The sequence below is a fragment of the Garra rufa genome, chromosome 1 (genome assembly GCF_049309525.1).
Source record: "Garra rufa chromosome 1, GarRuf1.0, whole genome shotgun sequence".
NCBI lineage: Eukaryota > Metazoa > Chordata > Actinopteri > Cypriniformes > Cyprinidae > Garra > Garra rufa.
Genome location: NC_133361.1, coordinates 9,642,994 through 9,715,082, shown reverse-complemented (window position 1 = coordinate 9,715,082; position 72,089 = coordinate 9,642,994). Strand labels below are relative to the sequence as shown.

Genomic DNA, 72,089 nt, shown 5'->3' with positions numbered 1-72,089 from the left:
TTTATGCTGGCCCTTTGCTGGTTTATGCTGGTACTTTGCTCATTTATGCTGGTACTTTGCTGGTTTATGCTGGCCCTTTGCTGGTTCATGCTGGTACTTTGCTGGTTCATGCTGGTACTTTGCTGGTTTATGCTGGTACTTTGCTGATTTATGCTGGCCCTTTGCTGGTTCATGCTGGCCCTTTGCTGGTTTATGCTGGCCCTTTGCTGGTTCATGCTGGTACTTTGCTGGTTTATGCTGGTACTTTGCTCATTTATGCTGGTCCTTTGCTGGTTCATGCTGGTACTTTGCTGGTTTATGCTGGCCCTTTGCTGGTTTATGCTGGCCCTTTGCTGGTTCATGCTGGTACTTTGCTCATTTATGCTGGTACTTTGCTCATTTATGCTGGTACTTTGCTGGTTTATGCTGGCCCTTTGCTGGTTTATGCTGGTACTTTGCTCATTTATGCTGGTACTTTGCTGGTTTATGCTGGCCCTTTGCTGGTTCATGCTGGTACTTTGCTCATTTATGCTGGTACTTTGCTGGTTTATGCTGGCCCTTTGCTGGTTCATGCTGGTACTTTGCTCATTTATGCTGGTACTTTGCTGGTTTATGCTGGCCCTTTGCTGGTTTATGCTGGTACTTTGCTGGTTTATGCTGGCCCTTTGCTGGTTCATGCTGGTACTTTGCTGGTTCATGCTGGTACTTTGCTGGTTTATGCTGGTACTTTGCTGATTTATGCTGGCCCTTTGCTGGTTTATGCTGGTACTTTGCTCATTTATGCTGGTACTTTGCTGGTTTATGCTGGCCCTTTGCTGGTTCATGCTGGTACTTTGCTGGTTCATGCTGGTACTTTGCTGGTTTATGCTGGTACTTTGCTGGTTCATGCTGGTACTTTGCTGGTTCATGCTGGCCCTTTGCTGGTTTATGCTGGCCCTTTGCTGGTTCATGCTGGTACTTTGCTGGTTTATGCTGGTACTTTGCTCATTTATGCTGGTCCTTTGCTGGTTCATGCTGGTACTTTGCTGGTTTATGCTGGCCCTTTGCTGGTTTATGCTGGCCCTTTGCTGGTTCATGCTGGTACTTTGCTCATTTATGCTGGTACTTTGCTGGTTTATGCTGGCCCTTTGCTGGTTTATGCTGGTACTTTGCTGGTACTTTGCTGGTTTATGCTGGTACTTTGCTCATTTATGCTGGTACTTTGCTGGTTTATGCTGGCCCTTTGCTGGTTCATGCTGGTACTTTGCTCATTTATGCTGGTACTTTGCTGGTTTATGCTGGCCCTTTGCTGGTACTTTGCTGGTTTATGCTGGTACTTTGCTGGTTCATGCTGGTACTTTGCTGATTTATGCTGGCCCTTTGCTGGTTCATGCAGGTCCTTTGCTGGTTTATGCTGGCCCTTTGCTGGTTTATGCTGGTACTTTGCTGGTTCATGCTGGTACTTTGCTGATTTATGCTGGCCCTTTGCTGGTTCATGCAGGTCCTTTGCTGGTTTATGCTGGCCCTTTGCTGGTTCATGCTGGTACTTTGCTGATTTATGCTGGCCCTTTGCTGGTTCATGCAGGTCCTTTGCTGGTTTATGCTGGCCCTTTGCTGGTTTATGCTGGCCCTTTGCTGGTTCATGCTGGTACTTTGCTGATTTATGCTGGCCCTTTGCTGGTTGATGCAGGTCCTTTGCTGGTTTATGCTGGCCCTTTGCTGGTTTATGCTGGTACTTTGCTGGTTTATGCTGGCCCTTTGCTGGTTTATGCTGGTACTTTGCTGATTTATGCAGGCCCTTTGCTGGTTCATGCTGGTACTTTGCTGATTTATGCTGGCCCTTTGCTGGTTCATGCAGGTCCTTTGCTGGTTTATGCTGGCCCTTTGCTGGTTTATGCTGGTACTTTGCTGGTTTATGCTGGCCCTTTGCTGGTTTATGCTGGTACTTTGCTGATTTATGCTGGCCCTTTGCTGGTTCATGCAGGTCCTTTGCTGGTTTATGCTGGCCCTTTGCTGGTTTATGCTGGTACTTTGCTGGTTTATGCTGGTACTTTGCTGGTTTATGCTGGTACTTTGCTGGTTTATGCTGGCCCTTTGCTGGTTTATGATGGTCATGTTGCTGGTCATGGACCAGCATAAACCAGCAAAGCACCAGCATGAACCAGCAAAGTGCCAGCATAAACTAGCAAACGACCAGCATAAACAAGCTAAAATCAGCATCCCAGCACCAAAACATACCTAACCAGAATATACTGTTTTTTTCAGCAGCGTAAGGACATCTGCTGGTCATGTAAATGCAACAAATAACAGACATTTATCATTCACTAGTGTGGACACAAATACAGGTATTGTTGTATTTATAGTTATTGTTATCGTTCTTGGTGTGAACAGGCTTTAAACATCTGCCCTGTAATGATAAAAATCCACCCACTGTTTTTTTTTTTTTTCTAAATCCCCCCAAAATCATAAGCGTTTGGGTGGTGGACTAGTGTGGTCGCACCAGTCCCAAAATGGTTAAATATGAGCCACTCACCATTGACGGTCAGAATAAACGTCTTATATGAGGTCTCGCTGCTGATGATCCTGAGCTGATAATCTCCAGAGTGTTTGGTCCTGATGTCACTGATGGTCAGAGATCCAGTCTGATTGTCCAGCTGCAGTCTGTCTCCGAATTTCCCATCATCAATATCATATAATGAAACAATCTGATTTTTTCCATTAAGTTTAGCGATGATAGATTTCTGCGCTCCGTACATCCACATCACCAGATCAACCTTGTGTATTTCCGTAAGGTCAGTGTGTAAAGTAACAGAATCTCCCTCCAAAATGGACATTTTCTTTGTTTCACCCACATCACCAGACACACCTGCAAAAATAAGCAATCTTTACACAGAAAAAGGGGAATACGATCCAAATCTGAAGTAGCATAACACCGAAAATAAAGTCAACAAAGCTTTGAATGTAGGTTTAACCCTTGTGCATTGTTTCAATTTACAACCTTTCATTATGTTTCGTGGCTGAAAACAGCCACTACTTTAAACTGCTGTAAAAATGTATCAGATAAATATTTTTTTCAAATTTTTTTGCATAAATCTATTAATCAACCTCAGTCCTGCTCAAAAATACTAAATGTTTAAAAAAAATTCAGGATTTTAACTCTTTAATTGCCAAATTCCTAAATGATGTCACTGATTTTGGAAAAAAAAAAACACAAAATTACTAATTTTCAATATAAAAGGTAATTGTGGCCTGGTTTGTTTTTTACCTTTTTAACAGTCTTGGACATGTGAAAGATTAGTAAGAACATTGGCTTTCATGCATTGTTAGTTTTGGCGCAGCATCAGATTTTCTTTTTTTCTCCCTCATTTATTGTTTGTGGCTGTTTTTGCCCCATTGACTTCCATTATAACCACATTTTTTGATTGCATAGCCATGACACCATATAATGCTGAATTCTTGATTGTTTGTGGTTTTCCCTGTTGGGAAGGGGTCAAATTTGTAAATTGTGCTGTTGATTATCAGTTGGCCCCATTAACCCTTTAGATAGGCCTTTGCAAAAAAAAGCTTAGTTTTACATAGAGTTCTATGGAGTTTAACGGCATATCATAGTGTGCGTGTGTGTATGTGTTTGTGAGCGTGTGTGAGTGTGTGAAAGTGTGTGAAAGTGTATGAGAGTGTGTGTGAGTGTCTGTGAGTGTGAGAGAGACCTCTGTGCACCTTGATACATCTCAGAAAATCAAAAAAAAGCACTTCAGCTCTCAGAACTATATGGTAAACAAATACATAAATATACTTTCTTTATTTTTGTTTACTCCATGTTGTTCTGAGAGCTGAGGTGCTTATTTTGATTTTCTCAGGGGTATCAAGGTGCACAAAGGTCTCTCTCACACTTTCACACACTTTCACTCACTTTCACACACTTTCACACACTCAAACACACTTAGACACACATACACACACGCACACTATAATATGCCGTTAAACTCCATAGAACTCTATGTAAAACTAAGCTTTTTTTTGCAAAGGCCTATCTAAAGGGTTAATGGGGCCAACTGATAATCAACAGCACAATTTACAAATTTGACCCCTTCCCAACAGGGAAAACCACAAACAATCAAGAATTCAGCATTATATGGTGTCATGGCTTTGCAATCAAAAAATGTGGTTATAATGGAAGTCAATGGGGCAAAAACAGCCACAAACAATAAATGAGGGAGAAAAAAAGAAAATCTGATGCTGCGCCAAAACTAACAATGCATGAAAGCCAATCTTCTTACTAATCTTTCACATGTCCAAGACTGTTAAAAAGGTAAAAAAAAATCCAGGCCACAATTACCTTTTATATTTAAAATTAGTAATCTTGTGTTTTTTTTTTCCCAAATCAGTGACATCATTTAGGAATTTGGCAATTAAAGAGTTAAAATCCTGAATTTTTTTTTAACATTTAGTATTTTTGAGCAGGACTGAGGTTGATTAATAGATTTATGCAAAAAAATTTGAAAAAATATTTATCTGATACATTTTTACAGCAGTTTAAAGTAGTGGCTGTTTTCAGCCACGAAACATAACGAAAGGGTAGTAAATTTGCCCACAGTGTACTGTTGAGTTTTTGAAAAATTTCAAAGCATTTTCCCAAAATATGTATCAAAATAAGATTAGTCACCAAAAATCATTCCATTTGCTTTAACAGAGAAAAAGTTGTGGCCAAATTAAGACTCAACAGCACCCCTCAGTGGACGAAAACGTCCCTAACAACACATAAGGGTTAAAATTATGGCTTAAGTGCTATAAAATTATTTAATTTTAAAATAATGAAATAGTCTATAAAACTCAAAATAAATAAATTTACTGCGTGTGCAAGACTACATCACACTTTTTGATGTTTGTCATAATGCCTGTGGTACTGGGTGTATTATTTTTCTATACAAAATTGTTCCAATGGCAACAAACAACAAGTTGAAAGAATAAATTATAACAACTTGTATGCATCACCACAGGATAAAAAAGTAAAAATAAAAATCCAGAATTACTTAACCAAGAGCCAGAAAGTCAAATACTACATTTGAGGTAAAAAAAAAAAAAAAAAAAAAAACAGTATACTTCAGTTATTTGTATCATCAAAATGCTAATGTAACACACCAACGAACACATATAAGCACAAACACACACCAATTATGATGAAAAGCCAGTGTAGTTTTTGTGTCATAATCCTTGTTGCATAATGTGAAATACACGTGAAAAAAAAAAAAAAAAACATTTCACCCCTTGTATTTCAAACTGAATCATGCATTTTCCGTTTGTGCAGCAAAGATAACAGCTATACGCCATTTAATAGCACACGCTGTAATTAGTTTGAATCATAATTTGAGCACACTTAATTAAAAGAACTCCAAGATATAGACAGAAATGTCAAAAATGTTACATCCATCTGAGGTCTCCCCTACTTTCCCTCGTTTACCTCCTGATAGACATGAGGGGTTTTTTTAAGTGGCAGAAATAGAAATCTCATGCTCTATGCTTCGCGATGATTAGATGTGTAGAGATAAAGAAAAAGTTCTCGTGATTTGCATTTGAAACCTGTCAGAGCGCATGCGCAAAACTAGAAAGCGAAACCAAAAGCAATAAAGAGTTAAATGTTTTACTCACCGTTCAAAATTGCCAAGAAGACTGAAAGCAAAACAATGTTTTCCGTTTCGCTGTAGAGTACCGTCAGATGTGCTTTAATAAACATGATCTTGCAGTGGAGGAATCTGCTCCGTCTCTCTCGTCGCAGTCGCACATAAACCAGGGAAGTGCTAGAAGGAAGGAAAAAACTGTCTCCACCCATGCCAAAGTATGTTATGTGATGCCATGAGAGTTTCTTAACATGCGAGCTCCACTAACGCCGACTCTGCAATAGGAGTGCTCGTTTTATTAACAGCATGATTTCACAGTACAAGTGGGTTTTGTTTATCAAGCCATTAGCCTATGAAATGTAAATTTAAAACTACCCCATATTTTTCGGCAACCTAAATCTATTTAAAACTACCCAATCTGGCAACACGGCCCCCATAACAACTGTGACAGCCTATCTACTTCCCCATGCATTTTCTCCATTTTCCGGATGATTATTCAGTAACGTGTTCCCATTTGCATAATATTAAATCTGATGTAGACCAACACAATTTCATATTTTAATTTGCATGGTGATCACCGGGCCATCGGTAAAACTTTAACTTTCTCTCTGCATACAACTGGCCCTCACTGAGCATCAGCTGACTGCATACAGCTGGAAGCATTGTTTACTCGCAATGCCATAAAATGAGGACAATATGAAAAGCACAAGGTTTAAATATGGGTAACAGATAGCTGTCCTGCTTTTTATTTTTAAACATTTTCAGTAACACTTTACTTAAAACCCTTAAGTACAATGTAATTATTTTATTAATTCATTCATTATATAATTATATAAAGTTAAAATACATTAGAATTTTTGAAGATTCTAAAATCGGTTGCTTGTTGTGTGTTTTAATGCATTATACTTTTTAAGGGTTTGTTCAATGAATTCAAATAAGTATTACAATGAATTATAACTGGTCACAATTACAATTGCATTATAAAGTGCATTGCAGGGCATAATTACTGCATTAAAATACTTTTATAATGAATTATACATGAAAGAAACCCTTTTTTCATTTTTATCATGGATGAACCTTTAATTAACACACTATATGGAATTTTTGTAATTTAAAAATTGTTAAAATGTGATTCGACTGGTGGGAAACGGTGACCAATCACAACATATTATATATGCTTTTTTATTATACCTTCATAAAAATTTTAATCTACATTTTAATGTTGAAAACAGTTATGTTCATCTTATTATTATCTATAGAGAGAAACAACAACAACAACAACAACAAAAATGTAAGGTTTTATCCAAAGTGAATCACCAATGAGGAATACACAGGGTAAAAGATGTTGTGTTAAAGTCCAACTTTCAAGTTGAAGATCACTGTGAATGAACGTGTAGATAAATAGTGTAGGAACCAGTTTTTCTTGAAAATATAATTCAAAATACGCTATTTAGGCTTCTGGAGTCGTTTTTAAGAGAGAATTTTACTTCCGCATCTGAAAAACTGGCAAAAGCGGCAGTGACGTCACGGCCGGTAGAGCGGTCAATGTAAACCATAGGAAAACAATGGATCGCAATGACTGTTCGGGCGCAGAGAACATTTAAAATGTTCATTTACACTCGTATGACGAACCACAGACACAAATATGAGCCGGTTATGTGGCCAAGAGAGCAGGGACATGCCAGGATTAAACAGAACAGCGGTCAGAGACAAATCAAGTTGTAATGTGAGGAGAACAGGGCAGGTGTCTGTGAGAGATCAGTGTTAGCAGACGATATCTAATCGGGCAAAATTATAGCATTGGTCATCTAGAAGTATTGATTCTACTTACCTGTAAAACAAACGAATAATCGTTGATGAAGCGTGTCATACTCGTTAATATCCAACGTTACGTGATATAGCGGGTTCTTATTACCGCGCACGCGAGAGATAAACACCTTTTTGTTTTATTATATGCTTCTATGGGAAATGCCCCCAAACTTGATGTGCTGTCTCTGACTCTGCACTTTGAGGCTTGCTGTCTGAAATCAAAATAGATAGCTTATATGCATTTCAGGCAAAGGCATGAGTAAGTTTATGGTAGAGATAATTTATTACTCTGATCAAAATACTTGTACGTACAAATAAACAGTAAAATGTAATCTCAATTACAGGTTGACTATTTTTAGCTCACAAATACCTATAAAGTAAAACTTTTTTAATGCCATTGGTATAAGACAATTAATATTGACAGCATAAGTCAAGTTGTCTGCTGGTATTCATCAGGAAGCCCTTACCTGCATGTGTTGTGTCAGCTATTAAACAGGTTACAGAGGAAGGATTACTTTATAAAGGTTTTGAATGGCCCCATTTTGGTGACAATAAATAAAAAAATAATCACAATAACAAATTGTCTTAATGTATAAATGTTTTTATGAGGTTAACAACACATATATATCAAGCAGATCTGCATTTATGGCTCATTCAATTCAGTTTAATTTATGCAGCAATAAATCGTAAATATTATTTCATACTACTGTTAATACCCAACTTAAAACACACAACATTGCAACTGTTAATATATATACACATGTAGATGTACCAAACATATACAACTGAAAGAAAAATATTTTCAGTGTGGTTATCAGTATCACACTAATGTGTTATTTTAGAGGTTGGTTAATAACAGCTGGCCTCCACTGCTTCAGATCTTCACACAGCCTCATGTCTTGCAATGTCTCCCAAAACCCTAAAAACACACATGACAAAAAAAAAATCACAAATTAGCTGTGCAAACAATGTGACTAAGATGTATTAACAAACGGAGGATAACTGACCAGTAATGCCTTCTCATATGGTACCATTTTTACATGGTTCTTAAACTTACATTGCTAATGCATAACGTTACAAGCTAGCTACAGTGCTTTACCTCGACTTATACACATCTCGTTGTGTCTCATTATTTAAATAAATATATTCACGGATTTGGTCGTTTTGCGAAGTTATGAGAAGAAAAAACAAGACTTACGGTGCACATTTCACGTATTCGTCTGCATCTCTGACGGCTTCGGACGAACCAGGCTGACCGCGGAGCCGATGAAGCCGCTGTGTGCACTGAAGAAACTGCAACAGTTTTGACCCTCACTTGGTTCTTGCTTCGGCATCCCATATTGAACTGTATCATATCGCCGGGATGATAATCCTCCGGTGTAAAGTGAACGCGTTTTTCGAAGCAGATGCATTCACCCGCACAAACGCACCCAGATCCGGAAGATAGCGCCGTTCTTTTTATTGTAAGTAAACCCGTGGACATGATGTCCTGACAGGCTGGAGTTTGCACAGCCTCCATAAACACAATAATTTAGCATGACAATGATCAATTGAAATTAAAAATAACGACTGAAAACACACAAACTCACGACTGCTCCTACTGAATAGCAACCCAGCAAACACAGTACGTTGTGAGGACGTCGCCAGTTGGTCGTCATTTGGTCAGCGTGACATTACTTTATGACAACGTCGTGAGGACGTTGTGGTAACGTTCCATATTTTTGAATTTTGGCTAACGTCCCAGAAACGTCGTAGGCACGTCCTTAAAAGACGTTGCTGGTTGGTCTCGTGGGAAACGTTATAGCGACGTGGTCAGCAGGTCTCCAACTAACTTTTCATATTATTGCACTACATGTATTAAGCTTATTTTTAAAGGTGTAAACCGTTTTAATAGCCATTAATATGGGGAATATACTGAATTCGTCAAGCATTTTGCATGATGGAATGAATTATTGTATAACCCGTCATTTAAAATATAGAAATGTTTGTCATCAAATTAATGGCAAAACAAAAACCAAATAGTTTGCTTAGCAAATGGTGATAATTTATGGTTGTGAATGGTTTATTGAAAGGGGGAACGGGACAAATGTTAAGGTTAAAACCATGGTTAAAACCAGCGCACGTCACTTTCTGAGTGCTGCGTAAGTGCCCCGTGCGCGTACCCGTCATTAACGGTCAACTTCCAGAAGACGGACGAGAAGGAAAAGGTAAGCGCTTAAAATCTTCTCTTATTCATATTTTTTTGCTGATATAACGTTAGATGACACGTAAGATAAGTAGTGTTTTGTGTTTTTGGAGGTTTTCTATTTTAATTTAATAAATAAATGCCCTGTTTGGTTAATGTTAAAGTTAATTAGCTTAGTTCTGGAGGCGGTCTGTGGTAACGTTAAGTTAACTTTTAAAATCCTAAATTAAAATGTTATACCTTATTTTTAGTCTAGTTTGAAATTTACCCACGATAAACTATACAGTATTCATTTTTTTTAACTTCTACCATAGTAACGTTGACTGCTTGTCGTTCGCATCTGACTATGCTCATGCTAGCCTAGCCGTATTGTAAACTTAAATATAAACCACTGATGTTATATAAACTTTTAATTAGACCGAGGCTGCCGAAATCCCATTCAGTGTATGTGGGATTAATAATGTCCTGCTTTCCTGTCGATTAACAGGCCTGTAAATGGTGTAATTTGCTCGTTAACGTTACATGTTATTGGTTTTTACATACAACATTTTTACATACATAACTTGCATCATTTTTATGCTAGTGACTTTTCATTGACAAACAGATCTGATAGTTTAGTTTTAACAAATATGTATCCAACAAATAGTTCACTATTTTATGTCCTTACTGCCAGTGAACCAGTTCATTCAGTGAGTTGCTTATTAGAAATGATGTTCATTGTTACTATGTAGTAGTTTAAGGATTTTGGCTAAGGTCCCAGAAACGTCGTGGGCACGTCCTCAAAGCTGGTCTCTGGATAATTTTTCATATTGTTGCACTAAATGTATTGAGCCTATTTTTTTTTAAGTAGTAGTTTGAATGCTTTATTCATTGTTCATTGTTTTATCAATGTTTTATTCAAAACTAACATACTTTTTTTAATAACAGGTGGAGAGAGAGTCTGGGCAGCAGCAACACGACAACCATGATTATGATTAGGGATGGGTATCAAGTACAGGTAACTTACTGATTTGGTTCCTGACTTGTTCAGTACCAAAAAATATATATAAAGCAACAGGACTAATGGTGCTGCTATTTGTATTTTAGACACAACCACATGACATCCAAACCATCTCTAAGTGTATGGCAGAAAGGATCCAGGATCAAGAGATCATCCATCATGAAGACTGTGTTCAAAAGAACCCAGCAAGTCCTCGGTAAAAAACTAAACCTCATTGTTTCAGTGTCACTCAGGCACAAATATAGATTTAAATTGATTTCAGTGGCTTAAATATTTATATTTCAGGCCTCCCTGACCCTTCTGTTGTCCTGGATGTGAAGACATGCTGGAACTGCATTTTCTCATGGTTAAAGGAGTTGTGCTGCAGTATCCTTCCTGGACCCACACAACAAAATGCTCAGGAGGAGAGACAGGTAATCCACAGGGTTGGATTTATCATTTCAATTACTCATAGCTAGATAGATATCAATTGATAGTCTAATTCCAGAGCCTGTGAATGATTTTGTTTTTTCCTCAGTCAGGAGACATTTTTGTGAAATTGTTGATGCTCGTATGATTGTCATATGTCATGGTAACTTACAACAGTGGTTTTCAAACCTGGACCTGGGGACACACAGCACTATACATTTTACACATCTCTCTTTACTGACAGATTTGTTCATGAAGCTCTTTCCTAAGGAGCTGATGATCTGAAGAAGGTGGGTTTAACAAGAGAGACATACAAAATGTGCAGTGCTGTGGGTCACCTGGACCACAATTGTAAACCACTGCCTTCATGAGCACCTCCTGTGCTCCTGATCATTTTTAAACATGTTTAAAAAATATTTGAGTTGGCCTGAATTTGACCAATGTAAGACTCCCCTATTTCTAAATCATACACAACCACATCACTTTGCTGTGTTTCCCACAGGATTTGTTTGAGACTTTGGGGGCTGGACCTTCGTCTGTCTGGGGCATGGCCTAGTGTACAAAAGTATGTACTGTACATTTTAAACTTAATTTTTTCTATCTGGTGCACTTTGTATTAAGAGCTCCGACCCATGCTTAGTGTGGAAATTTAACAAAGAAAAAGTCAATGCAAATGACGTATCCCTCTTTTTGGTTATTGTGGACTCTTAAGAGTTTCATGAATAAGTTTTAAGCTAAATCTCCTAGCCAGGACACCTAATAGTAAGATCAAATTCTCTGTGAACATGGCCACAGATTGTGCCTTTCCTTTAGAAGCTGGAGAATAACTTAAGATTTCAAAAGGAAGATTTGCAGTTTTATACAAACTTATACAAACTGTCTATAAAATTAATTGGTTAATTAGTTTTATTTATATTTTATGTGGATTCAAGGGAAAGGTGAAAAATGAGAAGGCCTAGGAATGACTGAGGAAGGCAGCCGTGAGGAAAATGAAGTAATCATCAGAATGTAAGTTCTTTGCAATCTGTGCATTGTTTATTACAAGGTGTGTTTTCATTTAAATTCAAAGCTGAATTTTCAGCATCAATACTCCAGTTGTAAGTGTTCAAAATCATTCTAATATGCTGTGTTGCCCAATTTAGTTGTGTAGACTAGGTTGGAGTCACTTAAGTTTTTTTTTTTCTTTATGAAGACCTTAATAGCAAGGATGCATTAAACTGATCTGAAGTGGTAGTAAAAACATTTATAATGTTACAAAAGTAAAAAAAAAAAAAAGGTAAACCTTAACTATGTATTTATAAAATTATCCTAAAAAGAAATCACAGTTTACACAGAAATATTAAGTAGCACAACTGTTTTCAACATTGATAATAATCAAAAATGTTTTTTGAGCATCAAATCATATGAGAATGATCATGTGAAACTGAATACTGGAGTAAAGGCTACTGAAGAATTCACCTTTGCCTCACAGGAAATGCATTTTAAAGTCTATTTGAAAAACAACAGAAAACGTATTTTAAATTAAAATATTTCACACTATTATTGTATTGTAAGTTAAATATAAATATAGCTTTGGTGTGTCGAAAAACATTAAAAAAAACTGAAAGACTGCAGATTTTGACTGGTTGTGTGTACATACAGTAGCAACATTAACAAGGTGATTCTCCCTTTCAGCTGCCAGAGAAGGATATTGACAGTACAGCCTCAGGATAGCGAAGAGGAAGAAAAACACCTTTGACATAATTTTCTCATACATTTGCCATGTGTTATAATTAAAAACAATAAACCTGACTACAATAATATGGTCAATTTTATTAAAAGTTTCAAGTTTGCAAAGAATCTGGAGTATGTGGCACTGCATTAGAGGTACTCTTTGCTGAATAAGACCAAGTGCTGAGCAGGAACCTTATTCTTTAGCAAAACTCCTCATCAACTCTCCAAGAGTAGATCAAGAGTGAAGTGTCACCCTCCTATCCTTCCCTCAGAAGAGAGTACCTTCTGCTGCTGTGGTAAGAAAGACATTCTTCTTTTTCTCTCACAACTGTCCAGAACCTAAATTCTCAGCAAAGAGTCTTCTCCACAGCTGGGGACAGATCTCAGATTTTTCTGAAAAAGTAAACAGGCTCATTTACTGTATGTTTTTTGGGTGGGCCTAATACAGGGGAGATGTAATCTCTACATTGTTATATTAACATGTTCTTACTGTTTATTAATGTTGCTATTTTCTTTATTTCTGTTATCTTCTGAGAAGAATTACGGTCCTTTGGTAATTGTTTAGGTTTTGCTTCTGAGAGTGAAGCAGTATTACAGCACTTCACCACCAGATATTTGTAGCAGGTGTTTCATACACAGGACACTCAGAAAACAAATTAACTTAAAGTAATACAGAACTCACTACTGAATTGTTTCTATCTTTGTATCAGTATTTTTGTACCAAACTAGGGGAGTTCTGTTAATAAGAGTAGGCTACTGATAACTATTATTATACTATACCCATCATTAATTAAATATTTAATATTTTTCAATAAAAGTACAACATTTTAATCAGTGGTTGTATTATTCTTTGATTACTATGTACTTTATGTGATGTGTTCAATTATTTGTGCTAATGACTTGTCAGCACTTTACATGGTTAAATAATAGGTGTCATGTTTAAAATGCAATGGCTTAGTATATGTAGAAAATAACTGAATAAATGGTGATTTAATAAATGAATGCACTGTGTTTTTGCTGATTTTCTGTTGGAATTTAATGATTTTGTATTGGTTTGCATGTATGCAGTGAATATATTTACAAAAACTACAACAATTTGAAAACATAAGGATTTAGTGTTTGTTTTTTACAGCAGAAAATGTTTGAGTTTGTCATTATATACTGATTTCAAGGTGGTAGGAACACATCCTCGGACAGGACTAAAGGTGAGAAGCAAATATTAAAAATACTGGGAAGGTGCTAGTTTGGTCGTTAGGACGTACTTGCCACGTCCTAGCAACGTAACGCAATAACGTCGCTACGACGAATATGGGAATCACAAAGTTACGTCGTTGGTACGTTATTTGGAACGTCGCCGCGACCAATGTGGTCCTTTATAGTAACGTGCTCACGACGTGCCAGTTTGGTCGTGGAGACGTACTCATCACGTTCCAGCAACGTACCAAATAACGTCGCTACGACGAATATGGGAATCACAAAGTTACGTCGCTGGCACATTATTTGGTACGTCGCTGCAACGAATATGGTCCGGTCCAGTAACGTCGTCACGACGTAATTGTGTTAGCTGGGAACAGAGCTAGGCGAACGACTACCTGTCGTGACGTCATATGACGCGGTCTAGAAAAAAAGCTGTTTTTGAGAGCGGTCCAGGAAATCGTCACTTTGTCTTCTAAATTTGTGCCCTTATGTCTTGTAAAATATTTTCAAATCCTGCATTAACGATTTGTATTGTATTTTCATACACGAATATATGTTTATCTCGAAATTTTTTTTAACTTGCAACATGGACTTTAAGCTATTTGAATTACTTTTGTTTCATTTGGCAGCTTAAAGTCTAAATTTTGGCAATGACAATCACCATAATAAAAATAATATAAATAAATAAATAAAGTTCTGTTCTATTATCATTCTGGCAGTTTAATCCATGTTCATGCAGTGAAGGGAATAACAGTGTTATAAATAAACAGTGTTACTAACGATATTATTTTTTTCAGTAACAAGTTTCCCCTTTTACAACACTGTTACTGTTACTGACAATAAAATGCCGCGTTACTATAGTTTATTATAATATTATTATATATTATTTTGTCAGTTCATCTGAATGGATGTGCAGCATATTGTATTTGACGAAACAAACTCGCGACTGGCCGTTGCTTTGTTTCACAACTATCACGACAACCAGACACAAGAACAGTTTCTTACCCCAGGCAATCCACCTTAATAACAGTTAAACATCCCCCCTTTGTGCAATAAAAACGTGCAATAACCTTATATTTATTTGTTACAACTCCATCCTAGCACATCCCTGCATCGCTTTCTATTCTATTGTATTCAATTAAATCATCTATAGAACAACAGTACATAAAACGTATTTATTTATCAATTTATTTATTTTTTCTATTTTTTTTTATTTACTTATATTTACACGTGTTTACACTTATCTTATTTTTATTGTCTGACTGTTGTTGTTGTTGTCTCTACTGAAAGCTAATGAAACTCAAACAATTTCCTTGAATGCTCAAGCATACTTGGCAGTAAAGCTCTATCTGATCCTTATATTTTGTAGTTTCCATCATTGTCCTCCTGAGGGCAGGAATGAGCTGATAAAAGAACCAGTGAGTTTCAGAGAGACAGAGACTAACAAATGAAAAGCGAAACTTCATCACAGATTAGTTTTCATACAGCAATGTTTGCATGAATCTTAATATTAATGTGAGGATTCAATAAATGTTTAATTAAATAAATGGAATAAGTGAAACAAAGGGTTCAGAGTACTTCATGTACATTATCAAAACATTACAGTTGCTTGTTCTGTCCCCAAAAAATGATTTACATTATGAATTGTTTTGCAGCACCAGTCTGTTTCTGTATTCATGCAAGAAAAAATGTTTAGTTTAGTTTGGAATATGCAGCTTTGTCAAGGAATATACAGTACAGGAAGTGTTATGCAGAATTTACAGACAGAGTAATTGTGGTATAAACAAGGACAACAATGCAGGTGTCCTATTTCTCACAGGCAGGATGGTTCTTCACGTAACATGGTTAAGAGTGTGAAACACACACTAACAAACCCACGCTGACTGAGGTGCTCAAACTACAGTAGTTCATGCAACTCACCGCACACAGCCTGACTGCTAAACAAGGAACTACGTGTTCAGAGACAGGTTTTCTCAAAGAGATGTGTAACTGGTTTAAGTTCACCAAACTTCTTCAGGCTGGAGAAGTGTTATCTCGGTGGTCTGCACTCTGCTGAAGAAAATGTCTCACACATTTGTTTTTTCCTGTCTGTTTTTGTTGCACCTAGTTGGTAAGTTCATCTTTGAATATGGCAACATTGAAAACGATTAACTCGAATTTTATCAAAATTAATATACAATGAATACTACAAAATATTTGTATAATATCACTAACGTTTTCCTGTGTGTTTAAAGGGGTGTCCGCTGTTGAGATGGATGAAATAAGGTCAGCAGAAGTGATGGAGGGAGATTCTGTCACTCTACGCACCGATCTGACGGAAATACAGGGCGATGATCTGATTCTCTGGACGTTTGGACCTAGAGACACGCACATAGCTAAAATCAATAGAGCACATTGTGAGATCTTTCACGACAATGTTGATGGGAGATTCAGAGACAGACTGGAGGTGGACAATCAGACTGGATCACTCACCATCACAAACACCAGCACAGAACACTCTGGACCTTATAAAATAGAAATTGTCACTGAAAACCAGGTCTTAAGCAAGACCTTCAATGTTACTGTCTACGGTAAGCACAGAATCACACTGTTTTTTATTAAAACAGTAAGTATTTTAAAATGTTGCACTGGTGGTGCAAGATGAACTTGTCACTGTGGAGGATGTATGCAGTGTATAACCTGTGTGATGCATTATTTAATGAAAAACTGCATTAATAAGACTCTATTAGTGCTGCAGTTCAAGACCACACCACTTAGGCCCAGATCACACCGAACGTGTCTTTTAGGCGCACAACACTGCCTTTTTTGGTGACTTTTAAAAAAAGAGCAGTGTGCTACGTTTTTTTATGTTGCTAGGCAATGACCAAAACAGCTGTCCTGTCAGTCAAATCAAAGGATTATCGCGCGAGCGCTCTAACATCTTTGGTTTTTGCTGTTAAGTAAACTGTCATATTAGCAGAAACCCTAAAAAATACAGCTCTGGGTTACCCACGACAGACACCAAAGGTTTCTCCTCCATTTCTTGCAGTCTCCGGACTTTTTAAGCAACGTTAAACTTTCGTCACCACAACAGAAGGCCCGCCTCTCCATTCATTCGATTGGACAATGGAAAAGAACGCAAATGACGTTAGGCATTTTTTCTGCTCAGAGTTGATTTTTTTTTAAACTTCAAGCACTCTGAGCGCTCCTGCAAAAACGCGAGGCGCAGCAGGCTGTCACAGTTCTGTCTGTCTTGCCTTTGGTTTTTCCCATTTGTCTTCCCCCCGTTGATCTGTCATTTGGTTTAGCCCTTCGTTATTGTGATTCCCTGCACCTGTCCTTGTAATTATTAGTCATCTGTGTCACCTGTGTTTGGTAATTAGTCTGTCTTTAAAAGTCTGTCTTTGATTTCAGTTCCCTGTCGGTCCTTTTGTGTAATAGACGTGTGTGTATGTTCCTGCCTTGCTCCTGCCTTGTTCCACTTGGAGATTTATATTAAAGATATTGTATTTTGTATTTATCGTCTATCGTCTCGTCTACTCCTGCACGCACCCCTGACATAAGGACCGACCTAAAACTGTTTACCCGGCACCTCTCCCTGCGTTTATTTTCCGTTTTTTGTATCAGTGTTTTATTTATTTTTTCCTCATGGATGACCCCAACGTCTTCATCATCCTCCTGAAGCAGGGGAACCGCTCTCTCGAGGACCACACCAGAGACTTCATGATCCTCGCTCCATCTACGCACTACCCGGACAGCTGCTTGTGCACGTTATTCCGTAATGGACTTAATAACACCATCAAGGAGCAGCTGTCCGGGGAGGGTCCTCGAGAGAGCCTTGCCGGATACATCGAGTGGGTGCTGGCGTCCAGTGGATCTTCCTGGACTGTCGGCTTCGTCGAGGAGGACGTCAGCCCCACTCACGACCCAGAGAGCAGCCAATCATCGCCCCGACATGCAGAGTGGGAACCCGAGCGCACCGCGGATGAGGGACTAGAGCCGCGAGCGACAGAGCCAGAGCCAGAGCCCTCTCCGGCTGACCAGGTGCGTGAGCTGGATTCTACATCTGCGACGGTGGATTGCGACGTGGAGCAGATGAGGGAAATGGAGAGCCCTGCCCACTGCAACTCCGCTGGGGGTGAGATAGACAACTCTGGGGACCTTATTGACTTCTTTTCTGAAGTTATGGATATAAAATCATATGACTTAATAGACTTTTTCTCTGAGCCACTGACCTGCCTAGACTTCCCTCCCACCCGCCCTCTTCTGTCTGAAACTGCCTGGTCCCCGCTGGTTCCGCCCAGCCGTCCTGAGTCTCCGCTGGTTCCGCCCAGCCGTCCTGAGTCCCCGCTGGTTCCGCCCAGCCGTCCTGAGTCCCCGCTGGTTCCGCCCAGCCGTCCTGAGTCCCCGCTGGTTCCACCCAGCCGTCCGGAGTCTCCCAGGTCATCAGTCAGTCCCCTTGCTCACCCTCAGCCCACCATCTCTGCAGTGGGCTCGCCGCAGGGATGCCAGCTAACATCGGTGGCATGGCTGGAGGATCCCTCAGCTCCGCCTCCAGCCTACGAGTCCAGATCTCCACCTCGGCCCTCCGACCCTGCGGCTCCACCACGGCTCTCGACGCCCTCCTCTCCACTGTCGCCCGTCGGCCCACCAGCTCCACCGGGCTCCATCGTCCTTCCGGCTTCGCCTTGGTCAGTCGTCGACCATCCGCCGCCTCGGGACTCCACTCCTCTGGCTTCGCCTCGTCCCTCTGTCCCTCCGGCTCTGTCAGGCTCCTCCTTCCCGTCAGCATCGCCTTCATCCTCTGTCGCTCCGGCTCCGCCGCGGACCTCCGGACCTCCGCCTCCGCCTCGGCCGCCAGAGCCTCCTGTTCCGCCTTGGCCCTCCGGATTAGCGGTGTCGCCCTGGATCTTCGGCTCTCCATCTCCGCTTCGGGTTCCTCTGCCAGCTGCTCTGCCTCTGTCGGTCGGCCCCACGGAGTCGGCGGTCCTCCCTCCACCATGGCTCCTCCCTCCGTCGGCTCCTCCGTGGGCCGTCATCCTGGCTGCGATCTGGGTCCTGCTCTCCTGCTTCAAGTCCCTCCTGTTTCCTCCCTGGCTCCTCCCACCGTCGTCGCCCCCTTGGACTGTCTTTTTTGTTACCTGGACTTTTGTTCTGGTCCTCCTCCGGGGGTTGCGTCCTCCGCCGGAGCCCCCTCCCTCATTGACTCTGGTTTCCTGGTTTTCCGCCCCTCTCGTTTTTTCCACGGCGCGAGGACGCGCCTTTCCGGAGGGGGGCGTAATGTCACAGTTCTGTCTGTCTTGCCTTTGGTTTTTCCCATTTGTCTTCCCCCCGTTGATCTGTCATTTGGTTTAGCCCTTCGTTATTGTGATTCCCTGCACCTGTCCTTGTAATTATTAGTCATCTGTGTCACCTGTGTTTGGTAATTAGTCTGTCTTTAAAAGTCTGTCTTTGATTTCAGTTCCCTGTCGGTCCTTTTGTGTAATAGACGTGTGTGTATGTTCCTGCCTTGTTCCACTTGGAGATTTATATTAAAGATATTGTATTTTGTATTTATCGTCTATCGTCTCGTCTACTCCTGCACGCACCCCTGACACAGGCTGCGAAAACGCGAGGCGCCCGGGCGCATAAGCAGCGCGCAGAACGCTCACTGCCAACAGAAAACCATTTAAAAGAGGCGCCTCCAACTGCAAAAACGCGTTCGGTGTTATCAGGGCCTTAAGGTGCGTTCACACTACAGCGTCAAATTTGCGCTCAGTGCCGCTGGCAACGCTACAACGCCACTGCTTTGGGGAGTGTCAAATTTAGGACAGAGCATGCCTCTGAAAAACAATGTTTACACCTTGTTTGCCCTTCATTTGTCTTTTTTAACGGTGGTTCTCAAACTAAACTGTAGTATAATGAAAACATGCAAAGTAAATTTGTGACTTTTTTAATAATATGTGATTCCAGCTCAGTAATCCACCAGTTTCGGTAACAGTGATTGGTTGTGGCCCGGCGTTTTGCGCTCGAGATTTGCATAAAGTTGAGGAATGTCCAACCTTTTGACACTCTCAGCTGGTCTCAAAGCCTTCTCCGTGCCGCTTCCAATCCCAAAATGCACCACGCGACCGTTTACGCTCAACTTCCACATGAATGAATTGAAAATGCTCGCTTCGCCCCGCTCGCTATGTGCCAGTGTGAACGCACCGTTACTGATCATTTATTGGACTGTTCTTTTTGCAACTCCTCCTACAAATTTTCTCCAGTTCTTATCAGATTTGACTTCAGAATCTGCCAGACGAAACCTTGGATGATTTGAAACCAAACATAATTCTCTTGGTAATCTTTGGAATGCAGACTTTGTACTGTGGATGTTTCTTTGTTATCATCTTAAAAGCAAATTAAATGGATAGCTCACCCAAAAATTTAAATCAATTACTCATTCTCATCTTGTTCCACAACATTCATCTTCAGAACACATTGTTTGTTTTTTGTTTGTTTTTTTCCTAGAGCTTTCTGTCCGTGATGATGAGAGAAATTAAGATAAATTAAACGTCTTTACAAACTCTCACCCAAGACATTCAGTTACAGACACTGTCACTCTTTCTCTCATTTCATTCCAGCTTCTCTTTCCATTCCTGTCATCACCAGTTATGCTCCATCATCATCTGAAAGATCACCAAGCTCCAGATGTGTGTTGCTGTGTTCAGTGGTGAATGTGACACAGGTGACTCTCTCCTGGTACAAGGAAAACAGTTTACTCTCTTGCATCAATATACCGCAGCTTAACACCACCATCTCTCTACATCTGGAGGTGGAATATCAGGATAACAACACCTACAGCTGTGTGCTGAACAACCCTATCAGTCACCAAGCTCAGCATCTCAACATCTCCGATTTCTGTCAGCCAGAAGAAAGATCTTGTATTTGTAAGTATAAACAGTAATTTGCTTCCTTTCGCAGATTGTCCTACATAGACACAACTCAAGCTAGATCCCGGTAAAGCACATTATTAGAGATATGTATTAAAGAGAGTGTAATGATTTCAATTTGTTTTGCATTTATTGATTCAGGTTTATTTTTGAATCTATTCATTTAAATTGTTGTACTTCGAGTTCTGCGTATCCACGTATAACAAAATGAATGCCACAAATTGTAATTCAGGCTATTTAAGAACTGACCAGTGCACTGTAAAAATATTGTTGCAGTTAGCACAACTTAAAATAATTTGCATTAGATAACTTTCTGGATTTAACTTGAAATAGCCGTATGTTGTTCAAGTTGTCACTAATGCTGGCTTCACATGCTATCAGAATTTTCCTATTTCCCACTTTTGAAGGTTTGATTACGAGCTTGTTACATTCAAGTGTTTTGTTGTCAGAAAGAATAAAATGTAGCATCCCATTGGTTGACAATTGTATACACATTTACCGCACTGGACATGCTGTTTTGCTGACAGCCCCTTTTCTTGACAAAAAGAGTTTACAAACTAATTCGAGTTTGCAACATTCAAAAAATTGATATAGAATTTATGTGCTTAAATTAAACAAAAAAATATTGTGTGGAGACGTGATAAATTTAAGTGATAAATGGCATTTCCATCAGCTATGTCAGTAAACATTTTGGTGCGTTAAATATTTTTTAGCAAAAAATCCTTGGATGGAAATCTGGCTATTGACACATGAACAAGGAAAGCACATGGCAAGATACAAGAGGGCAAGGGAATCACATGACAAACCTGAAAACTACACTACTACAAAATAAAAGTATTTATTAAAATATGTATTAGAGTGGAGGTGGTGGCAAATAAATATCAGATTATTGCACAATGGGAGGAACATTTTACCTGTTAATAAGGTGGATTTTCCTGGGAGAAATTTGGGGCTCTGTAGTGCCGGCCAGATGGCAAAAGTTCAATTATGGGATGGCTTGGATGTGAGGGATCCAGAGTGATTTTCTGAGCTCTTTTCCTCACTCTGGAACGGGGATGATTGGGGAGCGTTTGAAGCAGGCAGGGACTTCACGCAACTCCAGATACCTGTTGAAGATCTATGAAAAGATTGGGGACAGCTCGTCAGCGCAGGTTTTCAGAAAGGGTGTGGGGGGGTTTCGATTCTACAGTAAAACTATTAGCAGAAGTATACACTTTCTGGCATGTTCACACCGCAGGAACTGGAATTATTTTTGTTATAGCAATGCCTTTTGGAGAACTAACTTAGCTCCTACACTGTAAACCCGGATAAGTTCTACTAACTCAAAAAAATTGAGGCAACTGATTGCCGCTATTTTTTTAAGTTTGCAAACTTAAATATCATCAGTAAGCATATAGCTACTTACTTTGAGTACCTGTAAATTATAAATAAATATTAATTTAAATCAAAATATATATTTAGTGTTATGTTCATCTTTACTTTAGTGCAACTCAAAGTTTTGAGTACTGACAACTTTAATTGTTTCACTTAATTAAAATATCCCTCAAATATTTATCAAAATTTTTAATTTATCTAAACTTAGTTTAAGGAACTTTAAGTGTTATTAAATTAAATTATATAATTTACTTAACTTAAATTGTAGTAGTAATGTTACTTAAATATTTTGTGGCAACTGATTGCCCTGTTTTTTTTAAGTTTCCTGTACTCAAATATCTATATTTTACAACTTAACAGTACAAATTACAAATCTGAAATCAATAAAGTACAAAATTTATTATAAAACATGAGACATTACAACAGTTGTGCAATAAAAAGGCACAACAGATCAAATAAAACAAATTGAAATATTACTTAAACAGCCATTATACCAACAAAAACAGTGAAAAACAGATTTGTGCAAAAAAAAAAAAAAAAAAAAAAGACACCTGGTCAAAGATAATAAATGAAAATATTACCTTCATGAACACAAACAAGATTAGGCTTTCTTGATCTGCTGTCATCAAATTTTTTGAACTTTGTGACAGAAGAAATGGCACCAATTTTATAGGAACTCTTCTTGAAACTTTGCACATATGCCTGATATCAAAGGAAACAACACAACACAACACAGGCACACAGTTTAAAATTACTGTGCATGAATCAGCAAGTCATTCTTTAGAGCCAGCACCCTTGGCTTAAGTTTGCCATCATCAAGACCCAAAAGAACCTTCTGAATAAACTCAAATGTGTTGGCCATCTCTTTTGGATATGAGAGATCCAATGCATAGATTAAGCCAAACATCAAAAGGAAAGCATCAGAGAGTCTCTGAAGGTTTGTTATGACAACTTCATTCTCAAGGATGATCGAAATCTTCTCTGGATTGTACTGAACAGCAGTGTCTGGGAGTTCTCGGACGACTGTCAAAAGGGCAACTGATGAATCAACATCTGGCTCTTCAGAATCATCTTCAATCTGGATGTAAATAGTATTGAAACACAATTACGAAACACTATCTTACCAGTGTGGAAAAAAACGTTGAAATATAATCCTAAAAAATATGCAGAATAAGTGACTTACCGTGCATGTTTTAAAGAATTTTGAGGTGTCTTCTCTCAGATACACAGGAAGTGCACAGAGCACTGTTGTTCGCCTTGTGTGTACATCATGTTGATCCTTAAAGTTCACATTGAAAACAATGTTAAAATGTGAACACAAGTTTTAGCCAGCACAAAACCAAACAATGCTAACTTGATGCTAACCAAATGTTGATCAAGGCATAGATAAAACAAGTGATTACGGTAAGAGCCCTGACTCTTAAAGGGATACTTCACTCAAAAATAAAAATTGTGTCATCATTTACTCACATTTAAGTTGTTCCAAATCTGTATAAATGTCTTTGTTCTGATAAACACAGAGAAAGATATTTGGAAGAATGCTTATAACCAAACAATTATTGGGCCGTATTGACTACCAGCATTCTTTTAAATGTCTCGTGTTCATCCAAACAAAGTAAGTTATACAGATTTGGAACAATGAGTGAGTAATTCATGACAGAATTTTCATTTTTCAGTGAACGATCCCTTTAAAAGAACACAAAGACACATCAGAAGTTTTTTTTTTAATGTATTCTAAATCAACTTTTTTCAAACCTGTCCTGTAAGACCCCTTGCCCTGCAAATTGTGTATGTCTCCCTTATCTACACACGATTCCATTTATCAGCTCATTGTAGACTGCAAGAACTAAATATGGTGCATCTGATTGGAAAGTGTGCAGGGCAGGGGTCCTCCAGGACAAGTTTGATATCCACTGTTCTAAATTAAATACAAAAAATTCTGAAAAAGGTTTACTCATCACTTAGTACATGATATATCCAAGTCATAGTTAGACTTATATATTTAGATCAAGTGATAATATTCAGTATATACAGTCAAAAAGATGTCTGTTGAAGCATTAAACAACAATAATACCATACCTTTAAGTCATGAACCCGAAGAAATTCAGCAAGTGCATCAGCAGTTTTTCCAGTCTTCGCTGCTCTCTGTCGATATAAAGTCATCAGGCGAAAACTGTGGCGGTCTAGCTCTGTGTAAAATGTGTTTGTCAAATTCTGGTTGGTAATGCGCTGAAATTCAGCACATACCTGAAACAGAAGACAAAAAAAAAGCATGTCACAAACAGAGTTAAAATATTAAATACATTTTCTAAACACACAATTAAAGTTAATTATACCTGTGATTCCAAACGTAGAGCTGGCCAGCGTCCGAGGATCTCTTTCACTGGTGATGGACTGGTAATGATCTCATTCCTGCGTAATGCAAATGTCATCTGCATCTTCTTATCAACAACAACAAGGTTTTTTTCAGCCTTCTGAACTTCTTCTGTAATTTCAACCCTCTGCTTCTCTAGAGTTAAAGCATCATGACCTTGGGGGAAGTCTGGTAAGTAGTTTACTTCGGCACGTCTTGCCCTTTTTATGTTCAAGTGTGATGGTTCATTTTCTGGACTGCTTTTGCTTCGTTTTCCAGCGTTCACTGCAACCTCCATACAACCTGCTCTCCTCAGCTTGTTTCTGTAGTTTCCCATTTTAAATTTGATGCTAGTCTTCCATCCAAACCATCCGGTGTCTGAACCCAGCTCTTTCAGACATGGGTGTTTGGTGACCAGAGCTTCTGCTGCTTTTGACAGCTCTTTGTCACTTGGGTAGGCTTTAAAATTATAGATTGCAGCAGCTAATTTGTCAAGGACATCATGCTTCTGGTCTCTGGTTAGCTGCAGCACTTTTCCTGTTTTTTCAAAGGCAGAATTTCCTTCTCGAAGTATGTGCTCAACCTCATATGAAAATGCTGGCACTGGAAAATTGCCTTGAGGCCAACCTGAAACACGTTCAGGTGTGGAAACATCAGTTAATAATTCACTGTCTGTTGTTGATGTAGAACTACTTCCACCATCAAAAAAAAGCTTAACAGTAGCTTTTGAAGGCAACTCGCTGATGTCCACCAAAGATACAAGTTGTCCATCGAAATCTGGGTCTTCGTATTGTATGCTGAAGTTTTTATCCAAGTCCAGTTTTTCTCTTAAAACATTTTTCAGATCATCGGTGGATTCAGGATAGGAGGCAAGTGTGATCTTCCGAGTAGTCCTGGCATCAACAATGACACGAAGCATCAAACAGGAAGAAGCTGCCATTTTTCTACAAACTGAAGAGTAATAATGAAAAAAAAAAAAAAAATTAACAATCACATGCACAACATCTGAAAATGTGTTTTGTAACACAGATCAGAAACATTTCCCATTATACTACCCATGTTGAACTTCAGCAATACCTTTGCAAGATGTATCTCCTGGGAGACAGCATTAACCGACCATCTATAAAGTATGCAGCAAGTGTGATCGTGTCATTCAGATCCGAAATCTGAAAAACAGAGAGTCTTCCTGGCATTGGTGACAGCTCATAACAGCGCACATGTTCAACATACCATGACTCAAATGAACTGCAGAGCAACGACACATTGTTATTGACAAGAAAGATATCATCAATCCTCCAGAACTGAGGCAATCCACCACAGGCTTCTGCAGACACAAACATTCCTGGGGCATAGTCAGTGCCATCTATGGTGACCCTAGATGTGGTGTAGACTATGCTAGTAGTTGTCTGTCCCTGAATGAAAACCTTAGCACAATCAGGCAGTGTTGAGACTAGCACTGAAGAGACACTTGAAGTATGTGTATGTGGCTTAAAATATGATGGTGAGCTCAGATGATATGCCATCATGTTCTGGTGTCTAGTTGCAAGAGTAGAAGTGACATTCTTAAAGTTTTGGGTGTCATGTACAACTCTTTTAAAGAATCTGTGCTTCCCCTCAAACCTCATTGTCCAGAGATGCACTAGCGGCCCGAAACACCTTATAAGATTCGGGTAGTGCTCGACAAAGTGATGTTTAGGGCGGAAACACGATTCAGGGAAAACCTCAGAAAATATCTGCCTGTGGTCACTGATCTTACACTGCAAATACTGGATAGTTTCTTCCGTAAATGCTGGTGATAATGACAGCTCAACAATGTCTTTTAAATCCATTAAGACAGCCCATGTCTTATCTCCCTCTGGAACTTTGCTACCTACCATCAGAGGAAACAGTCTAAGTAAGGTGGCATTTTCATGACCATTTCCACCAACACTACCTTTTGTGAAACAGGTTTTTGGTATTGGGTGTGGTTTGTCTGTTTTGTCAGTGTGTTCATATGGAAACAATTCAATCTTCTTGTTTAGATAGTCTAAAGTGAAGTACTTCTTCTTAACCAGCTTTTGAAGGCATAAAGACAACTCAACTGGTACAATACCTTCCAAGAGGTCATGAAGGATGTCTGGAGCAAATCCGGTGACAGGGTGGAAATGTTTCAATGCTTCACGCAGCACACAGTCTCCTTTTACACCAAACTTACTGCTTTGGGTATCACTCTGCAAAACATCACGAACATGAATGTCATGACTGGTCTCTGTTCTCATGGGGAAATCCCCCTGAATTACACTCATAGATTTCATCTGATTTCTAGTGGCTAAACAAAATCTACAGGCATACTCAGATCTAAATGATTCTGTGAAGCCTCCCAATCCGTGTGCTGCAAGATTGTCTGCAGACACACAAAAGACAGTTCCTTTAACATTCTGCCCTAATGACTCAATAAAAACACCTTCTTCCTCAAGAATGCTAATGTCTTTCAACAGTGGAGAGAACACAGCTTTATACCCACTCTTTTTAAGGTCAGCTACTTTACATAGAAGAGCCAGCTGAATTGTATGCAAGGCTGAGCGATACTTACTGGGAAGGCTAGCAAAGACCCAATAAACAGCACATAGTTTGTGGATTTTTTTGGATGTTCCAAGTGGGTTTGCTATTTCTAATTCATCAACGTATAGCTGGAGTGGCAGACTGAACTCTTCTGATGAAAGCAATGTGTTGGTTTGAAAATATGAACCATCACAGCAGGATGTATAGTGACCAGGTAAACTAACAGACTCCTGGAGTTTGTGAAGAATATCCGTGTTTTTGAACAGCTCCTGGATCATTTTAAGAATAGGCACATAAACCATTTTTTTCCCTGTCATCTCCAAGTCATACTGAACAGGCTTTACCAGAGGGTAATTTTTTTCGACAAAGACCTTTCTGCGCTTTGCAGTAGACAAATCTGAGCCTTTTGACGTGGCTTTAGCTACAACATTGCAGTCCATAACAGCCTCAGTTAGTTCATCCAGAACAGAACTAGAAACAGCCAAGTTATGTTTCTGAAGTGTCTCTCTTAAGGTCTGTTTTACTATTGGCTTTGATAAGGAAAATATCTCATTCAAGTTTTGAATGATTTCCTGTGAAGCTGTGTCTGAGACATGGAGGATGCTTTGCATCTTCAAAAATAATGAGGACAAATTACATTTTAATTGACATCTCAAATTGTCAATATCACTCTGCATCTCTGCTACATCAAGGCTGTCATTACTTGGGCCAGGTTCATTTTCTGCAGTGTCAGATGCTGTAGCATGAGAGCACTGTGGTATATCTGATTCCTGACTGACTATTAGACCATCTTTATAATCTGAGGTGGAGTGAAATTGGTGGTTCTTGCTCTTGTGTGAATTGAATGACGAGTACACATTACTTTTAAACTGGCAATTCTTGTATGGACATTCAACCACTTCATGGCTTTTTAAATGGACTCTCAGGTGTCTGAAGAGAGTAGTGTCTGAGAACGGCTGCTTAAATAAACAAATTGGACAGATAAAAACTAAAGGTTCCTGATTTTGAGCCTCTTGTGTAATACTGTCTCCTATGTGATATCGAGATAAATGGGTTTTCAGGGCATTAAATGAGTAAAATGAACAAGCACAGTCTTTATGTAAACATGGCAACGGACTAACTTTTGAATAATGACTATGCTGCAATCGAATATGTGTGAGCAAGTGTGTTCTGGATTGAAATGAGGCTGTACACAGTTTACAGTCCCAAGTCATCCCTCTAATTCAACAAACAAAAATCAAATTTACCTGGAAGTTGTCCCAATTTTTGTAACTGTAACTTTCAACTTGCTTGGCAGAGATCCTAAAAAAAATAAAAAATAAAAAAAATAATGAAACCTAAACTACAGATGCAATAAATAAACATTTAATTCAGTAGCAAATTTTTTTTTGTTACAAATTTGTATATTTTGTAATACAATTATATTTGCAAGAACGTGTCTCACCTTAGGAACTGCAATAGAAACAACATGGACTCAATAGGCCTGTGAAGTTCAAACTACTATGCATCAAAAGGTCGAAGAATAACACAAAGAAAATGAATTTATCAAATGATCTGCAGCTGACTCCACCTGTACAAAAATACACACATTTTTAGAAACGACAAACTGTAAGACTGCATATGCACTGCATCATTTCATATCCTTTTTATTTTAACAATCTTTCGAAACAAAAGACAAACTTACTTGGCACTTTAAAAAAAATTAATAATAATAATTTTAACAGGCAGTGACAATCCTAAAACATAGGCTAATTCAAGTGAAATAACATTTAACTTAAAATTTACAAAACTTACATCAGCGAGGCAATTTCCATTACCACTTTTTTTAAAGTTAGTCTAATAAGATTATATTAACAAGAATGTTCTTGTCTCACCTTAGGACCTGGATTTGCGGGAACAACGTGGACTCGACAGGTTTATTAGGTTCAGACGACTTTTATGCACCGAATCGTCGAAGAAAACTACCCGTAACACAAAGAAAACAGATTGAACACGTATTTTCACCAAATAACCTGCAGCTTACTTTGAGAATAGAAAAATACACGACAGAAAGGCCTACCATACAGACTGCATGTGCGCTGCATCATTTAACATTCCCAAAAACTATTCATCCAAACAAAAGACATTATCTATCTCTTTAAAAAAAGAATTTTAACTGGCAGTGACAATCCTAAAAACATAATGCAAATGAAATAACCTCTAACTTCAGATTTACGTAAACATTTAGCGTCAACGGGGCAATTTTTATTAAACAAAATCTATGTTCGTGTAAGGATTATGTTACTAAAATGTTCGTGTCTCACCTGGGGAACTGAAATTGCGGGAACAGCGTGGCCAGATGAACCGGGCAGGCCTGTTTAATTCAGATTACTTTTATGCATCAAAACGTCGAAGAAAACTGTCCATAACACAAAGAAAAAAGATAGAACACGCACTTTCACCAGATAACCTGCAGCTGACTTCACGTATAGAAAAAAATACTCGACTTAATATGATTAAAATGTTCGTCTGCGCTGCATCATTTAATATCCTAACGTGAGAGAAATTTAGATATGTTTGTATACTTTTAACTGGTAGCTCTATTGTAAATATTCCGAAAAACTATACACATTAACTGAAAAACCTAACGTGGATGGTGTAAGTGTAGCCAATATCAACTATAAGTAGACAGCAACATTATTTGAAACAGCTGAATACTTGCATAATGTAGCCATCCAAATAAACATACATGTATTTGGATTGCTGTCGAATCCAACTGCCCTGAGAGCGCGAACTTCTGTGCATCAGTTTGAACCATACGTCTGAGTGCAGGTTACGCGATGACGTCACTTTTTGGTCAAAAACCGCCACTAGAGGGCGTATGTTTGACATTAAAATATTTGATTATGGTTGAATCTATTTTTCAAGTTCTCTAAACTCTTAACTTAAGTGTAGTTGTAAAAACTCAAAAAAATAATTACTGTTAATTTAAATCTATGGTAGATGTTGAATGAACTGAAAAATAATAGTTAGCTAAACTTTTTGGCACATTTTGAGTACAAGGTACTTTCTATTATAAGTTAGTTATACTGTTTGGGTTTACAGTGTACTTCAGAGTAGGTCTAACCCAGAACAACAGAAACTAACAGTGATGTAAGTGTACAAACATCATTTATAAAAACAGCTGTGTAAACACCATTTAAAGTCTGTATTAACTCCATGAGCATGGGAAATTGCAACAGATGAACCAATGCCGACATCCAAGCGCTTCTGAGGGATGTAAATCTATGCAAATTTCATTGGACCAAGCAAACCATGATTATATGTTTCTGCTCAGCTAGCATTACTTAAAATCAACTAAAACAACAAACACTATAATACGTCTCTATAGAGTTTAATTTATTGGTTTAACATTTGCTGTCAAAATAAAAGTCCCAGGCAATAACCAGTGTGGACAGGATGCCACTTCAGAGTTCCTATCCAGAGGTCCCATTTTTTTTCTTGTTTTTAATAAGAATCAATTGCCACATAAGAACAAGTTACTCGCACATCAGTCCACATTGAAGAAAGTATTCACACGTCAAGAAACGCTAGCATTTACAGAAATAATTTCTCAGTTCCCAACCCTGACATTATCTATTATCTATTGTCCATTTTTTTTGTTTTGGTGAACTCGAAATCGAATATTAAAGTCTGTGTAAAAAAAAGTAAGTTCCAGTAAAAAAATAAGAGGTAAGAATAAGAAATTTGTCTCTCTGCTTAGACCACGTCCACAGTTTTACTGAAGATGTGATCCGACTGGTCCTCTCTGTCCTGGTGGGTGTGGCTGCTGTTGCTGGTCAACTCACCCAATCACTGAAATCATCACATTTCTAAGAACAGGAAAAGTATTTGTTTTCCATTTATGTTAGTATGGTTTGTATTGGTTCCCATGATTTATTCAATTTGTACAGTGTACTGTATTACATAATACGGAAAGGAAAGAAAAGGAAAGGAAAGGATGTAACGTGTGGCCAAGTATGGTGACCCATACCTGGAATTTGTACTCTGCATTTAAGTACACGCAGAGTAGTGAACACACACACAGTAATGAACACACACAGAGCAGTGGGCAGCAAATGCTGCAGTGCCTGAGAACAGTTGGAGGTTCAGTGCATTGCTTTAGGGGCTCACCTTATGACGTTTTTCCACTACACAGTACCAGCTCGCCTCGGCTCGACTCGGCTCGGCTCGACTCGACTCAGCTCTGTTTGGTTTTCCACTGTGTAAAAGTTGTACCTGTACCGGCTTCCAGGTACTTTTTTTCGTATCAACTCCGGCGAGGTTCCAAGTGAGCTGTGGCGATACTAAAATGTGACGTGAAAACACAGCAGACTGCTGATTGGTCAGAGAGAATTGTCACTATTCACTGCGTCATCATTGCACGCGCCAGCAATAGTATCCAGAATAACCCCGCCATTTTTAAAAAGTTTGGCCAGAGATTGCATGTCATATCCAATCCATTACATATTTTGGCAACTCGGAAGAATAAGCTGTGGTCAAACGAGGAGGTGCAGACAGCGGGTGTGTGTCGCATAGACGATTATGTCACGGCAGTTTCCTGCAGCGTCGCTATGACAACCAGGTACTATTGTGGAGGTACAGGTACAACTTTTACACAGTAGAAAACCAAACAGAGCCGAGTCGAGTAGAGCCGAGTCAAGCTGGTACTGTGTAGTGGAAAAGCGCCATTAGTCGTGTTATTGAGAGTGGTATGCTACACGTATGATCATGTATTAAAATAAATATTGCATTATGTCAAATGAATAAGAAAAAAAAAATATCATATTTTAAATAAGTTAGCCTATATAAGTTATCCCAGAGCTGATTTGCATTTGTGTAACTTACTGATCTGGCCTTGATGCAATAGCTTACTGAATATAGATTTATGCATTTTGTTGTCTTTGCTGTATTGGTCTGTATTAGTTTTTTTTTTTTTTTCTTTCTTTTTGTAATATAAACATAGCCGAAAGGTGTCCCTTCTAAATTGTGCAGTTTAGTTGTAAGAAAGTACTGTTAGCTTTGGTGTGTTATAATTCAACTGAATGCATTTTTAAATATATAATATCTATCAATAAATGTATTCATTTTAAAAAGAAAAATCTATTGCGTTGCATTCATTATAATTGATTGAGTGTTGATTGAGCATTAGTGATGAACACCTGCTGTTTACTGAAGGAAAGGGAAACAGCAAGAACGGACAAAGAGATCAGCAGAAACAAAAGAACTTCCAGTGAAAAACAACTGAAGATAAAATAAGACAATGCATCTCTCAAGATCTCAGCAGAGGAGCACTCTTAATATTGTGATTTCTTAATCAGCAGTTTTACTCTAAACTGAATGTTGTGTTAAACAAAAAAATTGATAGGAAAAAAAAGTTTGTTTCATTAAAAAATTTAAGATATGCATAATTAATTGTTTTAAACAAACACAGTAACTATCTGCGTCTCATTAGTAACATCTCTATGATACAAACAGATGAGTACCGCTTTCAACAGGCGATTTATTAAATAATTGCATGTTTAAATACTCTGTGACTGTTACTTTCACTTTGTGCCCCTGTCCCAGCATGGGTCTATGCACTAAACTGCTGAGCAAACATAAGACTGTTTCAAAAGAACCGTGCACACGCTTCTTACAGGATGTGGTTTGACAATGAGAGATGCATTTTTATTGTATAGTTCCCTCTGAGAACAGTGAAGTGATGATATACATTCTCTCCATGTGTAGTAACACAGTATTTTCAGAAGTTAAGAAAGTATTTTAGTAAAGATTATTATCTGAGCAATTTAAATGATTTTGCAAAGCTGACTATTTAAATAGTTTCTCTTTTTTTTCTCATTGAATGTAACAAGGATTTGGCTACTATGATCCACCCTCCTAGGCTTATAATGTTTTTTTGGGAACTGTGGCCAAAATTAGCAGATCTTATGGTGCTTCGGACGTTTTTTAGCAAGATCCCCCTTCTGTGAAAACCACACTGTGACATCTGAAAACATGACAAGTCATGTTTCTGCATTTTGTCATATCAGAGAAATGCAAATAGGGTCAGGTTGTTTATTTGAACAGAGGTTCAAGGGTGGGATAAGCTGTAATGGATGGGTCAACAGTGTAATTATAAATGCAACTGCAGAAATTAATTACAGATTCTTTTTATACAGGTAAAATGTATATTAGTACATTGTAAAACGAATGCACACTATAAGTGTATTATATCAAATTATTTATTAAAATTACTAAAATACAAAGTGGGACCTTATTTTTTTATAAAATATTTTTGTAAACAGTAAGTGAAATGAGATGTTTAAATGGTGTAACATTTCATTTACGTACAATAGTATTAATACATTTAAACATAAACTGTGAAAGTGACATTTGTTCATATTTTAGAAACATAAAAAAATTGCCAGTTGACACTTATTGCACGCCAAACAGACAAACAGAAGTGAGATTTAAGAGAAAAATTAATGTGCTCCACTCAATTCACACTGAGTCAAAGTGAAATCTGCTGCTGTGGTTTGAGTTGCGCAAATCTAGACAGAAAGGGATTTATTCTCATGGGTGAACAAACAGTTAATGCAAAAGTGTCTTTTATTACCTGTATGTGCTAAGTGTGCCATGTTTGATTTTTTTTATCTCCTTATAACATTTGAACTGACTTCCCTTATAACAAGCTGTACTTTAAAATGAAGCAGTGAATGAATCTATTAATGCATCAACACGATCCCTCAACAAATATGGTCAAATTGCAGGTCAGAAGTCAATCAGGATTCTTATACATCATCATTATAAATCATGCTACTATAACAAATAACAGCTATATTTTGACAAATAAAGGCACTGTATCAGTGGTAGGGAGAAGACATTGTCACCTCATCTGTGCCATTTTATGGTCTCTGTGTATTTCTGTAGGTCAGTAACGCCACCTTGTGTTGTATTCTGTTATGAGAATAACATCCAGGTGATCAGAGATGCTAATACTCAGTCTCTATACTTCAATAAAGACTGTGTACAGGTCCTTTTCAAAAAATTAGCATATTGTGATAAAGTTCCTTATTTTCTGTAATGTACTGATAAACATTAGACTTTCATATATTTTAGATTCATTACAAATTAACTGAAGTAGTTCAAGCCTTTTATTGTTTTTATATTGATGATTTTGGCATACAGCTCATGAAAACCCAAAATTCCTATCTCAAAAAATTAGCATATTTCATCCGACCAATAAAATAAAAGTGTTTTTAATACAAAAAAGTCAACCTTCAAATAATTATGTTCAGTTATGCACTCAATACTTGGTCGGGAATCCTTTTGCAGAAATGACTGCTTCAATGCGGCGTGGCATGGAGGCAATCAGCCTGTGGCACTGCTGAGGTGTTATGGAGGCCCAGGATGCTTCGATAGCGGCCTTAAGCTCATCCAGAGTGTTGGGTCTTGCGTCTCTCAACTTTCTCTTCACAATATCCCACAGATTCTCTATGGGGTTCAGGTCAGGAGAGTTGGCAGGCCAATTGAGCACAGTAATACCATTGTTATAAGTGTTGACGTGCTGGACGGAACAAGATACAAGCAGGAACAAGCAGGAACACAGGTCACTTCCATACACGATTCACATTAAACACTCACATAAAACATTCACAAAGACCGACCGCGAACTCAAGAAACAAACAGACTTTTAAAGGGTGACAAATTACAGAGACAGGTGCCGGGAATCACACAAACGATGGGCTAAACCAAATGACACAGATCAACAGGGGGAGACAACGAGCGAAACCAAAGACATAAACAGACAGAACTGTGACATTACGCCCCCCTCCGAATAGGCGCGTCCTCGCGCCGTGGAAAAACAGAAAACAAAACAGAAAAGAGGGGCGAAAAAACAGAAAATGTCCATGGAGGCTCTGGCGCCCGAGGCGGAGTTCCGGAGGTCCGCGGCGGAGCCGGAGCGACAGAGGATGGAGGCTGTGCCCGCAGGAAGGAGGAGTCCCAAGGAGCCGGTGGGATGGCGCGACGAGGCACAGCCGGAGGAGCAGAGTCCTGAGGTGACAATGGGGTGACGACTGACCAGGGCGGGGCCGAAAAGACGATGGAGCCCGGTGGAGCTGGTGGACTGACGGGTGACGGTGGAGAGGAGGGCGTCGAGAGCCGTGGTGGAACCGCGGGGTCGAAGGGCTGAGGCGGAGTCCTGGACTCTGAGGCTGGAGGCGGAGCTGAGGGATCCTCCAGCCGTGACGACGTTGGAGACTGGCAGCCCCGTCTGGAGTGGGGCTGACGTCCTCTTCGACGAAGTCGATGGTCCAGGATGATTGACAGGACGCCAGCACCCACTCTATGTAATCCGGCAGGCTCTCTTGAGGACCCTCCCCGGATAGCAGCGCTTTGGTGGTGGTGTTCAGTCCGATGTAGTAGTAGTTACAGAGGCTGCTATCCGGGAAGATGGAATGGTTTGCCAGGAGGAGATAGTCACGGGTGTGGTCCTCAAGAGAGCGTTCCCCCTGCCTCAGGAGGATGAGGAGAACTGTGGGGTCCATGATGAACAAATGGGTAGAAAAAAAATATAAAACACTGAGAAAAAACGGGAAAATAAACGCAGGGAAAGGTGCCGGACAAACTGTTTCGGTCGGTCTTTCTGTTTTAAGTGTTGACGTGCTGGACGGAACGAGACGAGACGAGATAAACAATAAACACTTTTTACCTTTTATAAAGTCTTCAGAGATACAAGCAAGATTTGAAGTGTTAATTTTTTGTATTATGATTACAGTCAAACCTAAACATTGTGTTAGAAAGAGAACACAATGAAGTATTTGTTACCCATTTTTTTTATTCAGAATTTGTACAAAAAAAAAAAAATACAATTAATTCCTTTTTAACACTTTATGTTCAGTCACTTTTTTCAGCGTTGCAGCTGATTTGTAGATTGTATACATAGATACTCTCTAAATTTGTATATGCAAGAGAGTGTGTGTCTTTTGCACTCTGGATATGTAATTTTTTTATATATATATTTTTTTATTTGACATATTCTCAATTTGCTGTGTTAGTTCATTTGTGTGTGTGTGTGTGTGTGTGTGTGTGTGTGTGTGTGTGTGTGTGTGTGTGTGTGTGTGTGTGTGTGTGTGTGTGTGTGTGTGTGTGTGTGGATGTGTGAGAAAGAGACAGAAAAATTCTCTGAATATTTGTATTTTTGTCGATTTCCCATTCATTTCCTGTGGTCGGTCATTTTTGACCAAAGAGCACAAGTTTTTTTTTTTTTTTTTTTTTTTTTTTTTGGAATCGTGCCCTCCATTCCAAATGCCATAAAAGTCACAGAATTTGGTACCGTTCTGATGAAGCTGTGATTTTTTGAAAACTTCAAAACCGAAAATGTTTTGGTCAAAAGTGACCGAAGAGAGGTGTGTATATAATATGCATATGTGTGTGTGTGTGTGTGTGTGTGTGTGTGTGTGTTTATGAATGGGTGTGTTTTAGAGTGTCTCCCCTTCACTGCTGTGTATTTTTTTTCAGCATTGTGGAGGATTTGTAGATTGTTCACACAAAAATTCTCTGAATATTTATATTTTTGTCGATTTCCCATTCATTTCCTATGGTCGGTCATTTTTGACCGAAGAGCACAAGTGTGACTATTTTTTTTTTACGACCACTTAGCCTGCTTGAATCATGCCCTCATTTTTTTGTGTGTGTTGACATTCCAAATGGCATAAAAGTCACAGAGTTTCATATCATTCCGATTAAGCTGTGATTTTTTTTTACAATTCAAAACAGGAAAATTTCCGGTCTAAAGTGACCGAAATGCTCTAGAGGGTTAAATAAATTCTCTATGTTTTAGTTCAGTACCATTTATTTAATATTTTAAGGAGATATTTTGCTGCTAAATTCTAGTTGTGCAATAATTATCTATGTATTGTATTCCCATTTAAAATCATGCTTTTTTTAATATTTTATTTATTTTACAGTTACAATAGTAGAAGGTAAATATATGCTTAGTTGATTTACATATGTCAGTGCAAGTGTGTGGCAGCAATGCGTCACCGTACAAAACGTTATATAGTAGGTTAATTGTTTGCTTTCAATAGAGATCAGTTAGGAAAAGTTTAACAGACGTTTCAAATAGAATTTAGTAGAATTCTCACCCGGACTGTCCGCCATTTCAGATGTTGAAAATCCCCAAGTAGTTCTTGTTGCAGCCTGTTGCGCAATGCTTTCCTGGATTTGATCTAATACGTAATGGAATTTTGTAACGCGCATGCTTGGTGGTGATATTATGGCAAGCCGTTTTAGCATTAAATACTATTTGCCAAACTAGTCATAATTCTGTTTTGACTAGTCATAATTCCAATTCCAGATATCTATTCTGCAATTTTGACTCGTCATAATTGCAATCAAGATATCTACAATGTTATTGTGACTAGTCATAATATGCATTGAAGATATCTACAATATTAATTTGACTAGTCGTAATATACATGAGAGATATCTGTAATGCTTTTATGACTAGTCATATTCTTCCATTAACTTCAATTGGAAAATATTTTCAGATATCTACAAATGAGTTTTGAATAGTAGAAATTGTAATTAAAGATATCTATAAATGAATTTTCACTAGGCAGAACTGTAATTAGAGATATCTCTAATTACATTTTTACTAGTGACAATGAAATTAGAGATATCTCTAATTGAGTTGCCACTAGTGCAAATTTATGGCATGCCATTTGACATTTAATCTATTACTCGTACTAGTATCTATTTTCAAGTTACTAGTACTTATGTTTTAAATACTAGAATGTTTTCCATTAAAGGTGCCATAGAATGCATTGAGAGAATATTTTAAATTGTTCTCAGATATCTACATAGAAGGTATTTGGCATAGGAAAGGGCAAAAAATCTCCAGAAATGGTTTTACAGGTCCATTTACAACCCTAGAATTTGTCCCTAGAATGAAATGCTCTGTTATTGCCTTATTTGGAAGCTTCATGAATATTAATGAGCTCTGCTCTGATTGGCTGTTTCACAGACCGGCTCAACTCTATAGCTGGCACATGGATAAAAATATATATTTAACTAGGAGCTCTAGCCGCTTTTAATATGCGGTTTGTTGAATCTGCCGTTTTGAATCGCCGACATTTTAGTCTCATCGCAGTGATGCATGTGCTCTGTGTAAAGTTATAATGCTGAGGGAGTGCTTCTTACCATGGAATTTGAGCTGCTCGTCAATGATTCTCCAGATCTGTAAATCATTATTCATCATCAACGCAGTTATTTCTCCATCATTCACCATCATCAGTGCAGTCATCTCTCTGTTTATGTGGTAAGTGAAATCCTATGTATTGCAATGTAACAGGCTAATTAAGCTAACCGTGTCCCTTCAGTGGGGGGACGTTACCGATAATTGGGCGATGCAAATGTTGGATGCAAATGTTGGAAGCGTAACTATTAACGATCTCGGGAAAGTTTCGTAACAGTCTATGTTTTGTTGGAATTGACCCATTTTTCGGTGGTCTTTTGCAAATACTAGATTTATATAAGAAATAGGAAACGATGGTGTTTGAGACTCATGGTATGTCATGTCCATGTTCTGAACTGTTATTATTTAACTATGCCAAGGTAAATTCAGTTTTCCATTCTATGGCACCTTTAATATTTTGTAGTAGTAGATTTATATAATTAAAAAAATAAAATAAAGCAAAATGTAAAAATTAATGATTAATAAGCCAATAAGTGCTTCTCTGCTGCCATCTACTGGTTATAGTGGTAATTAGGGTAACACTTTAGAATAGGGAACACTTATTCACTATTAACTATGACTTTTTCCTCAATAAATTCCTAATTTGCTGCTTTTTAATATTTAGTTAGGTAGTTGTTAAGTTTAGGTGTTGGGTCGGATTAGAGATGTAGAATAAGGTAATGTAGAATAATGCATTAATATGCGCTTAATTAGTACAAATAAATGGATAATATTCTATTAATATGCATGCTAATAAGCAACTAGTAAATAAACTGTAAAATAAAGTGTTACCGTTATTAGATTTTGTATTTATTTATTTTCAATCAGTATTTACTTACCACAAAATGCAGTTGGTGATCTCATTTAAAAATAACATTTAAATTTGATTTTTAGGGCTTTAAAATAATTGTGTTATCAACTAGTGGCAGAGAGCATCATTGACTGACAGCAAAAACACTGACTGAAAATCAGCCGGTTTGAAGCAAATCAGTCTCACAGGACTAGTTTTTAGGATATGTGTGTGAATTAATTTTTATGGTCCTTTCAGGCAAGATAATATATATTGAAATTGTTTAGGTGGGTGTGCGTGCTGTACACTGATGACTGGTCCAACACAAAATATATTTATTTAAGTGAGGAATTAGGAAATATTAAACATGAACTGGTATGATCTGGTATTAGTATCCTTGATATTTGACCATTTCTTTAAACTAGTATTACCTTTATATATTATGAGTGTGTGTGTCGCAGTGTATATAATAAAGGTGTTGGTGTGATTAGTTAAATTTGATGTATACCTGCAGATATTTAGTTAAGATAAGTGTTTTGTGCAAGTGTGTACATTGCGAATAATATTTTATATTTTTTGTATTTTGCAGAGTCTGACATGCTTTTGGGTGAAGATTTGTGATTTATTGTATTTGTTGATGTATTTGTCATTAACATGGTGTTTGGTCATGTGACTTTGATCACCTGGAGATATGTAGAGTGGCCCATTAGTGTTTAATTTGTCTGATGACGAGCCTGCATGCTCGAAACGTTACGTACGCTATGTGATAATTGTTTTTAAAAAATACTACTTTTTTGATACTTTTGAAACTTTGGTGTCGCCAACTTTATACTTTATTTTTTCTACTTGTTGCTTTTTAGTCGAGCACTCATTTGAGACTGATGTGCGTGCTTTTGATTTGCTTTTTCTGGTATTAGTATCAGATATTGATTTGAATATACAATAAATATTACAATTCAAGCCTCTGTTACTATGTTACTCTATATTGTGTTGAAATTCAAAGCTTACCATGCTTCATCTTGGAAATTAAGCTTCATGTCTACGTTTGTACCGTATGTTGTCAGCATTATTTCTCTGAATGATGTTATGATGCATCATTTTGTCCTGATTGAGCATTGATCTGCCAATTCTAGCATTACGATTTCTTTATAAGTAAAATGTTATGTATATATAAGTTATTAATTTATCCAACATTTAAATTGTTAACTCCTTTAAAATGCTCACTGTTAATGAAATTGTTGTTGAAACATTTGCAGTTACAAATAAAAACAATATAACAAATACATAAGCAGTGAATAATTGTACAAGTATTTGTGCACACAAAATATAACATTTTATTTAGACTTCAGAATACATTTGTTAAGAGATCCATTTGTTGTTCATCATGTTCATGCTCTGGGCCTGTCTTGTCTTGTTTTTGTTTGACTGTGTATAACAGATGATTGAATGAAACACTTCCCACATGCAGTGCAGCAATACAGTTATTCTCCAGTGTGGATCTTCTCATGTTTTTTTAGATTTGATGAATGACTGAATCTCTTGTCACAGTGTGAACACTTATACGGTTTCTCTCCAGTGTGGATCCTCTCATGTGTTTTCAGATTTGTTGAATCTCTGAATCTCTTGTCACAGTGCGAACATTTATAAGGTTTATCTCCAGTGTGAATCATCCCATGTCTTTTTAAACACTGTGCTGAAGTAAAAGTCTTGTCACACTCAAAGCACATGTACTGTTCCACAGTGGTATGCATTTTCTGATGTTCTTTCAAAATTTCTAGATGCAAAAAACTGTTACCACACAAATCGCATGAATGTGGATTCTCCTTTGTGTGAACTTTCAAGTGTTTCTTCAGAGCTGAAGTCCACGAAAACATTTTACCACACTGATCGCATACATACCGCTTCTCTCCAGTGTGGATGGTCATGTGTTTCTTAAGGTTTGCTGATTGTGTGAAACTCTTCCCACATTGATCACAAGAGAACGGTTTCTCTCCAGTATGAATTCTCATGTGACGATCAAAATCTGTTTTGAATGTGAAACTCTTTCCACACTGAGTGCAGGTGAAACATTTCTTGGCTCTTCTTTTCTTGGTTTGAGTGCAACTTAAAGGTTTTCCGCCAGTTTTGACATGATTTTTCTCCTCAGCTTCACTTGATCCTTCATTCTCCTCTTTTTCTCCAATGAACTCTGAAATAAGAGTAAAAATATCAATTTGATCCCAGGGTTTTTGAGTGGTATAAAACATAAGAAATATCAATTTTTTTTCACACATTTGTTCTGGGCGGTACTGATTATCTCTATAGTGATAACATTCACTCCATTATTGTATATTTAATATAATATTCAAATTCTAATAATCCTAATTCTCATGAGAACTTTGATTTTTCCCAATGCCATTGGAAAGGGGAAACAACATTTTGCCACAAATTCTACCACACTCAGTTCTCAAAAGTTTTGTGAACAAATGGTCTGGATGTGTTTTATGAACTTATTTCAGTGACTTAAAACAAGCCAAAATCTCTCCATGGCACCAAAGTCCTCTCAGACCTCACAGGGTTAAAGCTTTGTATAATGTACTGCAAACATGCATTGAAGATTAATCATGAATAAACACCAACCTCCTTGTTCCTCATGTTTTATTCTGCCAGGTTTTGGTTCCTCACGTTTTATTCTCCATACTTCTGGTTCTTCATGTTTTATTCTGCAAGGTTCTGGTTCCTCGTGTTTTATTCTCCATACTTCTGGTTCTTCATGTTTTATTCTGCAAGGTTCTGGTTCCTCGTGTTTTATTCTCCATACTTCTGGTTCTTCATGTTTTATTCTGCGAGGTTCTGGTTCCTCGTGTTCTATTCTCCATACTTCTGGTTCTTCATGTTTTATTCTGCGGGGTTCTGGTTCCTCGTGTTCTATTCTCCATACTTCTGGTTCTTCATGTTTTATTCTGCGAGGTTCTGGTTCCTCGTGTTTTATTCTCCATACTTCTGGTTCTTCATGTTTTATTGTCCATGGCTCTGGTTCCTCATGTTTTATTCTCAAAGGTTCTGGTTCTTCATGTTTTATTGTCCATGGTTCTGGTTCTTCGTAATTTATTGTCCAGGGTTCTGCTTCTTCATGGTTTATTCTCCATGGTTCTGGTTCCTCATGTTTTATTCTCAAAGATTCTGGTTCTTCATTTTTTATTGTCCAGGGTTCTGGTTCCTCATGTTTTATTCTCAAAGGTTCTGGTTCCACATTTTTTAATGTCCAGGGTTCTGCTTCTTCATGTTTTATTCTCCATGGTTCTGGTTCCTCATGTTTTATTCTGCAAGGTTCTGGTTCTTCATATTTTATTGTCCATGGCTCTGGTTCCTCATGTTTTATTCTCAAAGGTTCTGGTTCTTCATGTTTTATTGTCCATGGTTCTGGTTCTTCGTGTTTTATTGTCCAGGGTTCTGGTTCCTCATGTTTTATTCTCAAAGGTTCTGGTTCCACATTTTTTATTGTCCAGGGTTCTGGTTCACTAGTGTCCTCTTCATTCCTCTCTTTAACAAACCCCATCTTTACAGCAACCGATCCCAGTTCAGCTGAAACTAATAAAATGAAAAACATCAATGTTTTTATTTAAAAAAAAAAGATAACATAATATAAAAATGGAAATTAAATTCTTACAAATATAAGCAATGGTAAGAAAACCATCTGAAAGAATAAACACAGAAACAAATCTACAGATTTGTATCCAACAAATTGCCGGTTGAAACCAACACAAATTAGCTTTAAGTGGCAATTTACAGGAGGTCTGAAGACATCAGCATAATAAATGAGGTGAAAACAGGAACTATTGACATGAATTAAAAAGTCTTTTAGCAGCTCTGTTAATATTGATGAGGCTCAGACTATTAACACTCATTCAAGACATTCAGGATCATTAGCAGATCATCTCACATTATACAGAGTTTTGTATGTGCACAAACTGACAGCAATAATATAGAGCACCAGCAATATTGTTCCAAGTGTAAAATGGTATTCATATTTATCTATTAAAACTTTCGTACATGAACTTAAAATGTCTCACATGACTCATTATAGGCTCAGCGTAAAGTTTCTATGCAAATTTAGGGGCACTTCTGAAAACTTTTGTAGCCTCCTCTAACACTGGGGTGGGTGAAAAGAACAATTCTTTAGCCACATAAAACTAATTAATCATCCCCAGTAGGATTAATCAGATGTGTTTGCAAACTGTGCCAAAGGGGAACATAAATAAATTAACTGCTCCAAAAATGTAAACTTCCATGAGGGGCAGAATTCAGATGCAATTAGGCCCCGTTTACACAAAGGAAAGACTCAGATATTTCCCTGCGGTTTGACCTCTCAAAGAAAACAGAAAACCATTATTTCTACAGCCAAGGTGGATAAATTTGAAAACGCAGTTTTCATGTTGTAGTGTGGACTGTGAAAGAGGAGGCGTTTGAAAACGATGACGCTATTTATAGTCATGTGAAGCATATTGTACCAATACATATCTATGTGTACACCAGTAATTGTGCCTGTGCTATTCACTGTCACACTGCTGCTAAAGAGATTTACCTTGTACACTCTTCAGATTACAGTCCTAAAATGATGACAGAAAATTTACTCACAGTTGCCATTTTCAAATGTATCCGGATTAATGTAAACGTAGCCTTAGACCAAGTGAAGTACCAACTACACTCTTAAAAATAAAGGTGCTTTAAATGGTTCTTCACAGCATTTCCATTAAAGAACCATTTTTGGGTCCACAAAGAACCATTCAATCAAAGGTTATTTAAAGAATAATCTTTATAAAAGAACTTTCTTTCCTCACAAAGAACTTTTGTGAAACATAAAGGTTCTTTAAATGTCAAAGGTTCTGTATGGAACCATTTAGACAAAAAATGGTGTTCTATGGCATCGTGAAGAACCTTTATTTTTAAGAGTGCAACTTTGTTTTCCCAAGGCATGAGAGTGATAGAAGAAGTTGCCACCAAAGACTTTGAAAATAATCACCTAAAACGTTGGTTTATTCAGAAACAAACAACAGCTTTGTCTTTTTCTGCTGCAAACACTTTTCAAAGAAAAACTTGCATTTAACAAACTGGTAACATCCAAGTTTTTTGCTGACATTTCATGATAGCAGCCCAGAGCATCAAAACTGTTTAAAAGGGAGGGATACAATTTATAAGGGTTAAGTGGACAAACAGAAACATTTGATCCATGAAGGAGCACATTTACCACGTTCAAAATGGGACCTCTAGTCACACCAGCTACCTTGGCCACCAAACACAAAATGAACTCATTGATTTGATGAGCAAGGCATTTTGAATATGGCAAAGGACATTAAGCTAGCATTTTTTTCATCATCAATATAGATCTTCGCCAGTTGATCAGAAACGTATCAATGTTAGAGGTGCCTTGTGTAAGGAAACGTTTTTGGGGGGTTTTGGAGGCAGAGGCGTTCACAGGCCAACATTTGGCATCCCTGATTCTTAACGGGTTAGTTCACCCATTTAAGACATGAAGTTGTAAGTTGAAGTTTTTCAAGAAAGTAGTCACGGTTACTTTCCCGGGCCTCAAAACTGTGCGTTTTTACGTGAAAAAAAATATATGCGTTTCAAAGCTTGATTAATTTACATCACAAAAAACACTTCAGACAAAAATCATGCCTCATTTTTAAGCGGCACTATTTTCTTTCCATTTCCATCAATCCGCGCTGCTGTCAACGGCAACAGTACGCACTTTCTGATCAGCTGTTCCATAGTTTTTAGACACACGAATGACAACGACTTAAAAAGTGAAAAATTAACAATGCTGCGAACAGGTTGTGACCACAAGAATGTGCCGGATCACTGTTCAGATCTATCGTTTTCCTGTTTCGGATATAGCTATGAGACAGCTTTGGCTGGTTGCCATCGGCTACTCTGCAGGAGCTAAAATATCCAGTATCAAGGATTTTTCGTGTGTGCAGTGCTCACTTCAGCGAAGTTACATCCCCAACCAAGGAGGAAAAAGGAAAATATGGATTTTAAAGAGTTCTGCTGTACCAGTAATACAGGTAAGCTCTATTTACTAACTTTATGTCGCATACAACAGGTTTATTTTGAAGCTAACGTCAATTTCTAGGCTACCCTGAGTATATGCTACCGGGGCAATGAGAGCATCGACAACATTCGGCTGTCTATGTAGTGAGAAAATCGGCAAATGTCTTTACTAATGAATTGAATTGAATCTATTTAACACAACAAAATGTGATGCTTTGCTATATTTGTTATTGTCTGTAACTATGCGGAACGTGTGTCGGTATCATCGTGTTTATAAGTGTGCTTGATGTCACATACAGTACAGGTAGGTCTAAACCAGGTATCTCCAACTCCGGTCCTCGTGAGCTACATTCCTGCAGCTCTTAGGCCAGGGGTGGGGAACCTTGCCCCTTTTGCTCTCTCTCTTCCCGTTCTATCTCGATCTGCTGAAGTTCAGCATCGGTATACTTTGGTTCATAAAGGTATCCCTTTGGCATTGTGCTAAAATTGGTTTCATCATCAGAAGTTTCGTAGTCAGACATGTTGTCAGCGAGTCGCGCTATCAACAGCTGATCGGAACGTGCGAACTGACAGCAGCGCGGATTGATGGAAATGGAAAGAAAATAGTGCCGATTAAAAATGAGGTATGATTTTTGTCTGGAGTGTTTTTTGTGATGTAAATTAATCAAGCTCTGAAACGCATATATTTTTTTCACGTAAAAACGCACAGTTTTGAGGCCCCGGAAACGAACCGTGACTACTTTCTTGAAAAACTTCCAGTGGCCAAAACTCTGACCAGGGAGGTGACCACAGAGTGGGTCATTGTGTATACAATGTGAACATGTAAGGTTTCTCTCCAGTGTGAATCCTCTGGTGCAGTTTTGGAGATCACAAATGTAAACGTTTTCCCATTTCCACAAACAAATGGTTATTCTCAAGGGAGGATCCTCATGTGCACTGTGAGAAGCATTTTTTTTTGTGTGTGTGACACTTTTCACTGATCACATTTAAATGGTTTCTCTCCGGTGTGAACTCTCATGTGAATCTCTAGGTTTTGTTTGCTTGAGAATCTCTTCACACACTGATTACACGCGAATGGTCTCTCTCCGGTGTGAACTCTCATGTGAACCTTTAGATTTTGTTTGCTTGAGAATCTCTTCGCACACCGATGACAAATAAATGGTCTCCCTCCATTGTGGTCTTTCACGTGAGTGTCTAGTTTGCGTTTGCTCGAGAATCTCTCGTCACACTGATTGCACATGAACGGTTTCTCTTGAGTGTGAACTCTCAAGTGACCATCGAGAGCATGTTTGTGTGTAAAACTCTTCCCGCATTGATCACATGCATGTGGCTTTTCTCCAGTGTGGATCTTCATGTGCCCTATAAGGTTTGTTTTTTGTGAGAACCTCTTCCCGCACTGACCACACGCAAACGGTTTCTCTCCGGTGTGAACTCTCATGTGAATCACTAGGTTTTGTTTGCTTGAGAATGTCTTCACACACTGATTACAAACAAATGGTTTCTCTCCAGTGTGATCTTTCATGTGAGTGTCTAGGTTTTGTTTGCTTGAGAATGCCTTTTCACACTGATTGCAGACGAACGGTTTCTCTCCGGTGTGAACTCTAATGTGAATCTCTAGGTTTTGTTTGTTTTTGAATCTCTTTTCACATTGATTACACATGAAAGGTTTCTCTCCAGTGTGAACTTTCAAGTGACCATAAAGACTGTGTTTGTGTGTAAAACTCTTCCCGCATTGATCACATGCATGTGGCTTTTCTCCAGTGTGGATTCTCTTGTGCCCGATAAGGTTTGTTTGCTGTGAGAACCTCTTCCCGCATTGATCGCATACAAATGGTTTCTCTCCGGTGTGAACTCTCATGTGAATCACTAGGTTTTGTTTGCTTGAGAATGTCTTCACACACTGATTACAAACAAATGGTTTCTCTCCAGTGTGACCTCTCATATGAGTGTCTAGCTTGTCTTTGCTTGTTAAGGTCTTTCCACACTGATTACAGATGAACGGTTTCTCTCCAGTGTGAACTCTCATGTGAATCTCTAGATTTTGTTTGTTTTTGAATCTCTTTTCACACTGATTACACATGAACGGTTTCTCTCCAGTGTGAACTTTCAAGTGACCATCAAGACTGTGTTTGTGTGTAAAACTCTTCCCGCATTGATCACATGCATGTGGCTTTTCTCCAGTGTGGATCCTCATGTGCCCTGTAAGGTTTGATTTTTGTGAGAACCTCTTCCCGCATTGACCACACGCAAACGGTTTCTCTCCGGTGTGAACTCTCATGTGAATCTCCAGATTTTGTTTGGCTGGGAAATTATTTCCACACTCAGTGCAGATGAAAGATTCCTTAGCTCTTCTTTTCTGTAAAAATGTCTTTTTAGTCTCTGAGTGACTCACAGGTTTTTCTTCAGGTTTGACATGATGTTTCTCCTCCACTTCACTCAATTCTTCAATCTCCTTTTTCTCCTCCATCAGCTCTGAAATGATAGGGTGGGAAAATGTTGTGAATGAACTCTTATGCTACATTATTTTACTGTCTCACAAACTGTAGTACTCACTATATTTAACAAACCCTCTTACCAATGCTTTAAAAAAAAAATAATAATAATTTTTTTTAATAATTACCTATCAAATACATTAAATACAACATTGACAGCGTGGTAAATAAAAATATAAATAAACATAATACATGTAAACTTATATAATGTGTGTGGTATTGCGGTAAAACAGGAAAAATTATGCCTATAATTTCAAAGTGAAGGCTTAAACCCAACACTTAAAAGTGCTCTTTTATTTCCTTCTCGGACAACCAATCAATCACAGTTTTCAAAGGGCTGTGTCAATACTAGCAACGGGGTACACCACGCCTCCACACTAAGATAAAAGTTTTTGTCTTTTCTTTACTAAGAGTTGCTCTTAGATTGATCCTGAATCACTCATAAGTAGGGATGTAACGGTATCAAAACTTCACGGTACGGTAATACTTCGGTATGAATGGCACGGTACGGTATTTATTGAATCATTTACAGGAAAAACAAAACTAATGAAGAGACTCGAAAAAAGTGCTATAAGTGTTTATTAAACAGTTTACTTCAACACCTAACATATCAATGGCATACAAATTAGCCATCTATCTATAAACTTTGAAACAAGAACTTCAATTTTTCGATTTTAATAACAAAAAAATAAAAAAACATGGAAAAAATTAAGCTTCAATTTAGTATTCTTGAAATCTCAGAAAAAAAAGAAAAAAAAGCAGCCTACTTATTGCAGCTGGCCCATGTGCTGAATAAGTATTTGAGAACACTCACCTCATTCACTCACACACTTATTCAGACAGAGACAGGTTTCAGAAATGCTTCCACACATCCGATTAAAAACCCGATTTTACGCCTGTTTCACACATACTCCGTATACAGTGCGTGTGCAGTTTGTGTGTTACGTTTGCGGTGCAGAAGCAGCACTTTTCCTAGTTTTAAACTTAGCCAAAAAGCCACGTGTTGACTGTAAAACACAGTAGACTTTATTTATATGCATTTATGTAATCACCACATTTCCGTGTCAATACATGTTCATTTTACAATGTACTGCAAACGCACCGGTTCTGGGACGGACTGCCGGACAGAAAACGCGTGCAGTGTGAAACACTCTAATCCTTTAACATGGGTGGGGGGAAAATACGCAACCCATACGCACTGCAGACGGAGTATGTGTGAAACAGGCGTTAGTTTCGACCATTTTCATCTCTTTTCCTTCGCCACTGCTAGCAGCACCTTCTATTTACGCATTATTGGATCTGTAGCAAAAACAGACCGCAAAGGAAGATGGCAACGCCTGGGCTGATGGGAATTGTAGTTCCCGCAACCTCCCGTTCGCTCCATTCGCCTGAGCAAGCTTTTCTCAGAAGACCTATAATTTTATCAAGTCATGCGGCCACGGTAGTATCGAAAAAATTTGCTATTGCGGCACGATGGTATTCACAATAGAGTAACATGCCTACTCTTAAGCCAAGACTCCTACGTAGGAATTTTTAAGCTAAATTAAGAGCTTTCTGAGAGGATTCTTAGAATCTTTAAGAATACGGGCCCAGATCTTCAGAATCCATACGATTTGCGAGGACCAAGCCCAAATTCAAGCCTCTATCCAGTGATTTCATCTCCATCCCGAGCAGCGAGTCCAGCAGCAACAACAGTAAACCTGCGCTAAACTGCATTTTACAAATTCAAACGTTGCTGCACTAAGGAACAAGATCGAACGCTCATTGGCTCTCGCCAGTATTCGTCACAGATTACGACATACCGGGCATAGGCGCCTTTGCTGAGTGGATCAATATAATAATCAGGATAATATTTTCAGATATTAAGAATTTCAATTCTGTTCCTCACCTCATAAAAATCTACTGTATTTCGCCAGAGAGGATTGTGGCTGCAATCGCTTCGTCATTTGGATTACTTTTTGGTACGGCTGTTGACATTTTTGCAACAAGTAAATGACTTTTCTGTCTTTATGTATTACTGTACAGAGATGGTTAACGTTAGGTTTAGAGGCAGAAATGGGATTAGCGACTAAAAAAAAATATTTGTATGCTATATTGTTATTAAAATAATACTTTAATATTCGCTATAAAATTGGTAGGTTTAGGTTTTTGGAGTAGGTTAAGGGGCTAAAAATCTAAATAAATCAATAGAGGAGGATCAACATTCTTAATTTTTAGTAAAATATATTGAATGTGCATTAACAGTTTACAGCTGTGGTTGTTATTTTGTTTACAATAGGTATTTTTAAATCTAACTTCGAAAGTGCATATTGTGAAATGAGCCCCTAGTATTTGTTTTGTTCGTTTAGTTTTCACACATTGTAAGTGCTGTTAGAGACACGTATTTGACTCATTGAGAGTAATATTTAACTTGGACATTACTTTCATTAAAAAGGCTTGTATCTGCTATTGCGGGCTCGTTTTGTAAATGTAAGCTATTAATTTAAATCATAGACAGGCGCAAACTGGGTGCTTAATGCAAATTTAATAGGCCACATTTACAGCATCAGGTGATTGTGTTCGCCCATATGCAAATATCTCTTTAGGTATAGAGACAAAAGAATGAGGCTAATCACTGTCGGACTCATCAGTTTCGTCTCAGCAAACACAAAACAGCTGAAAGCAAAAGTGTTAAATCATATCTATATTATTGATAATTTTATTCAAAGTAGGAGTGATTGTCCACTAAAAACATTGGGAATCAGGGTAGGAGATGTTTGCCTTAAAACACTCAAAATTGTATACATGATGAAACTTAAAGAGCACCTTATATTCTGACTATGCCACCCACGGAAATAATTTAACACAGCAACACAAGTTCCTTGCTAAAAAAAAAAAAAGAAAAAAAAAAGGAACAGAGACGTGACTTTCTAGTTTAACCATTTTATTAAAGTGCCCCTATTATGCCATTTTAAAGGTAGTTAATATTGTTCTAATAGTCTCTTAAAACAGGTTTACATGTATGCAAGTTCAAAAAACACTTTAGTTTTCTCCAAAATTAGATTTAATTTTACCCCGTTTCTAAATGATTCGTAAACGACTCGTCTGAAGCATTTCGAAGAATCAGTCTCTCTAAACCCCTGTGATTGGTCAGATGGCGCAGTCCTTTTGGATTGGTCTACCGCTACAGCGCAAAAACTAAACGCCCATTGGCATAACTGAATGACAGCTGCGGAGACCTGTTAATGCATAGAAAAAATTAGACTCGATTTTACCCTATCAATTCGAGCCGGAGTCTGACGATGAAACGGTTGAAGTGGCACATAGACTAGAAACTGTTTTGCAAGCACGACTGGAGCAGGACGTTTCTCAGTGGGTGTCATATGTTAACTGTGGAAAGTGCTTGCAATTTGCTTTTGTAAGCGAACCGTGCACACCTCTACGTTGTGAACTTCAACATTGTATAATGCATAACACTGCGTTAAGCCATCGTTTATCATTATCATTACCATCAATCACAATTTTTAGACTACATTTCACTCACAGCTGAACAACAGAACTACAGAAACGCAAGTTAGCCGGTTACCAAGACATGTGCGGGGTTGTTACACACCATAACGTACACAAAGACGTATTTTGAACGATCGCTAGAAAATACAATCAATTATTAACCATACTTACAGGTAGAAGTTCAGGGGAGCAAGCCGGTCCAAATAAACTGGGCACTGATCCATTTTTTAAAACCAATCGTTTGTTGAATCCCGCGTTGTAACGTTACTCCCCAAGATTGGAAAAGCAGTCATCAGTAAAATGACGCGAACACAATACAAGATTGGAATTGGACTGCTGAGGTGTTGAAAAAAATTATGTTAACAAACTCATTCTTGGTAGTTTCATCTTTCGAAAGGGCATATAAAACAAATTCACTCTCACAGCGCAGGACGTCTTCTTGACATGATGTAATCCACGTGAAAATAGTAGGCCTACTGTTTGTGGGCGGGCAAGTTGTTCGCGACATTAGAAAGTGGGCGGACATTACGTAAATGTGTAGCTCGTGACGTGTGGCCGTTACAGAAAAAATATTCGAATTGCTGACGACTCGTTTAGGCGGATGTGAGCCGACTCTTTTTTTGATAGTCAAAAACTTCATTTATAGTGCACTGTCGGCGTCACAACTTCGCAGATAGTTTATGTTCACATACAGCTACATGACACACTACATGAAATATCATATTTGAAAAGGCATAATAGGGGCACTTTAATAAATATCATAAAAATATCCACTTAGGCAAGATCAACTTTAAAAGGATGTCACAACTTTATACAAATCTGCTATAGCATAAAAAGGTTTAGTGAATAGTACAAATAATTCTACACGCTCAAATCAATTCTCATAAAGTGAAGCAGAAAATCTCACACCACCATGCACCACATGGAGGACCCCAAAAGGAAAGGACTCTCCATGCAGGCTGGTTCCTGTAACACAGAAAAATGGATTCAAATTGGGTTTACAAAACACTAAAACCCAGCGGTTGGCATAAAGTTGGCTCTGTCTATTACAAAAATAAACAAATTACAATTATTACAAAACCAACATAATCACAATAAACTAGAAAATTAAAACAAATCAAACAAAACAGCAGGGCTTAAACATCAGATGTCCACAAATCCAAATCAATATAAATACAAACATTACTAATCAAACACTTGCTAAAGTAAATACAACACAATGTCTTAAATTAATTTACAAATCACATCAGTATTTCTATAACAACTAGGACTCTACTGCACACATACCTTGGCCGTAATCCAAGAATGGAATGTGACTTTAATAAAGTGGAATAAAACTCCTGCGTAGCACGGCTTGTTGCTCAAAACCAGGGGGAGAGAGGGGCATTAAAATCCACCGGGAAGATTCTGACCCACCTTAATATAATACTAAATCTTTTTTCTTTTTTTTTTATCTGGATGAAGACCCAGATTTGTTATGTTTCTTTTTGTTTCTCTATGTCTATGCATTTTGAAGGACTAAGCGGATATATGAACCCTGACCACTAGATAGCACTAGACTGCACATTATTGACAATAAAGTGTAGGTAAAGCTTTTATGGGTTTTCCATTAATAAACAGAAGCTGAAATACATAATTTGTATATTTGGGGAAAGGAACTATGGATAGTTGGATGAATTTCCCTTCGGGGATCAATAAGGTATTTATCTATCTAATACAACAAGCCATTCAACCACTGGAAAACCACAGCACTTTCAATAATATTAAGGAACTATACAACCGAGGAGGCGCTCATTTATTTTAAATAGACTTGACCTGCAATCGGTTCATTGGATAAACCCATTCCCCATTCCCAAGAGGCTCTGCTTCATTCTACATTAGATATATAGATACTTTATTGACTCTCAAGGGGAATTCAAGAACAAACAAACCCTTTTTTTGTGACCATGAATGTTCTGCAGGATAAGCTAACCATGACAAAGATATAGAGAGTGAGCAACTGATATAAATATTGGTTGGACGTTAATATGGGAGTATTTGGTCGCTATTCGCGGAGAATTTAGTAACGTCAATGATTCTAATATTCGCGTTCGGGTCGCGTTCGCCTCGCGCCCGCTCAATTTGTGATCCACTTTGTAAATCCTTCGGCCGGTCGACCGGAAAAAGTCCCGTTCGCCACTCCGCCCGTGCTCTAAACTATATACGGAGTCCACAACTCCGAAAATAACTGCATTAACAGCTCACGCATCGAGGATTAACTCCCTCTAATTTAACACAGAGTGTACAAACAATGTAAGGCAAACATCTTTACACAAGCTTCGTAACAGCAGAGCAAAAAACGCGCTCATACCTTGCCACAGCGTTCCACAGTCACAACACCGGAAAGAAACAATGACGATCTCAACATCAGGAAGTTACGCAATCTACTACCGTTCGCGCTATTTCTAGGGTGAAAAAAACGCGCCCCGTCCAACACATTATTATTCTCTCTGTTCATACAGTAGTTACTTTACATGGTTAAAAAAAAAAAAAAACAGAAGGGATTTATAATATGGAAATATTAAATACTTTGTGGTACTCTTTCTGTTCAAAGATTGTATATGCTCACTGTTAACTTATGCACATATAAAACTATAACATGTCATATTTAGTTTTCTGGTCTTAGTTGTTTTTGGCAAATCTGCAGAAATTCGTGTTCAGTGACAACAATCACACATTTAGCAAATTCACAAATAAATACTGGAGTATTCCCATCAGTTCACAAGTAAACTAGCATCAAAACACCATGAAGGGCTGAAATCTGCAAAGACTAAGTTTATTAAAGAGGAGAGAGAGAGGATTGGTCTGTATTCTTCATTAATGAAGCTGACGAATACGTTTTGATTAAACAAGTTTGTTTTGCACTTTGATTCATTCACACGCACTAATTTTCACGTAATATTTCCCCTCTCGACGCTTCACTCCAGTCCAGCGGGTGGCGCTTAATGACTTGCGTTTGTTTGTCAAACACCATTAAAACCTCAGAAGAAGACGATTAGTTTCACTGCGCTCTCTGTTGTTCTGCGCTCTCTGTTGCTCTCTCCGTGATTCTGGTTTAATACAAACGGTTAGAATTGTTGTTTCTGTTAATAGAAAAATATAGTTTTTTTAATCAGGTCAATAAATACATGTACTATTCTCATCCTAACAGTCGTGAAGTTTTGAAGCAAGCAGGAATATCTGGAGGAGTTTCAGCTGAACTTAGATCTGCTGCTGTAAAGATGCTGTTTGTTAAAGAGGAGATTGAGGAGCACATGAGTGAACCAGAACCCTTGAGAATAAAACAAGAGGAACTAGAACCCTTGAGAATTAAACAGGAGGAACCAGATCCCTTAAATATACAATACGATGAACCAGAACCCTGGAGAATAAAACAAGAGGAACCAGAAACATTGAGAATAAAACAAGAGGAACCAGAACCCTTGAGAAATAAAAAGGAGGAACCAGATCCCTTAAATATACAATACGATGAACCAGAACCCTGGAGGATAAAACAGGAGGAGCAAGGAGGTTGGTGGTTGTACTACATTCATCTTTAATGACTGTTTATGGCATGTTAGACTTAAATTCTGAACAGCATTCTACTATAAACAGATCAAACAATGCTGATGCAGAAACCCAGAAACAATAACGCTAACTATGGTGTTGTGCCAGAAAATAAAACAATGTTATTAAATCATTAATTTATGGATTTTTTTTTGTAAGGTTGTTAATAGTAGCATGTCATATGTATTTGATTCTTATCCAAATAATTAGTAATTATTTTAGAAGGATGTAAGTCACTACTATCCCAAGCCTTACATATACATGAAAAGCTTACAATGATTTTTGTCATTAACAGAGTTATCATTAACTTCACTATATGAAAACAATAAAGTAATAGATGATGATTAATCCATTAATGATTCAATGTATATATAATTTATATACACAAACTTTTCTTGACTTTGCGTGTGCATTGCGCATTAATTATAATCACTGAAGTTGTTGATCAGTTCTATATAATACTAAAGAAGAATAATAGTGCATTTAGTAGAATATATTGGCTCAGCACTTTATTGTCGAAAGTGTATTACCAATAAACAAACAGTCACTGCACTTATTTATGCAAAACTGTAGTAATTTTATCTTTATTTTTGATTCTCCCCACACCAGTCTGTGCAGTTGCTTTGACACAATCTGTATTGTTACAAGCGCTATATAAATAAAGGTGACTTGACTTGACCAGTCCCCAGTGCTACCAAATCTGCTTCTGGAACCAACATCTGTAAAAACTTAGTGACGCTGCTCTCAAATGTTAGAGTGTAGCCCTGCACTGTTACATTAGGGCTTTTAAGTTCATGCCTCACTATTTTTTGCTTTTATTTCAGAGTTCATTATAGAAAAAGAGAAGAATGAAGACTCAAATGAAGTTGAGGAGAAACGACGTGTCACAACTGGAGAAAAACCTTTGAGCTGCACTAAAAACAAAGATTTCAAGAAAAGAAGAGCTAATAAATCTTTCACCTGCACTCAGTGTGGACACAGTTTCACACGCAAAACAAGTCTTGAGTGTCACATGAGAATTCATACTGGAGAGAAACCGTTCACTTGTGATCAATGTGGGAACAGATTCACACAAGTTGCACACCTTAGGAAACACATGAACATCCATAGTAGAGCGAAGCGGCATGTATGCGATCAATGCGGTAAGATGTTTTTAAGGTATTCAGTTCTGAAGAAACACTTGAAAGTTCATTCAAATGAGAAGCCACATTCATGTTATTTGTGTGGTAACCGTTTTACTGGCCATCTAGAAAATGTAAAAGTACATCAGAAAAGAGATGGTGTGAGAAAGTACATCTGCTTTGGGTGTAAAAAGACTCTTACTTCAGCGACCTGTACAAAACTGCATGAGAGGATCCACACTGGAGAAAAACTATATGTGTGTTCACAGTGTGACAAGAAATTCAGATATCCAGCACATCTGAAAAAACATGAGAGGATCCACACTGGAGAGAAACCTTATAAGTGTTCACACTGTGACCAAAAATTCAGTCGGCCAGCAAATCTAAAAAGACATGAGATGATCCACAATAGAGATAAACCTTTAAAGTGTTCACACTGTGACAAAAAATTCAGTCGGTCATCAAATCTAAAAAGACATGAGATGATCCACAATAAAGATAAACCTTTAAAGTGTTCACACTGTGACAAAAAATTCAGTCTGCCAGGAAGTCTGAAAACTCATGAGAGGATCCACACTGGAGAAAAACCTTTTAAGTGTTCACACTGTGACAAAAAATTCAGTCTGCAGGCAAATCTGAAAACTCATGAGAGGATCCACAATAGAGATAAAAGTTTTAAGTGTTCACACTGTGAGAAATCATTCAGTTGGTCAGCGCATCTGAAAACACATATGAGGATCCACACTGGAGATAAACCTTTTAAGTGTTCACACTGTGACAAAACATTTATATGTACAGCACATCTGAAAACACATGAGATGATCCACACTGGAGATAAACCTTTTAATTGTTCACACTGTGACAAAAAATTCAGTCGGCCAGCAAATCTAAAAAGACATGAGATGATCCACAATAGAGATAAACCTTTAAAGTGTTCACACTGTGACAAAAAATTCAGTCGGCCAGCAAATCTAAAAAGACATGAGATGATCCACACTGGCGATAAACCTTTAAAGTGTTCACACTGACAAAAAATTCAGTCTGCCAGCAAGTCTGAAAACTCACAAGAGGATCCACACTGGAGAGAAACCTTTTAAGTGTTCAAATTGTGAAAAGAGATTCAGTAGGTTAGGAGACCTGAACATACATGAGAGGATCCACACCGGAGAGAAACCGTACTGTGTTCATGCTGTGACAAGAGTTTCAATTGTTCATCAAAACAAAAAGACACGAGAGGATCCACACTGGAGACAAGCCGAATCGCTGATTCATGTTGTAACGGCCAAAGCCGTATTTGCATACATTACATTATATTGTGAGGTGCCCTTTAAGAGACTGATCGCATAACATATAACGCACGCTGTGTGGAGTTGACGTAGAATAACTACGTGACTGTTTAACGAGAACCATATGATAAGTTCGCTCTGCCTTCTTGCTATTAATATTTTGCCTTTACTTTTATTTGTAACACCAACAAAGAGTTAAACTCTCATGTATGAGAGGGGCGCGTTGTCGTGTACCAGCCAATAAATGTGTGGATCACCAACTTTGCCGTTTTCTATCTCTTTCATTTCACTAACTTGAATAGTTATCCGGGTTAGAGCGTTACAATGTGTGAAGCATTTCAATCATTAATCTGCTCTACACAGACATACAAAAAAAAAACAATCACAGAAAGACCCCATAAACATGAAGACTCATTTAAGTCCTTTGGGATTTTTTTTTCTGAAACTGGTATATTTTGGATAGACCCTATTCAGACACCGCTACGTAAAGTAACAGCAACAACAACAATGGAAGACTACATGCTTGTGTTCATGCTGCAGAAGCTCCTGAGCCCATTAGTTTACTAACTTTACTAACTTCTCTTGTTGTTGTGTTGCGTTTGTAAACAGTGCACAAGGTTTATGCACATGCTCCAAGTTTGTGCCAAAATTACAGTGCTACATACTAGTATGGCATGTACTACATTGTTTATATAATAAAAGATTGGAAAAGCTCTGGCTTTGTGTGTATGAACTCTAAGTAGATCATCCTCAGATCCAGCACTTTTAGATCTGATTCTGCATCCTTAAAGAGATAGTTTAATTTGGTTTTGTCTGTGTATGTTTTTTTTTCACTCTTAAAGGGATAGTTCACCCAAAAATGTAAATGTGATGTTTATCTGCGTACCCCCAGGGTATCCAAGATGTAGGTGACTTTGTTTCTTCAGTAGAACACAAACAAAGATTTTTAACTCAAACTGTTGCAGTCTGTCAGTCATAATGGCAGTCAATGGGCACCAAACATTTGAAAGTAAAACAAAAAAACATGCACAGACAAATCCAAATTGCACCCTGCGGCTCGTAACGATAAATTGACGTCATGAGAAACTGAACAGTATTTATATCATTATTTACCTTTGATATGTTCAACTGTCCTGAGCGTGTGCTCAGCATACGGCACATTACATGTGTACGCCCTTTGGCGTAGTATACGCAAACGCCAAAAGTTCAATCTTTCAAACCGATTTGAAGCTAAAAGATTACATTTGCTTGAGCGAACTCATCCGGGACTGTTGATTGTTCACCAATTCCCAACTTATAAGCAGCTATCATCCCCTTCTGGCGTTTGAATATACTATGCCAGAGCGCATACGCTCAGGACAATTACACATATCAGAGGTTAAAAATTATATAAATACTGTTCAGTTTCTCACAAAAAACTATCGTTTTGTGTCTTAGGACATAAAGGTATCGTCACGAGCCACAGGGTTAAATTTGGATTTGTCTGTGCATGATTCTTTTTATTTTTTTTTACTTTCAAAGATTTGGTGCCCATCCACTGCCATTAAATGACTAACAGACTGCAGTGGTTAAAAATCTTTGTTTGTGTTTTACTGAAGAAACAAAGTCACCTACATCTTCGATGACCTGGGGGTAAGCAGATTTTGGGTGAACTATCCCTTTAAGTTGGACAAAATTTCTAACGTGCATGCACTGCTTCAAGTCAGCCGCCAATCGGTCTGCGCATCGCTGCAACAAGTCAAACACATATTTAAGTCTTGTTCAAGATACATCGGCGCTGCACAAACCAATAGGTAAATGACATCAACGTATCGCAAGAGCAATACAAAAGTCCACTCTCACAGTACTTTGATGTTAAATGTAGATCAGGATGTATCTCCAACAAGCCTAATGTCACATTTTGGTCTTGCGAGATCTTGTCACACCAGTGACTATAACAATATTTTATAATTATGCATTCGATTAATTTGTGATAATTACTGACACACACACACACCTCACAGATCAACAGTCTCTTACGCATGTGATCTGGATATGACGAACGATGAAAGCAGGAAGATCCAGACCTAACGATTACTGACTATTAATTGCTAAGATCCTCAGAGTGGAATAAGAACTATTATAACAACAGAAGAATGGAAAGAGTGTTTCATTGAAGGTGGTTGTGAATGTTTGTAGATGTGTGTTAGTCACAGGACCAGAGAACGACACTGTTCCTCCGTCATAGTCCAGATTCAATCTCACACGATCAAGCTTCTGTTTAACAAGAAACCCAAATGATTCAGACATTTTGTTGTCTTCATCATACTCCACACTCCAGATATTCTTTTTAAAGAAATCAAAGTTCTTTCCTCTGGTTTGATGCTGTAGTCACTCCAAGACCATAGTGTATACCAGGGGTGCCCAACCCTGTTCCTGGAGATCTACTATCCTGCAAAGTTCAGCTCCAACCCTGAAGAATCACACCTGAACCAACTAATTAATCTCTTAAGTAGCACTTGATAATTACAGACAGCTGTGTTGGAGCAGGGCTGGAACAAAAGTCTGCAGGTAGGTAGATCTCCAGGAGCAGGGTTGAGCAGCCCTGGTGTATACTCTCTTTAACGTCCACATCCCAGCAGTGTGTTCCTGAGTTAAAACCCTCTGGACGAAAGCCGAAACTCACACTGGTCAGATCATCAGACACGACGAGAAATGGATCTGCAGTGTTTTGGATCCAGAATGACAGGAGCTGATGAGACACAATCAACAGATGCTGTTATTCTGATGTTCATATAATGATCAAGAGTGAACCAAGCACAGATGATTATGAATTATGACACTCTTCCTATTGATTAAACGCATAATTTTCCTCTCATCACTGTCAGTCATTCTCTGTGTGATTTATCAATACTGAATGTTAAATCAGAAACACACACTGAAAAGATATTTATTTAATTTATGCTGTCAATTATATTAAATAATAGTGAGAAGCTATTTTAATAAAAAATCTTACCTTTTTACAGAACTTCACAGCGCTATCATATTCATATGAGATAAACAATATAATAATGCATTATAAATTATAAATATTAGATTATTAAATAATACATAAAAATGAATAAAACTGAATGAAAATTACAAAAAAACAACTACCCGAACTTAACTACCCGACTTAACTAAAACTGATGTATAGATACACATAAAAAATGATTCTAAATATATATTTTACATTAATAAAAATGTCATTAACACATACAAAATTACTTATAAAAAATCACCTGTGTCTTTCCTGAGACTGAAAATTAAAATCAAGCAGATGTAATTTTGAGATTCATTATTTCTTTGATGCAGTAGATCATCTAGATATTCACAAGTAATGCTGAAATCTTCAACTAGTGTGTGAATAAGAGCTCAGATGCTCTACAGTCAGACTCACTGTTCTGGACGATGTCCCGCATCTTCTTCCAGACTCTGAACGGCAGGTTGCCCAAGTAACGTGGCACATGAATCAAAGCTCCAGAAGGCGTCTGTGGATCCGGCTGTGAGATCTGGACACTAGAAGAACATTCAGGAGTCAGAACTGCAGTGGCTTTGGATCAGAAGCAGAGAGACCAGAGACACCAGCAGATCACTCACCTTTCCATTGAGACTGGAAACTCCTGCAGAACAAACACACCATTGATCATCAACAACTCAATCAATCAATCAATGATCTGAAATCAGACCTTTAGAAAGCAGACATCACTGGCTTCCATCATCTCCTCCATGTCTTTGATTGTGTGTGAAAGAGCTGAGATGTGTCTGTTGATCTCCTCCAGCTTCTCCTTCATCATCTGCTTCTTCTGCTCCTCTTCCTCCCTCAGTGCAGTGATTGTTGCTGCTTCTTCATCTCTAAGAAACTGATGAAACCTCTCAAACTGCTGTTTAATCTGACGCTCTGTGTGCTCAGCTTGAGACTGAAATCAAACCACATTCACTTTAATCGTCTCCATCAACACAATCACATCATTCATATCTGTGATAAACTCAGATACTAATAAATAAGGGATCCAGAAGCAGATTGCTGATCATCGTTTACAAAAATAATCAGCTGGAGTCCATTATATTAAATTTATCAGATCATAACTGTATATAGTGATCCTACAGCTGTAATGTGACACACCATGAAACTTTGCTCGAAGTATCGCCTGGGTCTCTACACATGAACTCCAGCATTGAGAACATTGTTTGTGTACACAGAGTTTACTAATAAGAAAGGTTTTGAACAACTCACTTACACCGTTTGAGTTTCCGCTCGCGGCCGTCTTGCCAGTCAAGAAGTGTCAATCTCCGAATGCGAGGAGAGTAAAGATTGATAGCTCCTAAAGCATATAAATGCACGGCTAATTCATTGTTTTGTCGCAAGTGAAAAATAATATTAACCTTCTAGTTGTAAATAGAGCCGCAAATAAGAAATAATACTAAAATCAAAAGCCGGAAAAGGCATGTGTGATCTCGCATTCAGAGATCGACACTTCTTGACTGGCAAGACGGCCGCGAGCGGAAACTCAAACACTGAAAGCGAGTTGTTCAAAACCTTTCTTTTTAGTAAACTCTGGGTACACAAACAATGTTCTCAATGTTTGAGTTCATGTGTAGAGACCCAGGCGATACTTCGAGCAAAGTTTCATGGTGTGTCGAGCCTTCTTATGGTGCATTCATACCGGACGCGACTTGCGCGTAGTTGGACGCTAAAACATTTTAGTTTACTCGCTTCACTCGCGCGTGTAATTTAAAAAATAGGTGAATGAGCTCCATTTGCCAGCTTTAGCTTGCTTGTAGTCTCAATATGTATATATATATATGTAGGTCAAATTGAGTAAAGAGCGTTTTTTTTTAACTTACCAGATTGTCCGACCTCTTCACTCACTTTCTTCCAAACAAGGTCCTTTTTTTCCGTTTCTATAAAAGTACAAAGATGAATTGAACAGCTCCGAGTATCCACAGACAGCAACGGTGATTTTGTCCTCCATTGTTGTTTCAGATTTCTGCCTCCGTCACTACTAGAGCAAGCTCCTGATTGATTAACGCGGCGGTAATTTTCCCCAAAGTTCCGATTTTTGAACTTGCGCGTTTCACGCGAATGGTGCGGCAAACGCTTGAAACGCTCAACTCGCGCCGCGTTATTCGTGCCGCCTCATTTGCAATGTTGGAGCAGCATCATGTAACGAAACATTTTTGGGGGGTTTTGGAGGCAGAGGCGTCCACAGACCAACATTTGCCATCCCTGATTCTTAAAGATTAGAGGAGGTTAGGTTATTTTCATTTAAAAAGTAATGTGTTACTTAATAGTATTTTCCCCAAGTAACTAGTAATTACGTATCTTGCATTACTTGTAATGCTTTACCCCCAACACTGCTTGTCACAATGTGAACATGTGAGGTTTCTCTCCAGTCTGAATCCTCTGGTGCAGATTTAAAGAGTTCACAAATGTAAACGTTTTCCCATTTCCACACTGATCACAAGCAAATGGCTATAGCACTCCAAAGCTAAAGCGCAGTCAAAATTGAGTTAAGGCTTAAAATGGACTCTGTGACAACCGTTTTGTGACAAAGTCTCCTGGTTCAATTTTGTCCCGTTTCAGAGAAACGTTGAGAGAAACAAGAGTGTCAACGTGTTTAATTAGCTGTTGTAAAAACTTTAAAGGCATTTTTCTCAATTTAAGTGATCGCGCAGTTATTGCACTTTGCCTTTGGAGGGCAGTATTATCAAGTGAGGATCCTCATGTCCACTGTGAGAAGCATTTTTTTTGTGTGTGAAACTCTTCACTGATCACATTTGAATGGTCTCTCTCCGGTGTGAACTCTCATGTGAACCTTTAGATTTTGTTTGCTTGAGAATCTCTTCTCACACGATGACAAATAAATGGTCTCCCTCCATTGTGGTCTTTCACGTGAGTGTCTAGTTTTCGTTTGCTCGAGAATCTCTCGTCACACTGATTACACATGAACGGTTTCTCTCGAGTGTGAACCCTCAAGTGACCATCGAGAGCATGTTTGTGTGTAAAACTCTCCCCACATTGATCACATGCATGTGGCTTTTCTCCAGTGTGGATCTTCATGTGCCCTATAAGGCTTGATTTTTGTGAGAACCTCTTCCCGCATTGATCGCATGCAAACGGTTTCTCTCCGGTGTGAACTCTCAGGTGAATCTCTAGGTTTTGTTTGCTTGAGAATGTCTTCACACACTGATTACAAACAAATGGTTTCTCTCCAGTGTGATCTTTCATGTGAGTGTCTAGGTTTTGTTTGCTTGAGAATGCCTTTTCACACTGATTGCAGACGAACGGTTTCTCTCCAGTGTGAACTCTAATGTGAATCTCTAGGTTTTGTTTGTTTTTGAATCTCTTTTCACACTGATTACACATGAACGGTTTCTCTCCAGTGTGAACTCTCAAGTGACCATCAAGACTGTGTTTGTGTGTAAAACTCTTCCCGCATTGATCACATGCATGTGGCTTTTCTCCAGTGTGGATCCTCTTGTGCCCGATAAGGTGTGTTTTCTGTGAGAACCCCTTCCCGCATTGATCGCATGCAAACGGTTTCTCTCCGGTGTGAACTCTCATGTGAATCACTAGGTTTTGTTTGCTTGAGAATGTCTTCACACACTGATTACAAACAAATGGTTTCTCTCCGGTGTGAACCCTCAAGTGACCATCAAGACTGTTTTTGTGTGTAAAACTCTTCCCGCATTGATCACATGCATGTGGCTTTTCTCCAGTGTGGATCCTCTTGTGCCCGATAAGGTTTGTTTGCTGTGAGAACCTCTTCCCGCATTGATCGCATGCAAACGGTTTCTCTCCGGTGTGAACTCTCATGTGAATCACTAGGTTTTTTTTGCTTGAGAATGTCTTCACACACTGATTACAAACAAACGGTTTCTCTCCGGTGTGAACTCTCATGTGAATCTCTAGGGTTTGTTTGTTTTTGAATCTCTTTGCGCACTGATTACATATGAACGGTTTCTCTCCAATGTGAACTTTCAAGTGACCATCGAGAGCATGTTTGTGTGTAAAACTCTTCCCACATTGATCACATGCATGTGGCTTTTCTCCAGTGTGGATCCTCGTGTGCCCAGTAAGGTTTGATTTTTGTGAGAACCTCTTCCCGCATTGACCACACGCAAACGGTTTCTCTCCGGTGTGAATCTCCAGATTTTGTTTGGCTGGGAAATTATTTCCACACTGAGTGCAGATGAAAGATTCCTTAGCTCTTCTTTTCTGTAAAAATGTATTTTTAGTCCCTGAGTGACTCAAAGCTTTTTCTTCAGGTTTGACATGATGTTTCTCCTCCACTTCACTCAATTCTTCAATCTCCTTTTTTTCTTCCATCAGCTCTGAAATGAAAGGGTGGGAAAATGTTGTGAATTAACTCTTATGCTACATTATTTTACTGTGTCTCACAAACTGTAGCACTGACTATATTTAACAAACCCTCTTACCAATGCTTTTGAAAAAAAATAATCTCTATATCTATATATAACATATTTAATTTATAAGAAGCACAACTTTTTCAGGAATTACAAATCAGTTTTGGCTAAAAGTATGCTTAATTATATATAACCCTGCCCTCAATTCTGGAAAGTTACTTTACTGGCAAAACAACAACAACAAAAATGAGTGTTGTAATCAACAAAATAAAACCAGAACTATTTATCTAAATCTAATGAAGTGCTTGGATCTTTATAACATGACTGTTCTTCGGCATTACAAATGAGGAATGATCACCAACCTGTTTGTTCTTCAGTATCTTTGGAGATTTCAGCTCTTCCTGATGCTTTGATGCTCATCTTCACTTTTAAACTGATGGGAATATTCCAGCATTTATTGCTGAACTACAGTGGGAGGAGTTTCACTGATGATGTGGTTGGAGTGGGAGGAGTTTCACTGATGACGCAGTTGCGGTAGAATAAGCTGATCTACCAAAATGGAAAATATCAATTGGTTTTTATACTAATCGATAACAGAATGAATAAATGTTAATTATTAAACAAATATAAATAATGGTAAGAAAACCAGCTGAAAGAATAAATGTACAGATTTGTGTTTCTAAAAAACAAATCCTTATGAATATTGAAATCACGGCATTCGTTTCATTATTATGGATGTTTTTAGTTGTCATACCAATGGCCCTTTTTAAATTTCATTATTCAATAGTTTAATACTTTACTTAATATGAAACTTAATATGAACATTTCATTCTGTTCTGTGTGATTTTTGCTGACAAGACAAGACTACACTTTTAACCCTTAAAATAAATATAATTTCTGCAGTCATTTATCCATTTGTGTAATATTAACTTTGTTTGCCGTGGTGGGACACAAAAGGTGTTTTTTCTGACATGCTGTGACTAACAATATAACCATAAAATACAATGAACACGCATACGAAATTAAACCATTTTATGTGTCCGCTGTAATCCTGGGCCCGTCTTCATAAAAAAACGCTTAGTGCAAATCTTAGGAGTTGCTCCTAGTGACAAAATTCTAAGAAAATTCATAGAAATGTGGGTGTTTCCTCTTTAAATTAAAGAAAGATCCTAGTAAAGATCAGATTCAGAAAGAATCTTAACCCTTCATTTAAAAGAGGTTTTAAGGTCCAAATTGTTAGGAGTAGGGATGAGGACTTTTAAGAGGCTTAAGAGTTTCTTTAGTTTCTTTAGGAGTTTCTTTTCTGTATCCACCTCATATGAATCAACTGTATTTCACCAGAAAGGACTGTGGCTGCAAACACTTTTGGAGTACTTTTTGGTACGGTTGCAACAAATAAATTACTTTTCTGTCTTTATGTATTACTGTACAGAGATGGTTAACGTCAGGTTTAGAGGCAGAAGTGGGATTAGCGACTAAAAAAATATTTGCATGCTTTATTGTTAGTAAAATAATACTTTAATATTCGCTATAAATTTGGTAGGTTTAGGTTTTTGGAGTAGGTTAAGGGGTTAACAATCTTAATAAATCAATAGAGGAGGAACAACATTCTTAATTTTTAGTAAAATATATTGAATGTGCATTATATTAACAGTTTACAGCTGTGGTTGTTATTTTGTTTACAATGGGTATTTTTAAATCTAACTTCAAAAATGCATGATGTGAAATGAGCCCCTAGTATTTGTTTGGTTTAGTTTTCGCACATTGTAAGTGCTGTTAGAGACACGTATTTGACTCATTGAGAGTAATATTTAACTTGGACATTACTTTCATTAAAAAGGCTTGTATCTGCTATTGCGGGCTCGTTTTGTAAATGTAAACTATTAATTTCAATTATAGACAAGCGCAAACTGGGTGCATTTTTTTACAACCACATTTACAGGTTGCCCATATGCAAATATCTCTTTAGGTAAAGAGACAAAAGAATGAGGCTAATCACTGTCGGACTCACCAGTTTTGTCTCAGCAAACACAAAACAGCTGAAAGCAAAAGTGTTAAATCATATCTATATTATTGATAATTTTATTCAAAGTAGGAGTGATTGTCCACTAAAACCATTGGGAATCAGGGGAGGAGATGTTTGCCTTAAAACACTCGAAATTGTAAACATGATGAAACTTAAAGAGCACCTTATATTCCGACTATGCCACCCACGGAAATAATTTAACACAGCAACACAAGTTCCTTGCCAAAAAAAAAAAAAAAAAAGGAACAGAGACGTGACTTTCAAGTTTAACCATTTTATTAATAAACATCATAAAAATCTCCACTTAGGCAAGATCAACTTTAAAAGGATACAACTTTATACAAATCTGCTATAGCATGAAAAGGTTTAGTGAATAGTGCAAATAATTCTACATGCTCAAATCAATTCTCATAAAGTGAAGCAGAAAATCTCACACCACCATGCACCACATGGAGGACCCCAAAAGGAAAGCACTCCCCATGCAGGCTGGCTCCTGTAACACAGAAAAATGGATTCAAATTGGGTTTACAAAACACAAAACCCAGCGGTTGGCATAAAGTAGGCTCTGTCTATTACAAAAATAAACAAATTACAATTATTACAAAACCAACATAATCACAATAAACTAGAAAATTAAAACAAATCAAACAAAACAGCAGGGCTTAGACATCAGACGTCCGTATGCATAGAGTTCCACAAAGAACGATCTGCCAAATAGAAACAATCATGAATACATATCTTTAACAAATCCAAACCTATATAAATGCAAACATTACTAATCAAACACTTGCTAAAGTAAATATGACTCAGTGTCGTAAATCACATTACAATTCACATCAATATTTCTATAACAACTAGGACTCAACGCACACATACCTCGGCCGTAATCCAAGAATGGAAAGAGACTTTAATAAAGTGGAATAAAACTCCTGCGTAGCACGGCTTGTTGCTCAAAACCTGGGGCAGAGAGGGGCAATAAAACCCACCGGGAAAATTCTGACCCCCCCTTAATATAATACTAAATCTTTTTTTTTTTTTTTTTTTATCTGGATGAAGACCCAGATAATGTTATGTTTCTTTTTGTTTCTCTGTGTCCATGCATTTTTGAAGGATGTAGCGGATATATGAACCCTGACCACTAGATAGCACTAGACAACAGCACATTATTGACAATAAAGTGTAGGTTTAAAGCTTTTATGGGTTTTCCATTAATAAACAGAAGCTGAAATATACCATTTGTATATTTGGGGAAAGGAACTATGGATAGTTGGATGAATTTCCCTTTGGGGATCAATAAAGTATTTATCTATCTATCTAATACAACAAGCCATTCAACCACTGGAAAACCACAGCACTTTCAATAATATTGTAAGGAACTATACAACCGAGGGGGCGCTCATTTATTTTAAATAGACTTGACCTGCAATCGGTTCATTGGATAAACGCATTCCCCATTCCCAAGAGGCTCTGCTTCATTCTACATTATATAGATAGATAGATATTTTATTGACCCTCAAGGGGAATTCAAGAAAAAAAAAAAAAAAAAGGTTATTTTTTTTGTGACCATGAATGTTCTGCAGGATAAGCTAACCATGACAAAGATATAGAGAGTGAGCAACTGATATAAATATTGGTTGGACGTTTATGTGGGAGTATTTGGCCGCTATTCGCGGAGAATTTAGTAACGTCAATGATTCTAATCACACACAACTGGATGTACGGAAAGTGACATGGGACAAATGTATTTGCGCAACGTTCAAGTGTCTTGCTTCTCTACAGCGTAATAAAATTATTCTTTAAGTTAGTCTTCGTGTTCTGTGGTTTTTAGTATTCTTGAAATTTTTCCTTTGTTTTTGTGTAATGTCTGAATTTATGCAGTTGAATTTTGCATATACATTTTAAGATAATCTGTCGGTGCAGACATCTAAATTGTTATTAAATGTCAATTTTCATCTCCCTTGCCTTTACAGAAATGTTACACCTGGAAAACACCTTAAAGTTACAATTTTTTTTATATTTCACATTGAAACAATATGTTATTAAACCTTGAGCCATCAATTTGCCAATGTTTTTTTTTTTTATTATTTATATTCCAAGCACCACAGAACTGCTTGTCCCCACAGCCATGTACAGAGGGAAAGGGTTTTATTTTGGGGTCAAGTTGTTCTAACATTTCAAATATGTTAATTAATGGCATAATGAAACAATGCTGCATACATCTTACAAAATGTCAAAAATAAAAAAGTATATCAGGTCTTATTTATGTCACTGGTGATTCATTGTGTCAATGGTGTGACTGTTTTTTTCTGCCACATTAAATAAAAATAATATTTATAAAAATGTTAATAGTTCTAAGGTAACACAAGTGATGAAAATTGTACATGTGGTCTTAAAATTTTGAAGTAAAATAAAATAAAAATTAAGCTGTCATTTTTCTGTATTCATAAAGTCAAAAGGTAATCTAATAATTTGGTCTAAGTTTAAATGTTATAAAAAGAAGTACATTTTAAAGCACCATGCCACACCAAAAGTGGACATTTCTGTAGAATGATCCTAAACTTGATGCCTCATATTATAGACTATATTAAATATAATAGTTAATCTATCAATTTAAATTTTTTATATAAATAAATTTAAATATTTAAATTTTTCACAAGAAATACAAGATGCAAGGGTAAACACAGCTTTTAGTAGTTATAGTAATTAGAGCATAATTGCAGAGACCACTAATGAAATCAATCAGTTTAGCTATAAATTTGGGCCATGAGCATGGCATGTTGTCACTTGAATTTACATTCTTGCTGGGGTTGTCACAAAATCTTAACTATGGATCAAAAATTGTTTGAAGAAATTTTCAATTATAAAACTCAGGGAATTTACCCGTTTGGCATTAAGAAAGAGCAAAAATATGTCATTCGCAGACGTTCTTCCAACTTCCAAGTTGATGGTAAGCAAACTACTCTAAGTGATATTCATATACTGACACGAAGACCTGATACAAAGTTAATATTGTCTTGAACTAAATTGACTTTCCAGCAGTTACAATGGTACAAATTACCTATTCTTTAATGTAATTTTAAATGGGCCTATTTTTTGCATTGGGCCTTCAGAACATAGTACTATTTTTATTATTATTATTATTATAGATTTGACCAGTGTTGTAGTCGAGTCACCAACTGTCGAGTCCGAGTCGAGTCTCGAGTCCCAGTGTTCGAGTCCGAGTCCAAGTCCGAGTCACCAAAGAAGAGTCCGAGTCGAGTCCAAGTCGAGTCACCGTTACAAGAGTTCAAGTCCGAGTCGAGTCTCAAGTCCCCAGAGTTCGAGTCCGATTCGAGTCTCAAGTCCCGTATTCGAGTCTGAGAGTTCCGTCTCCACTCTGGGACCTTCAAAAAACTGATAAAATTTGTTAAAGAGGTTCTACATTAAACAAAAATGACACCACTGTCAGAATTGCAAAGGGAGTTTATTTATGTTTAAGAAAACAATTTATTTTACACTGAAGAAAAAAAAAAAGATCCTGGATGGCAGTGGGAGGAGTAAATGATTAGGAAATTTCCATTTTTGTGTGAACTAATTCTTTAACACTGTATTACAGAAATACACTTAGCAAAAAAAAAAAAAAAAAAAAAAGAAACCTGCATATTACAGGACACTGTATTTTAAAGATACTTAAAACGTAAAAATCAATACGATATGCAGAGAGAGAGAGAGAGAGAGAGAGAGAGATAGATATTGTGTGTGCGACCAAATTATTTAACGTGTGCGTGCGTGTGTGACGGCAATCGACTGGTCAGAAAGCAACGTGTAACGTTAGTTTGATATGTTTCTTGTCGACACCACAGGATTTTAAAAGTCAAAATTGCAAAAAAAATGTTTAATCTGACACAGTGACTAGCGCAACAGACAAATATCGCAAAAATCTGATCAGGCACAGTGACTAGTAACGTTATCAACAGACAAAAAAAAAAAATGCTGTAATCTGAACCAGACATACATTAACCCTAGCTTCTTCTGTTTGTTATCATATATGCATTAGTCAATAATATTTTTTTGAAAAAAGCTAACGTTAGGCAATGGAAAGCATTTTACTTTCTTTTCTGGGTGCATCTGTGACAGGTGTCTGTTAACGTTTGAGGTTGTCCCTGTCTTTTCCTCAATTGAGCGATTACACACACAACATTTAGCGCTGCTCTTTCCAGCATTAGAAGCAAAATTTTGCGTAGGCGAACTTCACATTTACATTAACATTAACATTTAGCCCGCGAATCATGCATCATGCATTGTACGAGCGTAAAAGTGAGTGACGTCAGTGAGTGTGTTGCCAAGCAAAGAGAGCGAAAGGTAGCAGTGTCTGTGAAGGGAGATCGCGGCCGGTCTTGGGCACCAAACAGGAAAAGTGTAACACCTTATATAATTTTTTTTATAACATATTTAGTCAAAAATAAAGTGATGAATGCTCAAGTCCGATTGTATATCCTCAAGTCCGAGTCCAAGTACGAGTCATCAATCCGCGAGTCCAAGTCGAGTCACAAGTCCAGAGAGTGGATTCTCGAGTCGGACTCGAGTCCAAAGAATAGTGACTCGAGTCCGAGTCCAGGACTCGAGTACTCCATCACTGGATTTGACTAATAAAAATGCTGTTTTAATAGATGGGAAACTTTACCATATGTCTTCAAAAAACAATGTGCAATTAAAAAGAAGAGTGGTTGTTGGGCAAAAAGAGGCCAACCAAATATTTTTAGAATTTCATGCCAGCCCCTATGGAGCACACTGCGGAACAGAAAAGACAAAGCTTGCCATTTCAGCCAGATTTTACTGGCCTGGAATGGGGGTGGACATTGATAAATGGGTAAATATAAAATTATTTTCAAATTTGTCATGAGATACAAATGTATTGTTTTTGAATGTATTTGTGATGTGCTTCTTTCTAAATATCAGGTTCTGCAGTGTGTCCAGTGCCAGTTCAGCAGACCGTTCATCAAACAGGAGCCCAAGTACATCCCAATATGTGTATGTAAGCTTGTTCACAAGCATTTAAAGAGAATGTGTCACAGATTATGGTCACAGAATTTAAATGTATTTTTTTGTGTGTGTGTGCTCTTTTCATTTTAAGGTGGACAAGCCTCTGGAACTGCTGGGTATGGACCTAGTGGGTAAAGTCACCAGGACCGACAAAGGCAACGAATACATTTGTGTCCTGGTTGACTATTACACAAAATGGTCCGAAGCATATGCAATCCCAAACAAATCTGCTACAGTTGTCTCTCGTTGCATCATCAACTTCTTTTACAGGTTTGGGGCACCAAAGAGGATACTCACTGACCAAGGCACTGAGTTTGTCAACCAGGTTTGTAGCATGCTGAATGAACCACATTTTGTATGCATGACAAAGTTGTGTATATTAAGCAGTGAACCATAATTGCTTTGTGCAAATCACAAACCTTATGCATGTTTTTCAAATAGATCAACAGAGAACTCTGTGCCTTCCTCAGTGTGGAAAGAAGCCTCTGTGCCCCATACCATCCACAAACTAATGGACTTGTTGAAAAATTAAATCATACCATTCAGAGGTAAACCTTTCAACAAGTGGAAT

At 37.9% G+C, this 72,089-nt stretch overlaps 4 protein-coding genes across 5 annotated transcripts in view; 1 reads left to right on the top strand and 3 right to left on the bottom strand.

The window, feature by feature from the left end:
* Positions 1-5,785, bottom strand: part of LOC141343635 (uncharacterized) — a 19,702-nt gene extending 13,917 nt beyond the window's left edge. Inside the window, exons 1-2 of the mRNA XM_073848254.1 lie at positions 5,605-5,785; positions 2,492-2,824 (exon numbers count right to left, since the gene is read on the bottom strand). Coding sequence (XP_073704355.1) covers positions 2,492-2,824; positions 5,605-5,785 — 514 coding nt within the window. The remainder of the gene's footprint in view (positions 1-2,491; positions 2,825-5,604) is intronic.
* Positions 5,786-39,944: 34,159 nt separating this feature from the next.
* On the bottom strand, positions 39,945-47,582 carry LOC141328816 (uncharacterized). 2 transcript variants are annotated; one of them, XM_073835418.1, is made up of 3 exons: positions 47,501-47,582; positions 41,695-42,645; positions 39,945-41,263 (listed from the first exon to the last, which is right to left on the bottom strand). In XM_073835418.1, the coding sequence occupies exons 2-3, from the start codon at positions 42,611-42,613 to the stop codon at positions 40,557-40,559; spliced, it is 1,626 nt and encodes a 541-aa protein (XP_073691519.1). In that variant the 5' UTR covers positions 42,614-42,645; positions 47,501-47,582; the 3' UTR covers positions 39,945-40,556. The 2 variants fall into 2 exon arrangements, with proteins under 2 accessions (XP_073691519.1, XP_073691518.1); XM_073835417.1 differs by lacking the exon at positions 47,501-47,582 and having other exon boundaries at positions 41,695-43,420.
* Positions 43,731-64,432, bottom strand: LOC141329736 (uncharacterized). The gene is made up of 3 exons (XM_073835483.1): positions 64,243-64,432; positions 63,019-64,086; positions 43,731-47,409 (listed from the first exon to the last, which is right to left on the bottom strand). The coding sequence occupies exons 1-3, from the start codon at positions 64,430-64,432 to the stop codon at positions 46,082-46,084; spliced, it is 2,586 nt and encodes an 861-aa protein (XP_073691584.1). The 3' UTR covers positions 43,731-46,081.
* LOC141328784 (uncharacterized) lies at positions 54,133-58,373 on the top strand. The gene is made up of 2 exons (XM_073835415.1): positions 54,133-54,638; positions 55,499-58,373. The coding sequence occupies exons 1-2, from the start codon at positions 54,257-54,259 to the stop codon at positions 56,821-56,823; spliced, it is 1,707 nt and encodes a 568-aa protein (XP_073691516.1). The 5' UTR covers positions 54,133-54,256; the 3' UTR covers positions 56,824-58,373.
* Positions 64,433-72,089: the final 7,657 nt, after the last annotated feature.

Excerpts from the sequence above, each read along its gene's own strand:
- LOC141328816 (XM_073835417.1), bottom strand. The coding sequence starts at position 42,664 with ATGTTTTTCATTTTATTAGTTTCAGCTGAACTGGGATCGGTTGCTGTA. Across the intron at positions 41,264-41,694 it reads AAAACATGAGGAACAAGGAG|AGTTCATTGGAGAAAAAGAG; the intron begins GTTGGTGTTTAT and ends CTCTTATTTCAG.
- LOC141328784 (XM_073835415.1), top strand. The coding sequence starts at position 54,257 with ATGTACTATTCTCATCCTAACAGTCGTGAAGTTTTGAAGCAAGCAGGA. Across the intron at positions 54,639-55,498 it reads AAAACAGGAGGAGCAAGGAG|AGTTCATTATAGAAAAAGAG; the intron begins GTTGGTGGTTGT and ends CTTTTATTTCAG.
- LOC141329736 (XM_073835483.1), bottom strand. The coding sequence starts at position 64,432 with ATGGAAGAAAAAAAGGAGATTGAAGAATTGAGTGAAGTGGAGGAGAAA. Across the intron at positions 64,087-64,242 it reads ACAAAATCTGGAGATTCACA|TGAAAGTTCACATTGGAGAG; the intron begins CCGGAGAGAAAC and ends TCGATGGTCACT. Across the intron at positions 47,410-63,018 it reads GTGTGACGAGAGATTCTCGA|CCAAACAAAATCTGGAGATT; the intron begins GCAAACGAAAAC and ends ATAATTTCCCAG.